Source organism: Gastrolobium bilobum, unplaced genomic scaffold (genome assembly GCF_033153095.1).
Source record: "Gastrolobium bilobum isolate Gb01-03AN ecotype WA unplaced genomic scaffold, APGP_CSIRO_Gbil_v1 utg14970, whole genome shotgun sequence".
Taxonomy (NCBI): domain Eukaryota; kingdom Viridiplantae; phylum Streptophyta; class Magnoliopsida; order Fabales; family Fabaceae; genus Gastrolobium; species Gastrolobium bilobum.
The window spans coordinates 691,387-760,695 of record NW_026899194.1 but is presented as its reverse complement, the minus strand read 5'-3'; the positions used below and the strand labels follow the sequence as shown (position 1 = coordinate 760,695).

Genomic DNA, 69,309 nt, shown 5'->3' with positions numbered 1-69,309 from the left:
ATACATCCACAAACTCATTAACCACCGGAATCGTAGAAATTTCAATCTCCTTGCCACCCACTAGACCACCCAAGAAAATGTAACCCTGATCCCCAGACTTCAAGGCTTTAATAGCATTGCACATAGATAAAAAGGGAGACGGAGTAACCGAGGGCTTCTCATGAGACAATATCAACCTCTTGCCACAGCAATCAATCATCGCACAGTTTTGAGATAACCAATCCATGCCCAATATCAAATTAACAGAGGCCAGGGGCAATATAATTAAATCGATAGTGTAACCCCTGCCTTCGTAGACAAACCCGACCTCTTTGCAAATGAAGGAGGAATCACTAACCTCTTCTGTAGCCGTAGTAACACGCATAGGGGGAATCATCTTTGATACTTTTAATCCCAACCCCTTAGCCACATATTCCGCCATGAACGAGTGCGTAGCTCCAGAATCAAATAAACAGATTAATCAATATTAGAAATGAAAATTGTACCTTTTACCAAATTCGGCGCCTTCGCCGTCTGCTGTGCATTAATAGTATAAACACGTCCAACTGTAGGTGCAGATGGCAAGGTCTGCAGATTCGCAGCCTGCCCTGTATTGCTATGACAATTGTTGGCATAATGCCCAACCTTTCCACATCTGAAACAAGTAACTTGAGTAACAGTACAAGGCCATTGATGAAACTTCTTACACTTATCACAACGAGGAGCAGAATTTCTCTCATTATTCCCACTTCTCTGACCACCACCCTTTTTAAACTGACCTGGGGGATGTCTTACCTGCAACCCCCTACCTCTATTATTGTTTTGATGGTAGCCACCTCTGTTATTATTGTCGGGAGGAGCAGATGTCCTCAAAGAACCAGATTTTGGATATCTATTATAAACACTTTCAACCCGTTTACACTGAGTCACAAGATCCGCAAAGTTTCTCACAGCAGTATTAGACATCCTCTTTGCAATTTTCTCATTCAAACCCCTCTGAAATTTAGCAAAAAGAAACTCAGGGGTCGGCAGCACACCCCCATAATTGGCAAATTTCACCAAATCATTAAACTTTTCCACGTAGGCATCAATAGTCATGGTACCCTGTACCAACTTTTCAAACTCACCCTGTTTAGCTTCCCGGACATCCCTGGGAAAGTATTCCTCATGAAACAGTCTCTCAAATAAAGTCCAAGTAATCTCTTCCCCTTGAATAATGAAAGGCTGAGATGCAGTGTACCACCACTCGTGGGCATCTCCCTCAAGCATATAAACAGAATACAACAACCTCTGGGGATCCTGACACTCCATAACCTGGAAGATTTTATCCATACCTCTCAACCAAGTAGTCACTACCTTTGGGTCCCTTGACCCCTGAAATGATGGCGACTTGTGCTTTCTAAAAGAGATGAGTCTCTGCTCATTGGTACCTGCCAACACTTGCCCAGCAATCCCAGAAGTCTGAGCAGCAACAGAAGGATCCACAGAAGGCTCTAGGATATAAGTAGGATCAGTAGTGTGGTGACTAGCCTCGCCTGACTGACGACTAGCACCACTCCCCTCTTGCTGAGGAGTAACAGATGGCGTACGGGTAGCAATCTCCGTAGCCGTATATGGAGGAGAATCATCCCTCCTATGTCGAGCCCTGTCCTTCCTCATCTCATTCATGAAGGCATGCATCATATCCTGATTATTTTTCATCAGGGTCTTGGTCATAGTCCTATTGGCAGCAGTCTCTTCCTGCAGAGCATTCAGGACTGCAGTAATAGGATCTGGTGCTGCTAAATGACCTGCACCTCTAGCTCCACGGCGAACCTGTGCCCTGCTCATGATATCTGTACATGTAACACAAAGGAATGAGCTGATCAGACCCACACTGAGGAATCACATATACATTAATCATAAATAGTTCACAGATAGCTATGCAACACAAGATACAGTACTACTTTATCAGAGTTCCCTTACAAAACTGCTCTGATACCATAAAATGTAACAGCCCGTTGTACACTGGTATTGTTAACATTAATTATGATATTAAACGCAGTTACAATCACAGCAATTCATTTATAAAAATGCGAATAAACTTTTTCTGATTATTACGCGAGCATTTAAAACATAAAAGGGCGTAATAATTAAAAGCTGTGACCGTAACTGTAAACTCTTGCGGAAGACTTATTTAAACTATTTTTATAACTTACATTACTTATTATAAGTTACTAAGGGGTTCCCATAAACCCACTTAGCCAATTTCCAAACTTTACATTTTTACCTATTCGGACATGTTTCACTCTTAATTTTTCGGCGACCACGCCGCTCGCAACCAAACCTTCTTCTCAGATTATATATTTGTCTTACTTAATTATCTTTTAAACAAACTATCATACGCTCAATTCGGAGCTCATTTGCTCCGGTTATCGCCGTTTGAAGTTGGATAAGTAAATAGCCAAACAACCCAAAAAACAGCTCTAAACCACTCACATTACTCGAATTACTGCACTCAATCCACTCATCCATTTGCTCTCAAATTTTTATCCTACAAACTAGACATCTCAAAATTCATTTTGATATATCACACGCTTAATTTGACTGAGAAACGAAGCGGGAATTAATTTCTCAAATTCGGTCCAGAACTGCCTCAGATGCAGTGGCATATGAGCAATCCGCGTTTCTCCATTTTTTCCAGCCCGAAGATCAACCCAGAATTTTCTCAATTTTGTCACAAGATAGAAGACATCTCAACCTTCAAAATGGCGTATGGCACGTCCCTATTGGACCTCTATGGAGGGAGATATGGTCTCCCGAAGTTCGCCTAAAATCTGTCAATTCTATAGAAAATTCGCCAGAGTTTCCTTTGTTTTTCCAATAATCCCAAATTTGTAAAAGATTATTTAAGCCTAAAATGTACCTAATAATCACATGATAATACAGTAATAATCCAATGGGTGGCACACACAAGGACCAACAACGCCTTGGGGCACTTACAACCCAATCCAGTTTATAGTTATTAGGCATATAGTTCATATTAATCATCCTTAAGTAGTTGCAATCACTAACACCTTTTTCATGCATATTTTCGTCATACATGTAATCATACCCTAAAATAGGCCTAAGGCCCTTCCATCATAAATAGGCATGCATCAAATATGATTACAATATTGCTTTAAAACTTACAACTTGAAACTTAAACTTTAACTTACATTCTTCCAATATTACAACTTAAATACAAATGACAACATAACCAAATACATAACTACAAGACTTAGGCAAAATGGCATGAACAAATATGCTAATGAAGCTCGTACCACATACATATGAGATGTTCATGCCCTAAGTCTAGCCTAGGCCACACGGCCAACAAAATACAAAATATGAAGCACTCCACTGCTCACTCTGCGGGACTCTTCCCCGCTGCTCCGGCTCCACTGCTACCTCCTGAAATAAATGCCCCGAGACGGGGTGAGATATATGAATATATCTCAGTAACCAAGAGGTTCTGGAGAAAACTCCACCCAATGGTTCACTTCGATGCATATCAATAGAATAAAACAACCACTTTGAAAACGGGATATAGCAAGGGTTTAGAGAAATGAGGAATATGAAGATATAAACTACGACGATATGGGATGGTAACCCGAATTCCAAGTACGCCCTGGGCATATATAAGCCTATGGGTATCATCCAAGGTGTGTTCACAGAAACCACAACCATGATGCCCAAAGACATTCCTAGTGTGCTCCTACCCGGATCACACACCATGACACGCGGTCAACTGGAACTCCCTCCTGAAGACCTATCCAGCGGAAGTCCGAAACTGCCTGAAGGCTAATAAAACTGTCTACTGGCCAGAGACTCGGTACACAAGTACCCATAGCAATAATGCATGCATGCTCATGTGTTCTATACTACTCATACACACTTCATATCGTTGCCATCAACTGGCAAGGTGGAACAGAAAAGGGGAACAAGCCCCAGTACCAAGAGATTACCTGAAACATTGTTTCACAAGCTCCGTAGTAGCTTATCCCTCAACTTGGTACACAGCAGAATGCCTACACATATGACATTCCCAATCTCTTATAATTCAAACAATACATGCTAATTTACAATTATACATGCATTGAACCAATTACATACCTCAATCCACTTGGTCTAGGACCAAGGGCAACTCCCAGATTCAAGTTTCGGGATTCAAGTCAACGTACGGTAACCTATAAAATTAAGTACATCCATCAGTACGCGTCAAATAGCATCAAAACGCAAAATTCACAAAATCCTCCCCATCCTCCCTTGATGGTTCGGCCATTCAAGTGTTAATTTGAGATTTACTTTTCTAAATTTTCTTTCTCATTTTGTTACATCTCATTAGGTTGTCAATAGGTCAATTCAAGTGCCGGTTCGTCATTTTCGCGTCGAATTACATCAGAACGCGAAAACCGCAAAATCCCTTCTTTTCTCCTTGAAGGTTCGGCCATATAGGTGTTATTTGGGGATTTATTTTTCTAAATTTTCTTTCTCATTTTATAACACTTCCTTAGGTTTCTTAGAGGCTAGTTCAATCGTCGTTTTTCCGTTTTACGACATTTACGCACCGTTTTGCGAAATATTCATCAATTTTCACCAATAAATTTCATCGCATTTCTAGCTTTAATACATCATTCTAACACATTATCATCTAATACACATTTTCAAATTGAGCTCTCTAACATCACAATTCATCAATTCAAAGCTTTAGGTTTTCAAAACTCAATCACAAGAATCAACCAATAAAAAGGTGTAACAACTCACTCAAATGCTAGGCAATTGGCTCCTCCTACACATACTCCACCATTGGAGCATTCCAAAGCTCCATGAACACAAAATTTCTCCTCCAAGTCGCGGCTGAAAATGGGCAGGATCTCCTCCCACACTCAATTTCAAGGCTCAAGAAGGGTACCAATGGTTTAGAAGGTTCTCCCCAACAAATTTCAACACAAGAATCAAGTTATTTGGTGGAGAAATGGCCAAGTTATGGTCCAAAGAAAATTTTGCATAAAGAGGAAGGGAAAGAGAGAGGGCGCGGGTTTGGGGCTGATGAGGAGTGGAGGAGGTGATGAATAGTGTAGTGATGATGTGTCTTAAGTGAATTTTAAGTGGGGTGGGTCCCACAGCACCTCACGCGATTCAAAACGCGTCAAAACTCTCCCTAAACGTCCGTAAATTCAAAGCCTATTTAGAAACTCTAATTTTTAAATTAACTATTCCACTTTAATTAGGCTTGATCAGATGAATTCGGAGTCCTCCATTCGTTCGGAGAAAACACTGTTTTAAGCTATCGCGCGCGCCGTTGGCACGCTTCCCCAAAATGACTTACTTTCATCAAATTTTATCAACAATCATATTTCCTAACTCATTAGACCATTTATAACTCATATTTGAAACCTAGAGCTCAAAATTCAATTGGCACGTTTTACGGTGCAATCGTAACGCAGTATTTTTACCTGCGAAAAACACTATTTACTGATTTTTCTGAAACTTGCCTATCCACTCAATTTTTTGTTCTGAACCCATTTCCACGGTTATTTTTACCATCTGAGACCTTTTACTCAATTTTTATCTTCCTAGGGTTGTGTGTTGGCTAATTACCGTTTTGCCCTTTCTTTGTATTTTGGCCTAATCTTTAGGATTTTCACTGATCCATCACTTGATTGCTCACTTAATACTTTAATTACTTGATTTAAAATTGTGAGGTGTTATACGCTGTATACCTTTTTCTCTTAATTAATTCCTACGCATTATTATAACTATATTATATTTCTTATTTCAATAAAATATGCAGTCTCATACATGTACAGAATCCAAAATTAAATTCCAAGTGACCATAATCAATGACCAATCACTATCTGGATATAATAATTTAGACCATTCCGAATAGAGTCTAACAGACAGCGTAACGGTGGTAAATCAGACTATAACAGGATTAAATCACACTGTTGTATCCTGTTCCAGATATACATAAAAGTCTAACCAAAAGTCTAACCAATATATACTAAACATGGCTCTGTGCCAATACAATATCAAACTACTTGACATGAAAATACACAAATAGGCAAACATATGCCTTTCAAAATGATAATCAACTATATACATGCATGATCATATGCTTCATGAACTACAAAACATGTCTACACGGACATTCAAAATAGCTAACTGACCACTTCTGAAGAGTCCTCTATCCTCACTGAACTGGTCCTATAACACCTCACAATTTTAAATTAAGTATTTAAGCCATTAAGTGTGTAATTAAGTGAAGATTCAGTGAAAATCCTAAAGATTAGGCCAAAATACAAAGAAAGGGCAAAACGGTAATTAGCCAACACGCAACCCTAGGAAGATAAAAAATTGAGTAGAAAGTATCAGATGGTAAAAATAACCCTGGAAATGGGTTCAGAACGAAAAATAGAGTGGTTAGGCAAGTTTCAGAAAAATCAGTGAATAGTGTTTTTCGCGGGTATAAATACCGCGTTACGATTGCATCGTAAAACGTGCCAGTTGAATTTTGAGCTCTAGGTTTCAAATATGAGTCATAAATGGTCTATTGAGTTAGGAAATATGATTGTTGATTAAATTTGATGAAAGTAAGTCATTTTGGGGAAGCGTGCCAACGGCGCGCGCGATAGCTTAAAACAGTGTTTTCTCTGAACGAATGGAGGACTCTGAATTCATCTGATCAAGCCTAATTAAAATGGAATACTTAATGTTAAAAAATAGAATTTCTAAATAGGCTTTGAATTTACGGACGTTTAGTGAGAGTTTTGACGCGTTTTGAATCGCGTGAGGTGGCGTGGGACCCACCCCACTTAAAATCACTTAAGTCCACCTCATCCTATCACTATTCATCATCTTCCCACTCCCCTCTCTCTCCCAAACCCGAGCCATCAGCCCTTCCCCACCCTTCTCCATGCAAATTTTTCTTCTCCCCTTTAATCACTCAAATCCTAACCAAATCCAACAAAGTTTAACTTGAATTTTGTTGGAAATTGTCTTCCAAAGCCATTGGTGGCCTTGTTGAATCGTGAAAGTGAGTGGATTTTGAGATCCTCCCCCTCAAAGGCCGCGGTTCACATTGGAGTTTTAGGGTTCATGGAGTTTTCAAATGCTCCAATGGTGGAGTATACTTAGGAGGAGTCATTTGCCTTGCATTTGGGTGAGTTATTTCAACATTTCAATGGTTGATTTGTGATTTGTGATTTGTGTTTATGAACCCTAAAGAGGGATTTTATGATGTGTTGTGTTAGAGAGCTCAAATGGAAAATGTCTATTAGATGATAATGCCTTAGGATGATGTATTAATGCTAGAAATGCAATGAAAATTTTAAGTGAAATGTGATGATTTTTGACTTAGTGGATTTGAGGTCATGATTTTGGGACTTTGGAATTTTGTGTTAAGGCATTGTTTGATGAATTGTGGTATGATTATATGATGATATAATGTGGTTGTGTGAGGTGTGGAGTGATTAAAAGTGAATGGAAATACTAGAATTGCCATAGGTTGCAATTTGGCCTTTAAAGGAAAATTATGGAATTGAAGTTGTTGAAAATTGTTTGAGTGATGAATTATGTGTTGAAAAGGTAATTAGATGGGTTGTGTAGTGATTGGCAAGTGGAAGAATCAATGCAAAAATAATAAGTGGCTTAGTTGGCATAAAGAACCTAGAGTGAAATATTTCGCAAAAGGATGCGTAAATGTCGTAAAACGGAAAAACGACGATTGAATTAGCCTCTAAGCAACCTAAGGAAGCGTTATAAAATGAGAAAGAAAATTTTGAAAAATAAATTTGAAAATAAGCCTAGGATGGCCGAACCTACCAAGTGTAGGTGAGGTGATTTCGTGATTTTTGCGTTTTGATGTTATTTGACGCGTACTGATGGATGTACGTGATTGTATAGGTTGCCGTACGTTGACTTGAATCCCGAACTTTGAATCAGGGAGTTGCCCTAGGTCCTGGACCAAGTGGATTGAGGTAAGTAATTGGTTCAATGCATGTATAATTGTAAATTAGCATGTATTGGTTGAACTATAAGTGATTGAGAATGTCCTCTGTGTAGGCATTCTGCTGTGTACCAAGTTGAGGGATAAGCTGCTGCGGAGCTTGTGAGAAAAATATTTAAGGTGACCTCTTGGTACTTGGGCTTGTTCCCCTTTTCTGTTCCAACTTGCCAGTTGATGGCAACGGTATGAAGTGTATATGAGTAGTGTAGAACACATGAGCATGCATACATTATTACAGTGGGTACTTATGTACCGAGTCTCTGGCCAGTAGACAGTTTTCTTAGCCTTCGGGCAGTTTCGGACTTCCACTGGATAGGTCTCCAGGAGGGAGCTCCAGTTGACCGTGGGTCACGGTGTGTGATCTAGGTAGGAGCACACTAGGAATGTCTTTGGCGTTTTGGATGGTTGGGGCATCATGGTTGTGGTTTTTTGAACACACCTTGGATGATACCCATAGGCTTATATATGCCCAGGGCGTACGTGGAATTGGGGTTACCATCCCGTATCATCGTAGTTTGTATCTTTATATTCCCCATTTCTCTAAAACCCTTGCTATATCCCGTTTTAAAAATTGGTTGTTGTATTCTATTCATATGCATCGAAGTGAACCATTGGGCGAAGTTTTCTCCAGAACCTCTGGGTTACTGAGATATATTCGTATATCTCACCCCGTCTCGGGGCATTTATTTCAGAATGTACCTGTGGCATTGGAGCAGCGGGCAAGAGGCCCGCAGAGTGATAGACGAACATTTTCAGTATTTGGCATATTGTTCATGTTGGCATGTCTAGGTCTAGTAGTTTGTATCATTTGAATTTATGTTTAAATTTGTAATTGGAGTTGTAATATTGTAAAGGGTAATTTGAAGTTGAAGTCGTAAGTAGTAATATTTAAGTATATGTTGTAAATGTAAAAGAGATGCATGATGTACTGAGATGGAAGGATTTTAGGCCTATGTTAGAGTTATGATTTTATGCTTATATTGTGAAACTACATGTAAATGGGACCTTTGTGATTGAAACAAGTAAGGAATATGATGTGAGCTCTATAGTATAAACTGCCTAATAACTATAAACTGGATTGAGTTGTAAGTGCCCTAAGGCGTTGTTGGTCTTTGTGTGTGCCACCCATTGGATTATTACTGTATTATCATGTGATTATTAGGTACATTTGAGGCTTAAATGATCTTTTACAAATTTGGGGATTGTTGGAAAAACAAAGGAAACTCTTGCGAATTTTCTGTAGAATTGGCAGATTTTAGGTGAACTTCGGGAGAGCATATCTCGCTCTGTAGATGTCCGATAGGGACGTGCCATATGTCATTTTGAAGCTTGAGATGTCCCCTACATGTTGTTAAAATATGAGCCAGTTATAAGTTGTACGCAGCCCTATGGAATTTATTTAGTTCGGACTGTCCAGGGAGCTCTGATGCAGGGGCTGTTCTGGCCAGTTTTTGGGAAATTAATTCCCGCTTCGTTTCTCAGTCAAATTAAGCGTATGATATATCAAATCGAATATTGAGGTGTCTAGTTTATGGTGTAAAAATTTGAGAGCAAGTGAATAAGTGGATTGAGTGAAGTAATTCGTGGAGTGAGAGAGGTTTAGAGCTGTTTTGGGGTTGGTTGGCTATTTCGCTTATCCAACTTCAAACGGCGATAACCGGAGCAAATGAGCTCCGAATTGAGCGTGTGATAGCTTGTTGAAAAGGGAATTAAGTAAGGCAAATATATAACCTGAGAAGGAGGTCTGATTGTGAGCGTTGTGTTTGCAGAAAATTTAGGAGTGAACCATGTTCGATTAGGTAAAAACGTAAAGTTTGGTAATTGGCTAAGTGGGTTTATGGGAACCCGTTAGTAACTTATAATAAGTATATTGTGATGTAAAAATAGATAAAATAAATATTCCGCAAGAGTTAACAGTTATTGTCACAACTTTTAATTATTACGCGTTTTATTGTTTTAAATGCTCGCGTAATAATCGGAAAAAGTTTATTCGTATTTTTATAAATGAATTGCTGTGATTGTAACTGCGCTTAATATCATAATTAATGTTAACAATACCGGTACGTAACGGGCTGTTACAGGTCCTATGCCCTTTAAGGGTTCTCCTGCTCCTAATGTTCCTGTAATTTAAATTACATCTCTACGACGGGGTGAGAAATGAATCCCAATAAGACTCTGGGTTTATTGAGTAGTCTCCACCCAAGAGTTCACTTTCGGCATGAAAGGTCAGATATAAAGCATATATTACAACACGTAACTTTATCATTTTATCTTACTGATTTAAGACGGAAGTATTTATACTTCCCTGCTGATATATACAACTAAAATTAGCTTTCTATGTCTTGTTTACTAAATCACATTTCTACGTCTTGATAATATTTGTACTACGGAAGATTTGCACTTCCGCTATTCTTCTTTGTTACTACGGAAGACTTGTACTTCCCCTATCTCTCTTTATATTTTTACTACGAAAGAATTGTACTTCTGCTATTCTTCTTTCTACTTGTGTACTTGTGTTTTGTCTATTTATCTACTAGAATTAAACACATCACATTACAAATTCACATCACAATATTATTGTACATAATTAAACGCATCATCAATGTATCTGTTATTATGAATGCACATGTATGCATCTATACTAAATATCTCAATCTCAATCATACATACAATTTAACCATCATCCTCAGTGGACTTTTGGGGAACAACAAGAACGAAAAAAACTCTAAAACCAAGAGCTTATCTGTCAGTGCCTTTATATCACGCTTACTTGGGATACAAGTAATTTTCGCAAAATTCACAAAATCTTGACTTGGAATCACTGTATTACCTGCTACACATTACAATACTTGTTCACTAACTGTATTTGATAATTTCAGGCCATACCATAAGTCAGACATAAATACCCAGAACTTGACCTATATTTACATAATACAAAACCTAATTAATCATATTACCAATTAAAGGTTCATCATACTAATTTTACTTGATACATACCTAAAATTCATTTCTAGGTTCCATCATTAAACAACTTGATTTTTAACCCAATAAACCACTAAGTGGCTAAACCTTATATGTCCCACTAACTCATATTTTTCAAGCTTAATACTTATTATAACTTTAAGTGTCGTTTCACCTTAATACATACCAATAACACCAGTCCATAAAGTTGAATTTTTCAGCATGAACAGTCTGCACTATAAAATACACGAAAAATCCATTTTAGATCCAATTGCCCTGAATTTTGTATTTGTTATGCTAAACATGTGTACTTTTAATTTGCTACAAACCTCACTTAATTTGGAGTTCTACAACTACAGATATAAATTTTTAAAACAAGACCAGATTTTCCTTTTTCATGATATGTTTAGAACTTCAATGATTCCTACTTGCTTCTTTCCACTCCATAGGTATGAATCTCACTAAGAATAGTGAGACCCAAGACCAATTTAATTAGGATCGTTTCTACAGTCAGAAATTTAAAACAAGAAATAAAAAACCTTAACCCGTTATCTAAGGAAGATAAGAAACAAAGGTATAAGAAGGATAAAGATCCCACACTCTAGAAAGAAGGAAGTGAGTGATAAGTCTGTTTTGAACGCCACAAGAATAAGCTTCTTGATAAGTTCAGAGTTCTAGATAAGAACCAAAGAGAAGAAACCTCTCTATTATATTATAACTTCAAAATCTGATTACAAGAGTTGTGTCCTCCCTTATTTATACTTGGAACATCCCTCCAAGAATAGAAAAAGACTAACAAATGAAAAGATACAAATTTAAAGTTGACAACTTGGAAAAAGAAAAAGACTCTAATTAGTCCACTAAACATTAATGACATTGAAAATGCTAATCGGCCCCACTAAGCATTAATGACTCTAATCATCCCACTAAACATTAATGACATTAAAAATTGCTAATTATTCCACTCAACCTCCCTTGCATTGATGACATTAACTAACTTTTGATTACGATTTAATTTGGACTTGATGTCTTCATGATTAGCCCACATTTATTGAATCAGCCCACTAAGAGCTTCTTTAAAATTCTTGGCCCTTGACCTTGTGATTGGCCCATTTTGTAATTGTAATGGATCATTGGGTGTTGTCTCCTTGTTCATATCATCCATGAACATCAAATACCATGAATACTCATTAAAACACAATATATAAACATGATTTCACATCGTCCATGTTCAGCCCTAATATTCATAAACCCTAATATAAGATCCATAAAATTAAGCTAAAGAAAGTTAGTTAGTCACCTTGAAACACTTTCTTAGTACCTATTTCTTTAATTCCTCTACAAAAAGACTTGAATACACATCACTTCCCATGAAGGGCAGTCATATGGTCGCAAGAAGAATAAGAGAAAAGATGAATATATTAAGCTCCTCACAAGGACTAGAAGCTATGGTTATGTTCTATTAGTTTCAAGAATGATTTTCTCTCAAAGTGCCTATGAATTTTAGAGACTAAAAAAGTAAGTTCTCAAGTTCTTCCTTTCCTCCATAAAGCCACGGTTTTGAAGAAGAATATATGCAGATTATAACACCTCGTATTTCTAAATGTATAATTATATGTGATAATGTTGATTAAAAGGGAAGGATTAGTGAAAATCAAAAAAATTAGGGTCAAAAAACATAAAAAAGGCAAAATGGTAATTTACCAAACACGTGTCCCTAGGCATGAAAAATTGAGTAGAAGGTCTCAAATGATAAAAATAATGTTGGAAACGGATTCAGGACGAAAAATCGAGTGGATAGGCAAGTTTCAGAAAATTTGATGAATAGTGATTTTACCGGTGTAAAATACTAGAGTATAATTGTACCGTTAAGCGTGAAATTATGATCAGAAATTTTTAGGAAATAAAATATGATGTGAAAGAGAAAATACGTAGGTTATGAATTTGTGAGTTAAATCAGGTGATTTATTAAAGTTAATTCGCATGTGGCACCCACTTAAGTGATTTAAGTGACAAAATGACAAAGTGGGACACTCAAAGTCAGATTTTCTCTCTCATATTCCTTCTTCTCCTGTCGAGCTTGTGATCATTGGAAGGGTTTTGAAGCTTTTGATTTTACAACTTTTTTTCTAGACACTTTTAGGAAAAACTTTCAACTACAAAGTTGTTCCCTACACTCTTGTGTATGACTTTCATGTAGAGTGCATCTTGTGGGGAGCGTTGGGAGGGAGAAAAAGCCATAAATCAGCCACGAAATTTAGGGGATTTTGGAGAATTTTTAGTGAGTTTTGGGTTGATTCATTGGTTGGAGATCATCCCCTTGGATCCTAGGAAGTTATTGGTGGTAAGATTTCTCACTCTCATTGAGTTTTAATGGAGATCAAAATATTGATGAGGGTTTTGAAGTTGTAAATTGAGTTATGGTTGTTAGGAGCATTAAATGGTATGTCTCCTTTGGAATTAAATGCTTAGAATGATAAATGATGATGATTGATGTAATAAAAATTATTGTGAATTGGGAAGTTTAACTTAGGCAATTTTATGATGAGTTTCAAGACTTTTTGAATTGGCATGAGTCTGGAATTGAATAATTGAGTTGTGGACCATTGGTATGAATTAATTATAGGATTAAAAGATGTGTTTGAGTGTTAAATTGAATTAAAAACCTTGGTGTATGCCTCTTGGAAGAATTCAAACCATAAGGGGAATGTAAGGAAAAGTTGATGTGAAATTATGGTTTAATCAATGATTCATGCTTTAGTGCATAATTGATAGATTGATGATTTAGTGTATAATTGGTGGGTTGGTGAATTAGCTTGATGATTCAAGTAGTTAAGATAATTGAATTAAATGGGAAGGGGCCATTAGGCCTAAATGGCTAAAATTAGTGATAGGTCTTATGAAATTGATGAATTGTTTGCAATTGATTTATGGTCATTGTTGTTGATTATATAGGTTGCCTCTCGCGGACGCGATAGAAACGGACTAAGCTTGGAGCTTACGTTTTGGAGCCTTGTCTTTGGAGTTGAGGTAAATCTTTGAAACTTGGGTTTAGTCCCTTGTGTGCTCCACCACACCTAGTGGAAGGTTGTGGTTGGATTTTGTGCCTTTGGACATTGTGTGAATATGTATGTTCATGCATTATTGCTTGATTGTGTGACATGCTTGGAGCATGTTGTGTGAAATTTTGTGATCTCTGGCCAGTAGATGTGTGTGGTTTGGACTTCCGCTGGAGATATCCTTTGGGGATTCCGGTCGAGTTTTGCCATGGGGCTGACTCTGGGAGCGGCACCAGGATGATCCAAACGTGGGACTTCTGCTGGATAGGGCTCGTGAGGAGTTTCAGTTGGGTTTTGCCATCGGGTCATCTCATCCATGGGAGAGGCACCAGGAAGCTTCCTGGGAGTTATATGATGGGGTCCTTGAACGGAATCCTTATGTGGATGTTCTTGGATTTGTGCCCAGTTGTGTGTGATTTTATATGTTATGCATTTTACATGATGTTATTTGTTGCACATTGAGTGAGCCATGGGGTAGAGTGATCCTCTAGTACTCTTGGTTTACTGAGATATATTTGAATATCTCACCCCGCGTTTGGGGACATCATTTTAGGTTATAGTGAGCATGGAGGACCATCGGGCAAGAGGCCCTCTTAGTGGAGGAGTTGGATCATGATGTGCATATGGAGAGCATGGCATTTTGGAGGAGTTTATTTGATGCACATAGTATGACATTTAGCATTTTGGACTTAGATCTTGAACATATTGCATGTTGAGATTCCATGCTTTTGTGGTGTTCATGACTAGATTCTAAGTCTATGTAGTTGATGTATATTTATGCCTCTTATTTATATTTGTATTTTGGGTGAGCTTGGGACTTGTCCATGGCCACATATTTTGTATTTTGAGGCATTTGGAGTCTTATGATGTAAAGTGACCATTTGATGTTTAAATGGCTTTGGAATTGGAAAATATTGTATTGATGCATTACATAATGAATATGCATGATGGAAGGGCCTAGAGCTTACATTAGTAATGATACATGGGTTATATTAAGTATTAAAGTGATAGGAATGAAATCATATATCCCTTGTGAAGTGAAAAAGCTGTCAAAACTGGTTTTTCACAGTAGGGAATCGATTCCTTGCTGTTGGAAATTGATTCCCTGAAACAGAACACGCAAATTTCAGCCACTGTGAAGGCTGGGAATCGATTCCTAAGGATGAGAATCGATTCCTTAAAACAGGGGAGCAAAAATTAAGCTTCTGTGTGTTACTGTAGCTGCTGATAATCGATTCCTTGAGGTTGGGAATCGATTCCCACTGTGCAAAATTTTGAAAAAGTGTCATTTTACAACCTAAAGTGATGGTATTGCTTAGAGGGGTTAAAATAAATAAGTTTTATACTTCCGCGAGTTTTGCAATTACAATTACGGTGTTGTTTTAATTAATTACGGAAATTGTTAATGTTTAAAGAAAGGAATGTAATAAAGGAAAAAGTTTACCCGTAATATAGTTAACTCAATTACTGTGATTGTAACTGCGCTTAATACCATATTGTAACGGGCTGTTACACAGATTTTTCTCTCTTAAAGAAGTAAGAATTGACTTGTATAATGTCTAAATTATCAAGCTACTTATGTTGACTTTTGGTTGCTTTCTTTCTTTGTTAACTTGCTTTCCATTGGTTGGATTTCTACACGCTCTTTCTTTCCCTCTATATGTGCGCTAATTTGGAGCCTTAGAAGACAAGGAACAATCATATTTTTTGTTCATAAATATTTATATAACATATTAAATAGTTAACTTTTAAATTAACTAAGTTATCTTTAATTTCACTGGCTAAATAAATCTGTGTTTTATCCTATTTTTAACAACTAATCGAAACATTCCCTACTTAATCTAAAGATACCTTGACCCAATGAAATTCACTACTCAATTTAATTATGTCTTCTAATTCAAGTTTAAGACTAGTTTTGCTTATTTTTAAGTCACATTGACTTATATTCATTCTTATTGGTTAATTTTCATTCAACTTTGTCACATTTTTTATTATTAATCTAATCATCATTAGACTAATCTAAGATCATATTGAACCCACTAAATTCTCTAAAGAATTTAATGATAACATCCAATTCAAGTTTTGACCACATCTAGTCTATTTACCAAGTAATTCATGACTTTCTCTATAATGACATATATGTCCTGAATTCTCTTCATACATATATTTATGTACTATATGACCTGCTTGGCATTAACTGTATCCCTGTGTATCTCATTATCTCAATTTCATGATCAATGGATCATTACTTGACATAACTGATCACGATTTCTATGGACATCACTTGATCTGCTGAACTCTTGCTTGGTTTTCTTATTTAACGTAACTTGGTAATGAAGGTTGTTATACAGATCATGGGAGAGCCCTCTAGGGCCAAGGATGCGATGCTGAGTGGCAGAGCTAACTTAGTGGATTTGATAGTCCCCTTTTTGGGACTATGTTATATTTATTTGGGGTTCATAATGTATTATCCCTTTTTCACATATAGACTGTCTATTTTGAAATATTATTCTGACATGATGTATATACATTCAATATTCAGGCATGAATATATATATATATATATATATATATATATATATATATATATATATATTCAGAGAGAAATATGTGTCTGTAATATGCATATGTTTGAGTATGTAGTGGCATAGAGCCAATTAAGCATATGTTCGTAGATGGGTTTTAGGTTCTTGTTGGACTATGTATATTTGTATAAGTTATGTTGGACTGCTTGGATATCAAGATTTTATTAAAGTGAAGGATTAAATCGCGGGATTGTCTAATTTACAGCCATTAAGTTGTCTGATTTGCCTTTGTTAGGGTTGATAACAGTTTTCATACTTTGATAGTCATTAAGTATTACTGATGGTTTCTGTAAGGACAAGCTAGTGGAAAAAATTATATATCTTTATAGGACGATACAGTCTTAGTAATTATAGAAAAAGTTATATGTTGTGAATTGAATAAAGGAAAATAGAAAAGGAAAAAGTTAGCTCACTAAGTTATGTAAGGTATTGCGAAGTTGTAATTAAGTCTTTTGCTTCTGTATTTTAATTTTACTATGTTTAATACCATATGCATGTTAACTAACCGGCTCGAGACGAGGATGTTACACCCTCCACGCCCTCCATGTTCATTTTTCTTCAAATTCTTATCTCCTTGATTACTCCTTAAAACACTAAGCTCACTTGACAAAAGTTATACCTTAGGACCTCACCAGTAAAGCCCTAGTATTTATTCACCTTGGGAGATCATATTTTGTGAGATTCTCCTCCTCGAAAGTGGTGGTTACTATTCACTCAAGAGGGAAAAGTGATGGTTTTCATGATTCAAAGCTTGGAGATTAACCTTTGTGTATTATGGAACTTGTTAGAGGTAATAAATGCCATTTTAATCAATTGAATCTTTGAGTTTAAGCTTAGGGTTTCATGAACATATTGGAGGGAAATTTGAAATTTGAAAATGCTTGAATGGTGGGGTGTTTGATGTTGGGTTATCTTTTTTTTTATGGTTTAGTGTTGAAAATAGCAAGTGGTTGCATTGACGGTTGAAAACTTGGTTGATTCTTCAAGTGTGCATTGTGACCAAGAGAAGGAAATGATGCTTGGAGTCATGCTTGATGTGGTGTGAGGATTGAAAGACAAATACAATATTATTCCTAGTGTTACCAAGGTAAGAAACACCAACTTAGTTCTAAACTTTGCTAGGATTCCTCTATGTATGATTTTCAGCCATTTCATGTAAATATGTGTAGAAATTCTTCTTGAGTTAGTTTGAATGATTGTGAACATGTCCTAGGTATTATTATGCTAAATGGATTGATTGGTTAGTTGAGAAATTTATAAAAAAATATGATGAATGGCCTATAACACCACTTAGGCCATATAAGTGGATAATGAGTGTAAAGGGTCTGATAACTCTATTTCGTTAATGATTAATGTATGTTTGTTGATAGAATATACAAAGATGTGTTTATGGACATTGGAAAGCATGAAAAATTCATTAAGCCTCTTTACATTGTAGGTTTCGACCATTGAAGGGGAAAATGATGTGTAAGTGTGTTTAAGTGTTATTTGAATGATGTTTATGACAGGGGCTAGGTTGAAGTAATTAGACTAGTTAATAAGTCATTTGAAGCTTGGCATATGTATGTTGCCCTATAGTGCTTGGTTCGACCTTGTTAGGGTAAATATATTTGAAAACTTATAGAATGATAATGGATAACTAAAAGGTATTCCTATGTCATCCCAAGTGTATGTAAATATGAAGAACCAAGTTATTGGCTTGTTTTGGGAAGAAATGACATTATGTGGTCCTCTTTGATAATTAGAAAATAATTAGTTATAACTTGTATTTTGACATATATTGGCATGAAAATATGTTAAATGAAGTTATAACATGAATGAAATGGTATTAAACCAATTTGAATGTCATATATGAAAAATTAAGGAATCATTAAAGTGTTGAAGCTTTGTATGTAACACTTGAAATATGACTTATATGGTGTTGATTGGTGTTGTTCCTAATCTAGGTTTGACCCTATAGATATTGAATTGGAAGATCAAGTCTTGGAATGAGGTGACTAGCTTTCTTGCATTACAAGTAAGCATTTTGTGAAAGATTCAAGAGGTAAGCTTCAGGTTTAGGAGTTTTCTCCTCTTTGCTTGTTCCACCATGATCCATTGGGATTATGGTTCTGATATGTTCTGCTTGATGAATGTTAGAACTTAGTATAGTTGCATTCATATTGAAATTTACCTTTGAAATCTATATAATATGATATGTTATGTATGATTTCTGGTTCTTGGCCAATGAATGTATTCTGTTATCTTTCATGCGAACTTTGTTCTTGAAGGCTCTGTTACTTCCGTGAGGACTTCGGTTCTCAGAAGTCTCTACTACCTTCTGTGGGGCTTCGATCCTTGGAATACTCTATTTTTCCTCCGTGAGGACAAATGTTCTCGGAAGACTCTATAAGGACTATCCGAGGGAGAATTCAAGCTCCCGTTGTCATCTAGTAGTTATTACTGTATGCTTTGTTTCTGACGTTTAATGCAAAAAAGTGGACTCATAGGTGGATATTACTCCATAAACTATGAGTTTACTGAGATAGTTAATCTCTTCCTGTTTGGGGATATGTTTCAAGTGTGCCAGTAGTAGGAGAGCCCTCCCAGGGCAAGAAGCATGTCCAGGGCTAGAGGATCTAGCTGATTAGAGATGTAGTACTCTCTTTTTGGGATTGTACATATATTCTTTTTGATCATGATGTATGACCACCCACTGTTGTATATGGCATGTATTATTTTGAGATATTTGTTCATGCATGGTGTATGTATAGTTTAGCAATTCGGGCATATATGTATATATTTATTCAATGAGATGCATATGTTAATAGTATATAATTATATATATTGTCAAGTAGATAAGATGTGCAGTGGCACGAAGTCAATAGTTGATTGAATCGATGGATGGGTTCTAGGTCCATTGAATGGGCTATCAGTTATATTCATATGTCTTGGACTTTTTTGATTGACAAGGACTGAGTATAAGAGTGAGATTTAATCCACAGGTTGTGCAGTTTACAGCAAAAATGTTATCCATGTGACTCTGTCGAGGTTGGTATGGGTTATTATACCTTGACGATCTTTGACTATTGCTTATTATGGTCACATGATTAATAAGTCTACTATGCAGGCATGGGACTATACAGTCAGTAATATTATGGAAAAGTTATTTGCAATGCGATACATCAAGAAAAAGAAAAGGAAAAAGCTAATTCACAAAGTTGCATAGATAAGTCTTTTGCTTAGGCATATAAGCTGTGCTTTAGTACCACATGCATGTTAAGTAACTCGCTCGAGACGGGGATGTTAAAAAAATCCAACCCAAGCCACAACTAGCATGGGAAAGGTTCGACTAGCTATACCAACACTTATTGACAATAAAATATGGTTTCTAGACCTAGAGGAAAACCGTGTCTAAGTAGAAATGTCAACTTTCTAGTCTTCAATTTCTTCAATAAAGAAGCATATAAGCGGCAATTAATTGCTCTTCAAAACCATTATATATCTACTTTTGATTAAATTATTGTGTATTTAATCTAAACCACCCTAGAAGCATTTACAGTGGACCATTATGGTGCCAAAGAAATTATGATAACCTTGCTGAAAAGATGCTGATAGCAACTCTAAAAGTCAGTAGATCAGATATAAAATATTAACATGATCATTGAGATCCGAAAATTTAAAGAAACAATCTTCATTTACAGATAACATCAAGTTCCACGAAGAAGGTAAGAGAAATTAACTTTAGAGTTTATTCAATACTTTGTACAAATTTTTAAAAAAATATATAAACAATAAAAGGAAAATTTTAAATAATTGATAATTATGCCCAAGGAAATAAAACCATAAAAAAAATAGAGCACTATTCAGACACCCTCTCCCATGGTAAACTGAATACAAAGCCATATTTTTTTTTACCTCACACCAAGAAAAAAAAATCATTGGGAATTTTCATTTGCAAAGAAAAACTAAAACTGTGATCTTAAGAAATTAAGGGTCTGTTTGAATTCTATTTTAAACAATTTTTTGATTTTCAGAATAAAAGAATATATTTGATAAAGACTGGTTTGTAAAAATAGTTCTAAAATTTATAACTGTTTTTAGATTTTAAAATTAAATTTAGAAAACATGTATAAGTTGATTTTATTTTATGTTTTGACTTTTAACTTTTAAAACAAAAAAAATAAAAAAAAACATATGTTTCCATAACTAATCTACAAAATAGTTTAAAAAAAAAAATCAAAACATAATCAAACATTATCCTAAATCTTAAAATTTCAAACCAATCCCAAATAATCACATAGAGCAAAAGTATCTTTTTGCAAGCAATTAATCAACTTGTCAACTTCCTACACCAAAACTCATAAATATGTCAGGGGCCCCACAGCCACGTTTTAGTGGGGAGCATGCACATCACGTGATATTCTAGTTAGCATGAAGGAAAATAGAAATAATTCACATCCTCTTCCTAACTGAGGAGCTGGTTGGTTCTTGTCCTTATTACATTCGAAGGGCTGAAATGTTGTTAGCTGCTGATGCAGAAAAGGGTGGCAATGATGGTTGTGGCTGTGATGGTGATGGAGAATGAATAGAATTGCCATTATTATTGACCATGTTTCCCATCTTCTGTTGGTTTTGCTGATGATAGATTTGCCTCAGTCTATCTATTTCCTTCTTTAATGCTTCTTGGCGAGCTGAGAGATGGAGAAAAAAAATATAGATCATAATCTCAAGAATCATGGTGATTTTAGAAGTTTCAAATGTGACTAAATAAGCCACAAAATATAAAAGAAAACATCATATATATATATATATATATATATATATATATATATATATATATATATATTCAATCAGAAAAATATTTCTGCAGATAAGTTATCTGCATTTAATCCCAAAACGACGTAGTTTTGGGATTAAAATATTAAAAAATTATAATTATAAAGACTATAATAATCCTGAAAAAAATTAAAATTATAAAAAAAATCATTATTTTCTTCTCAAAACGACGTCGTATTGAATTTACTACAGATAACTTATCTGCAATAACTGCAAAAAAATGAACCCATATTCAATTTACTTGTTTCAAAATGTGTTTCTTATTTTCAATGAGTATTTTCTTCTTAATGATTTCATAACTAGATATCAACATTATGTATGGAACTTATAAAGGATTTTGAAATAAGTAACTCTATGAACTTAAATTATATATATGTATGTAATTGAAGTTCATGGAATTATTTCTTTCGAATTCTTTATTACACACGCGCACGCATGCACACAAGTACAATCTTATGAAAATTGAACCGGACTGGTCGGTATGTTTGGTTCACCTAGAAATCGGACCTTCAATTAACCTGATTCATATACAGAATCGATTTTATATTTGAACCGTTCTTGAATTGAGTTCAACCGATATTGGTTTTTTAACTAAACCGGTTTTATCTTATTTTTGGGTAAAATATTTAAAAATCAAACCTCCAATCAACCCAATTCAGATTGAGGATCGGTTTTGTATTTGAACCTTCCTAGATTGAGTTCAACCGATATTGGTTTTTTAACTAAACCAGTTTTATCGTATTTTTGTGTAAAATATTTAGATTGCTCGGATCGGGTGCTTTGATACTTAAAAGACTCGCCACTACCCCCAACTTTATTTGATTATAATGCTTCTAATTTTGTATCTATTATATATGTTGTACTAATTTAATTCAGTTAGTGGACTGGTTGAACCAGTAACTCATTGATCAAGTATTATAACTTATTTGAGTTTATTAAATATTATATAAGCAAATGACAAGATCTTAAGTACAAATTATCTATAGATGATAAGAGGCAAGGAAACTAATTAAAGAAAATTGTGTGCAAGTTAACAAGAAAAGAAGTGATTACCATCTTTGAAAAGCTTGTCTTGGGCTAAGGCAGCTATCCGTTGCTTCAAGGTACTATTGTCCACATTAAGAATCAAACGTTGGTGGTCCAAGAATGCTACACGTGGCGACAATGCTGATACCTCCGACTACATTTTCACAATTATCAATACAAAATTACTACTACTTCCGCTTCAAACATATTTGCTAAAAATTAAACTTATTTTTTTTTTTTTTGTATGAAAAAAAATTAAACTTATTAACCTGCAAACTTGTGACGCTCCTTTCAAGCTCAGAAATGTATTGTAGCTTTCTCACCCTCGACCTCTGAGCTGATTGCCGGTTAGCCAAAACTCTGATTTCCATCATAACATTCAATAAATAGGGGGGATTTTTTTTTTGCTTCAAGTACAATATTGAAAAGTTTTACTTCTCTTCTCAATAGTTGATTTTTGTCAATTTAAAGATTATAATTTATTTATATAATAATTAATAAATTAATATAATTCAATAAATTATAAATATTAAATAAGTCTTGGAGTCAAAAAAAATCCAAATTATATATGTGTCGTAATCGTTTGAAACAGGTGTTAAATTAAAAAATTTGAAATTAAATATTAACTGTTGATTTTTATTAATCTAATACTTATAATTTTTTGAAAATTAATAATTAATCAATAATTGTGATCCTATAATTACAACGATTAGATTGATGTGAATCAATTTAGTTTTAAATTTTTTAGTTTAACATGATTACCTTTTGACTCTTTTGGGATCTAGGATAGTTTCGGTGCTTGTTGGGGTAGGGGAAGGTGGCGTCGCCGAGTCACTTTGGCATGAGCTTTCCATCTCGCAGGCCTCATTTTTAGGCTGATTAATAAGGTATTGCATGGAAACGACGACGTCCAATGCCATAGGCTTCTCATTGTTGTTGCTATTCTGCTCTGATGGCGACGACGGCGTTTGAGGCAAGGCAATGTCGTCGCAGAACATGGACATGAGCTGGTCATCCTCTAACCCGTGGAATGCATGGGCAGTGGTCCTCGCCGTCGCAGCACCGTCATCGGAGAATCGGCATTCCTCGAGGAAGGCAACCGAGTCGCTCGCCGATCTCCGGTGACAACCCCGTCGTGACGACGAGAAGTCGAGGAACTCGTCAACCCATGATGGCAATTGTTGTTTGTCACTAGTGGTGGTGGAGGTGAAATTTGATGGTGGTGGTATTTTTGGAGGTAACTGTGCCATTACGTACCCTACCTACTGCTATGGTTATGGTTATGTCACCACAAATATCGAGAGACCAAAAATTTTGTCTACTATGTGAATAGGCTAATATCTGTGTTTTTGTGTGAGGAAATATTGGAGAGAGAGAACAAAGATCCCAACTACAACCTAACCAAGTAACTAACACAAACGACCACCAATCTCAGATCAAAATCTTCTCCTCGGGCTTATAAAAGGAGAAGGGGGAGAATATAGGAGAGATATTAGGGAGGAGAGAGATATTGAGGTCTTATGATATGATACAACGTATTTGTAGTTTTTTTATAGTTTTTTTTTTTCCCTTAAACTTGTTACATGAATTATGTTTATTTTTCTAAGGTTGAGAGAGAGAGAGAGAGAGAGGTGGGTCACATGGGAGGGGAATAGAGACAGCTAGCAACAGCTAGTATGTGAAAGACTCGACGAATTTAGTGGGGAGGATTAGGAGTGTAGTTTAATAACTAGAGGAATCATCAACCACGTGCAGCTGTGACCCTATCCCTTATCATCCATTATATGAAACAATAATTGCATATGTAATATAAAATTTAGGCTGTTGGAAAATTCTTACATATCAGCCTCATATACATCATATCATCCACTTAATCTTAATTCTGTACGTGGAAAAATGTAGAACATTTTTTCTTATGTTCTGCTTTACTGTGTGATAAAATGCTGTCCTTTTTACCATAAAAATTTGAAAAAGGAAATTAATGCGTTAGTTCGAAATTTGAACATTTTATTACAATAATGCGGTGATGTATAATTTGTGAGTGTACGTTTGTCACATGTCTATGAGACCAGTGATTTAAGACCCTCTCCCATCCTGGGCTAGATTACATTGGCTCACTCACCACTCTCTCTGAAGGTTGGGGTCAGTAGTTAGACCCTAGATACACGTTGACCCCTTTGACTCCTGAAACTCCCTGGTTGAACTCATGACTTCCGGGTCAGAAAGATCAGAGGGGGTCACTATTTAAAAAAAAAAAAAATACAAAAACGCGCTGCTGCCTAGATCTGAAATTTGAATCGTTCTTCTTTTTCTCTTCTAATCTTCTTTCTCAATCTCCCTGATCCGGTGATCTCCTCCACCGTAGTGGTTAATCCTATCATCTTCAATCTTCTCTCTCCCTCTCCTCCGTGTGCTAATTCTTCTATCCCCACCGTTGATTCGTCGCGCCGCCGCCTCTCCTCTGATGTTCTCTTTTGGGTAAAGGATCTCCTTTCACATGCTACGGTAGGTGCGTTCGAAGTACAAGGAGGGCCTGAGTTTGATGATATAAATTTTCATTAACTCCATTGAAATATGTGTTTTATACTTTAATAGTTCGATACTTTGATTAGCTTGTGTAAAATTGACTTGTGGATGTAATTAATTGAATTATGTTAAGTATATTTTGAATTTTTAATGATTGATGGTTTTATTTTAATTTTTTGATTTTTTCGTATAAGATATATATATATATATATATATATATATTTATATTTATATTTTTTTAATATGTAAAACCGGGTCAGCAAAGTAATCCCGTAATCCTTCAGTTGAACACATAATCCTATGACCCCTGACTTCCACTAAGTTGATGACCAGGTCGAATTTTTAAACATTGTATGAGACGGGAGAAGAGTGTGCGGTTCAAACGGTGCATGCATACAATGCATGATATGTGGCAAGTGTGAATTACTTCTCATAGATATCAATATTAATATTTCAATTTGTTAGTTAGTTGAAGTTGGTTTCGGTTTCTGTTAGTTAGTTGACCACGTGGCACCTTTGTAACTTACTTGGTTCCAAAACTATAAATAGAACCAAGCTTCTGTAATTTAACATCTTTTGATTCATTTTCTCAATGAAAAACATTCAGTTTGTTTTACTTTCTAAGATGTTATCAGAGCCATACATGGAGCTCTGATATTCGCCGTTTTGATTTCTACATAGCTTCACTTCTAGAAGTTCTTTTTACTCTTCTGATCTTCCTTCGATTTTCTTTTGAGAGATCACTTTTGTATTCATGGAAGGTGGTGAAATGGTGAATCAAAGCTCCAACCTAAGCGAAGAATCAGACGTTAATCCAGTTCAGGTGAAGAACGATGGTTCAGTTAAGGCTATCGTTCATGATATTCCAGATCCAGGAAGTCCCTACTATTTGCATCTAAGTGAGAATCCTGCACTTTGATTTCGAAAAACAAGTTTTCCTTTGTCAATGGAACAATTTTTGTTCTTGAAATCTCAGATCCAAGGTTTGCTACTTGGGAGAGATGTAATACCATAGTGATTTCATGGTTACATCGATTGATCACAGAGTCTATTTCACAATCTATTCTTTGGATGGATTGTGCTGTTGATGTGTGGAACAATTTGAAAGAACTTTTTTCATAGTCTGATGTTTTTAGAATTTCTGATCTACATGATGAAATTAACAAATTGCAACAAGGTGACAATTCGGTCAGTGATTACTACACGAAGTTAAAGATCTTGTGGGATGAACTTGAAGCCCTGCAACCTACACCTGCATGTAGATGTGTTCGACCATGCTGCTCAATTTTTTCACAGATAAGAGAAATTTGAGACAGAGATTATTCTATAAGATTTCTGAAAGGCCTCAATGAGCAATTTACTCATGTGAGGTCCCAAATCATGTTGATGGACCCATTACCAAATGTCAATCGTGTGTTCTCCTTAGTGACTCAACAAGAAAGACAGATGGTGCAACTGGAAGGTAATATGCCTAAACTTGAAACTTCCAAAGTTTTTTACAATTTTGCTGATCAAGCCTTTGAGAGAGGGCGTGGAATTACCCGTGGAAGAGGTCGTGGATTCTCAACGGGACGAGGAAGAACAGGAGGATCTAGATTGTGTACTTATTGTGGAAAAACAAGTCACACAGTTGATACTTATTTTGAAAAACATGGATATCCTCCTGGATATAGACAAAGGAATCCTACACATAAAGAAAATGTAGCCACTGTGACAGATCAAGATCAAAGAGCAGAGATACAATCCTCAATCAATCCTACTGATGAAGGGAAAGACAAATTCACTAAGTACCAGTATCAAACTATACTGGATATGATTCAGCAGCAAATGCAACGGCAGAACTCAACCACACACATGAGCAATGTGGTAAGGACTAAGGCCTACAACATGAACACTGAATCTTCTGAATCTCCAGGTGTTGCGAATCTAGCAAGTGTTCTAGTCGTACAAGTAATAAAATGATGAGTAAAGATCGTTCCCACGAGGATTTGTGTCAAGCACTAACTAACCATATGTACTTGAGTTGAATCAAACAAAAGTTCATAGATTGCATAGATTTCTTGTCACCAGAAACTACACTGAATTGAATTAAAACTTGATAAATAAATAAAATGTAAATTATAATGTAAACAAGTAGTCATATGTCATTTTCCCTCAAACATGAATTTATAGATGAACCAATTTCCATTATGAATTATCTACTATGTGATGTTGATCAACCTTTTTCTTATCATCTCAAGATGTAATCCCTTACTACCCTGATAGACACATTAATCAGAAACCCCAATCCCTTGGTGATTCCTTTCTTAATACATGCATTAATTACTAAGGTCTTAAGATCACATCAGAATCCTAGCATCAATCCCTTGACTACTAGCACACTGATGATGAAGTTGTCAAAAATAAAGAAACAATGTAAACATGTCTGTTCTACACTATTCCTCAACATGAAGAATTAATCAAGACAACTTCATACAATCATATAATAGATAAACAAAACATCTAATTAACCATTCATAAATTCAAACTTGAGTTCCATTGAATCAGACTACAAAGGACTCTCCTAAGACATAATTGAAATACAAACAAGAGAAGAAATATCAAACTCCATTGACATGATAGTTGAGTCTTCAATCTCCAACTGCAATTACATGAAAGTATACTAACTATTACAATACTAAGTCCTAAGAATTTGGGAAGTCAGAGAAAATGAGGAGTCAGATCAGATCTATGAAAGACCTGATCTGATCTCCCTTCTCCTAGTGTGATGGGAAAAGTCAGAATGAGATATGACAGGATTGGATTGTGTCTGGAATATGTCAGAATGTGAAGGCCCCTTGTCCTTTTATAATTTACAAATTACAACTGAAAACTGACATGGGCGCTAAAACTCTCATTTCTGGACGTTTTAGCGCTCAACCTTGACGGAAGCCCAACTGCTTTTAACTGTCTTGGGCGCTAAAACGCTCAGTTTTGGGCGTTTTAATGTTCAGCACCAGCATCTTTTGTGCAACAGGGCGCTAAAACGCTCAGTTTTGGGCGTTTTAGCGCCCAACACTTAGAATTTTCCCATTCTTCAGAATCTTCTTCCTTCTCTCTTTTGCTTCTTGAGCTTCATTTCCCTACAAAAACAATGTAAATTTTCAACATAAGCTTCAGAACTTGTATTTGAGAGATTTCCAGGACATTAACCTCTTTTCCATCCTTTTAATCACACAAATTGATATTAATTCATGCTTAAAAACCTGATGAACTAAGGGTTCATCACAATTCCCAGATTTGAACATTGATGTCCTCAGCAATGAATTGAAACAGAGAAGGACTTGAGATTCTTTACAGATGAAATTCATGAGGATGGACTTCAATTAACAAAAGATCAACATTTCATGATACAAAATTATAACCATGCAATCTCTTATTTCCTATGATTTTCCCAACATCATTTGTGACTTTTCAACAGATCAGTAAAGATGATATACAGAGACTTCCAAACAACAACACCCCCTCACTAGGAACTTCTCAAAAATTATGAGAATTTTAACACTCTTGCACACTAGTGTTTAAGGATGTACTTATCTCTCACTCTTCATTGCACTCAAACTGCCATAGGCTTGCCCATCTTCTCACTATCCACAGTAACAATGATCCATAAGGTAGATCAAAAAGGTTTTGGTATGATTAGCAATGAGACTTGGTGTGTGGCTTGACTAGAGGTAAGGATTTATGTGAAAAGGTAAGTTCAGATCAAATGAATTAGATTCAGATAAGAGGGAATTCACAGTAATTAATCAATTTCTTCCTAATTCCCTCAACTTTCTTCCTTTTCATTCCTTGTTCTTTTCTTTGAACCTTTATTCCTCTTTTTCTTCCTGACACTTTGTGTCTTTAACAAAAAAAATTCTTTTTCTTTCTTTTTCTTTCAGACACTTTGTGTCTTTAATACTTCCCTCTGTCTCTTCCAAACACTGTGTTTCACAACCTTTTCTTTCTTTTCCTTCTTTCTTTCTTATGTTTCCAACACCTTGCATTCACTTATTGCAAAAACACTTTCCTCCCCACAGAACACTCCATCCCTTATCACTTATCTGAAACTTTTAATCTAAAGGATTGGAATAAATGTGGTTCTTGGCTTGATAGACAACATGCTAGGCTCAAGTGTTTCATGCAATTGGAACTTAAAGGTTGGCCATTTGACTTTCTGGTTCAAGAAGGAAATGCCTCTACCCTACACATCATCAACCATTTCAAGCAAGAAACAGGGCAAGTTCTAAAGCTATTCATGTAGTGAAGTGCTCTCTGAACAAAATTTTTTGTATAGGCTCAATTTTGCTCACAGTTCAGAGTGCATGCTTGACTTTCTCTATATGCATCAAAATTAATCTTTCTACTCTTACACATTGAATGAGTCATGCAATCATTTCATTTAAGCTCAACATGCAAGGTATAAGATTGTATCCTTTAATTTGATCAATCATATAAAACTTTGATCAGTCAAATCCTCATTAAATTCCATATCAAAACTGAAATCCAAATTCAATATTACAGCTAAAATCTAAATCACACAGAAAAATTAGAAAAGAAAAAGATTGAGATATTTCCCTGTTTCGGCTCATCAATTTGTGTGACATCTCCTTGAAATTTGCATGCCATTCAATCACACCCAATTCCCAGATTTAAATGTTGTTGTCCCCAGCAACTAATTTGAATCTAAAAGCAGCAATTGATCACTGAAACACATTATACATAACCCAATAGCATCAGTACTATCGCAATGTGAATCAGTCAAAACAGTAATTATCTCAATGTACTAAACTGAATTACAAAACTAAACTAACAACAAAATAAAACTAAGAGAAAACTACCCAGAAACATGTAAATCATATGAGTGGACCAGCGCTAAAACATTGAAATCAAGCGTTTTAGCGCTGGTCTCTAGAGACATGTGCACATTGATGTGCGTCGCATCGCGCTAAAACGGTCACGTCTGAACGTTTTAGCGCTATGGACCAGAAAGAACAAAAATTCACACATAAATTTAAATTACTGAAAAATAAAAGATTCAATCTCAAATATTAATGGTGTCTGTCAATGTTGAAGAACAAATCCCCGGCAACGGCGCCAAAAACTTGTTGCGAATCTAGCAAGTGTACTAGTCGTACAAGTAATAAAATGATGAGTAAAGATCGTTCCCACGAGGATTTGTGTCAAGCACTGACTAACCATATGTACTTGAGTTGAATCAAACAAAAGTTCATAGATTGCATAGATTTCTTGTCACCAGAAACTACACTGAATTGAATTAAAACTTGATAAATAAATAAAATGTAAATTATAATGTAAACAAGTAGTCATATGTCATTTTCCCTCAAACATGAATTTATAGATGAACCAATTTCCATTATGAATTATCTACTATGTGATGTTGATCAACCTTTTTCTTATCATCTCAAGATGTAATCCCTTACTACCCTGATAGACACATTAATCAGAAACCCCAATCCCTTGGTGATTCCTTTCTTAATACATGCATTAATTACTAAGGTCTTAAGATCACATCAGAATCCTAGCATCAATACTTTGACTACTAGCACACTAATGATGAAGTTGTCAAAAATAGAGAAACAATGTAAACATGTCTGTTCTACACTATTCCTCAACATGAAGAATTAATCAAGACAACTTCATACAATCATATAATAGATAAACAAAACATCTAATTAACCATTCATAAATTCAAACTTGAGTTCCATTGAATCAGACTACAAAGGACTCTCCTAAGACATAATTGAAATACAAACAAGAGAAGAAATATCAAACTCCATTGACATGATAGTTGAGTCTTCAATCTCCAAGTGCAATTACATGAAAGTATACTAACTATTACAATACTAAGTCCTAAGAATTTGGGAAGTCAGAGAAAATGAGGAGTCAGATCAGATCTATGAAAGACCTGATCTGATCTCCCTTCTCCTAGTGTGATGGGAAAAGTCAGAATGAGATATGACAGGATTGGATTGTGTCTGGAATATGTCAGAATGTGAAGGCCCCTTGTCCTTTTATAATTTACAAATTACAACTGAAAACTGACATGGGCGCTAAAACTCTCATTTCTGGACGTTTTAGCGCTCAACCTTGACGGATTCCCAACTGCTTTTAACTGTCTTGGGCGCTAAAACGCTCAGTTTTGGGCGTTTTAATGTTCAGCACCAGCATCTTTTGTGCAACAGGGCGCTAAAACGCTCAGTTTTGGGCGTTTTAGCGCCCAACACTTAGAATTTTCCCATTCTTCAGAATCTTCTTCCTTCTCTCTTTTGCTTCTTGAGCTTCATTTCCCTACAAAAACAATGTAAATTTTCAACATAAGCTTCAGAACTTGTATTTGAGAGATTTCCAGGACATTAACCTATTTTCCATCCATTTAATCACACAAATTGATATTAATTCATGCTTAAAAACCTGATGAACTAAGGGTTCATCACCAGGTAACTCTATAATCCCATGGATTTTAGACACTGGAGCAACTGATCACATTACTTGTAGCTATGGAAGTTTATTTCATGTCAAGAAAATTGATCTTGTTCCAATTTCTTTGCCTAATGGAAGTATTGTACATTCATATTATTCTGGTACAACTATACTATTAGATTCTTTGAGCCTAAAAAATGTCCTATGCGTAGAAAGATTCACAGTAAATCTTATATCAGTTAACAAACTCATCTATGAAGTTAACTGTCATGTCTTGTTTCAGCATCGAATTTGCATCATTCAGCAGACACCATCAATGAAGATGATTGGTTCTGCTGAGTTGGAAAGAGGGTTGTACGTTCTCAAACAAAACTGTAAATGTGAAGATAATTCAAGCAACAATAGGAAGGATAACTTGAAGACAGAGAGAGAAACTGGTTTCTCTAAAACTAGTTATCTGGTAGAAAATTGTATTGATGATGTATGGCATTTGCGTTTAGTACATTGCTCAAAGGCTATAATAAGAGCCATGATGCTCCATTATCCTTTCATTAAGTGTAAGAACATTGATGGTCCTTGTGACACCTGCCATTTAGCAAGGCAAAAGAGATTAAATTTTCCTATTAGTCATACTGTATCAAGTTCAGCATTTGATCTTATGCATATTGATATATGAGGGCCATGTTTAGTGCCTTCGATACATGGCTATAGATATCTGTTGACTATAGTAGATGATAATACCCGTTTGGACTCACCAATGCGCCGACAGTGTTCATGGATTACATAAATAGGATTTTCCTGCCGTATCTGGATCAGTTTGTGATCGTCTTTATTGATGACATTCTGATTTACTCCAAGACTGAGGAGGAGCATGCAGAGCATCTGAGGATTGTTCTGCAAGTGCTGAAGGAGCAAAAGCTTTATGCTAAGCCTTCTAAGTGTGAGTTTTGGCTCAAATCAGTCAAGTTTCTCGGGCATGTGATTTCAGCGGATGGAGTTGCAGTGGATCCCAACAAGATTGAGGCCGTGCTGGATTGGGAGAGGCCAAAGACAGTTACGGAGGTGAGGAGCTTCTTAGGTTTGGCAGGTTACTATCAGAGGTTCATCAAGGGTTTCTCCATGATGGTTCTTCCTTTGACTCGCCTTACCCGAAAGGAGACTCCATTTGTGTGGACTCACGAGTGTGAGGCGTGCTTTCAGGAGTTGAAGGAGAGATTGACTACTTCACCTGTGCTGGTCCTTCCTGATCCTGAGGAGCAATTTGAGCTTTACTGTGATGCTTCTGGAAAGAGGCTGGGCTGTGTGTTGATGCAGTCTAGTAGAGCTGTTGCTTTTACTTCAAGGCAGTTGAAGCCTCATGAGGAGAACTACCCGACTCATGATTTGAAGTTGGCTGCGATTGTTTTTGCTTTCAAGATTTGGAGGCATTACCTGTTCTGTGTGCAGTTTGCGGTGTTCAGTGACCACAAAAGCTTGAAGTATCTGTTTGATCATAAGGAGCTGAACATGAGGCAGAGGAGATGGATGGAATTTCTGAAGGACTACGACTTTGAGTTGAAGTACCATCCTGGCAAGGCCAATGTGGTAGCTGATGCTTTGAGTTGGAAATCCTTAAGTCTATCCAGTTTGACTATGGGTGACTTCGACATCATAGAGAAGTTTTGAGACTTGAAGGTGACTTCCTTGTTTGGGGTGCACTTCTCAAGATGGAGACTGTGAGAGACAGGAATGAGCTTATGTAGAAGATCCACGAGACGCAAGTGCAGAGAGAGTGTCTCAACTACGTGAAGAACCAAGACGGTGTGTCTTGGAAAGAGGATGGACTTCTGTTGTTTCAGAAGCGTGTTGTGGTTCCTCTAGGTCCTTTGACCGAAGAGGTTATGGCGGAGGCCCATAAGGGACAGTTTACTGTTCACCCTGGTGCTACAAAGATGTACCAAGACCTGAAGAGGGATTTCTGGTGGCCAGGAATGAAGAATGACATAGCTGTGTATGTGTCCAAGTGTTTGATCTGCCAGAAGGTGAAGATTGAAAATCAGAAGCCGTCTGGTAGACTTCAACCTCTTGAGATTCCGGAATGGAAATGGGAGAGCATTTCCATGGACTTCGTTGTGGGTTTGCCGAAGACTTAGGTTGGCTGTGACTCGATATGGGTCATTGTGGACAGACTGACGAAGTCTGCCCATTTTCTTCCAGTGAAGGTGAGCTTCACTACTGAGCAGTTGGCCAAACTGTATGTTCGCGAGATCGTGAGGCTTCACGGGGTGCCCGAGAGTATCATCAGTGATAGGGACCCGAAGTTCACATCTCGGTTCTGGGAGGCGCTGCAGGGAGCTTTTCGTACTCAGTTGAGATTGAGTACAGTCTATCACCCTCAGACTGATGGACAGACTTAGCGGACTATCCAGACCTTGGAGGACATGTTGCGGGCTTGCACGTTGGAGCAGGGCTCGGCATGGGATAGGTACCTTCCGTTGGTGGAGTTTTCGTATAACAATAGTTTCCATGCTAGCCTAGGCATGGCACCTTACGAGGCATTGTACGGTAGAAGGTGTCGTACACCTACCTGCTGGTCTGAGGTTGGAGATAAAGAGTTGTTTGGATTGGACTTTGTTGTAGATACTACCCAGCAGATCCAGATGATTAGAGAAAAGCTGAAGCATGCGCAGAATCGCCAAAAGAGTTACTACGATGTCAAGCATCGTCCACTGGAGTTCAGTGAGGGTGAGCACGTGTTTGTGAGACTTTCACCTGTCACTGATGTTGGATGGGCACTAAGAGTGAGGAAGCTGAGCCCGCGGTTTATTGGGCCATACCAGATTCTTGGTAGAGTAGGACATGTTGCCGGCTTGCCTTGCCTCCGAACTTGGCCAACATCCATGACGTGTTTCACGTGTCTCAGCTTCGCAAGTATGTAGCGGATCCTTCGCACGTGGTGCAACCTGATGATGTGGAGGTTCAGGAGAACTTGAAAACTTCCGCCGGACCACTCAAGATTCTCGATCGTAGCGAGAAGCAGCTGAGGAGCAAGATCATTCCGATGGTCAAAATGCAATGGTTAGGAAGGACTCCTGAGGAGTGTACCTGGGAGCGAGAAGACGAGCTTCTCCGGCAGTATCCCGATATCCGAGACAAGTATATTCTGATTTTGAGGACAAAATCATAAAAAGGTGGGGTGAATGTAAGAACCCGCACCGTTAATTAAGGAAATTAATCAGTTAATTATGAGTTTAATGAGATAATTTCATAATTGACCCTAATAATTATTATGAGGCTCTAATAATTAAAGTAAGTGAGTAACAATGCTGAAAGTCGCTTTTCTGACGAAAAGTGCAGATACCGGTTCTGCTAGTCGGTATAAGTGCGTACCAAAAAAGTATCTCGAAAAATTATAATAAGTGCATGATAATTCCTAGAATAATATATAGGACTTGTAAAACGATTTTCAAGTTAAAATAATGAGAACTGGTGCCAGAAACTGATACTGGCTATGGAAAAGCGCGTACCGGAAAGGTACTCAGAAAAATAAAATAAAAATATGATAATTCTTGTAAAATTGAGTAGGTTAAGAATACTGAGTTTGGGATTAAAATACTAAGCGTAACAATTAAAGTTAATATTGTGTGTTTATTGGTTAAGTGACTATATAAGCTTAGTGGCACATGATCCTAGGTCATATTGGCTGCCTCCTACGTGAAAATTCTGAGTCTTTGAAGTCAGCCTTGCCACCTTCACCTTCCCTCACTCTCTTGAGCCAAAGGAGCCATTTTTACTCTTGATTTCTCTACCAAAACACCATTGCCTTATGTGGATTGGTCTTGTGAGGTGTGAGTGATATCATTTCTGAGTTTGGTGTCCCTGTTTTGTTGGGTTTGAGGGCTAAGTTTGAGAGTTGGGTTGTGGGAACCTTGGTGATGACATTTTGAGCTTCAAAGTGTCACATTTGTGAAGAAAAAACTCATCTTTGTTGGTCCATTTTCTTTCTCAACAAAGTCAGAGTACCTTGGAGTTGTCTTGTGAGCTCCAAGAGCACCTTTTGTTGGCTGGTTGAACCTTGGGTAAGTGTTACCACCTTTGATCTTGAGTTTATTGGGTTAAATTTGATGTCTTGGCATGTTTTATAAGTTAAACAAGTATGTAATCTGAGTATGAACCTAAATGTGCCTAAAAATGCATGCTTTGACGTTTTAAAGTGTTAAAAATAGTACCTTGGATGGATATCTTCGCGAATTCAGAAGCTGTTGTCTGTCGCGAAATATCTGGGTATGTGTATCCGGATATTGATATCCGGATATGGTATCTGGATATTGATATCCGGATATGAGGTCTTTGATATCCGAATATGGATAACCGGATATGGTATCCGGATATTGATATCTGGATATGTCCCCGACGAATATTCGGATATTCTGGAATTTTGAGGAACAATAGTTGTACTGTTCATACAGTAGGCTATTGGGGGTTTGTGGACCCTAGATTGATGAAGTTGAACTTCTATAATAATCGAACTAAGTCAGAATCAAGTGATTAAGGGCTTGTGGCTTTGTGTGAAGCCTTAAGACGTAAAACGTAAAGGAAAGGCGCAGTCTTAATACGGTATGCTTGTAGAGTATGATTGATGATATATTATTGGTCCATAACAGATTGTGATTCTGCTGTGTTTGGACTTTGAGGATTGGTTGGACTCTTGGGTTGGAGTGTTAGCTTGCAAGGTGAGCTTTCGTGTCCTCGGTTTAGCCATTGTGTAGTTCCACCATGCCCCATGGGGGAATGATTATATGCATGCTGTGTTATATGCTTTGATATATTTGGAATGCTGTTGAGCTTTATGTGTAATGGCTTTTAATATGCATGTGTTGTTCCACTTTGACGGTTAGCCTGAGTATGTGGCATCATACAAGACGGTGACACTGTGGGTGGGTGCAAGTGGCATCTTACATTAGTGTGGGTAATAGACGTATTCCTGCATTTCTATGGCCAGTAGAATAGTATTGACACACATGACATGATTATCTGCTGCATTGCACTATTTTAGAAAAGATATTGATGAACTGCTTTTGAACTTATATTGCACATGTAAGTGAGCTTAGGGTGGAAGATCCTTGAGGATCCCTTGTCTTACTGAGATTTCTTGTTTAGAGATCTCACCCCATGTTTGGGGCGCTTATTTCAGGTTCAGGTAATTTGGGGGCTGATGTCTCTGGCGGCATAAGGCCAGATCTTAGTTGATGATATTGCTGTTATTTATGCTGACATATTGGATGCTGGTTATATCTGCTGATTTGATGTATTAGCTTACTTTTATTATGTTGCTATTGTTGAGATGATGTGGGCTTTGTTGCCTTAATTGTGTGAGCATGGGGATTGTCCATGTCACTGATGTTAGTACTTATAGTTGGAGTTGTATAAACTGCTAGTTGGACCGGTCTACGTGTTGTAGTTCCGTGTCTAGAGACATACTTATATTATTTATGTTATGAGGTATTTCAGTTAGCTGTCTTTTGCAATCTACATACATGCCATATTTTATTAATCGATTCAATAAGCAAGATGGTAATGATAATGACATCATAATTGAAAAGAAAAAGATATTTCGCATTTTTAATTAAGCGCAGCTTAATATGATAGTATGATAACATTACCGGATATATACGGGGTGTTACATAAAACATCAGCATATACTAAGCATAGCAAGGGCATTCTTCTTCCAAAGTAAAATACCTCCAGGCCCATGGTCACACTGCATTATGCATGCCATCTACCTAATTAATCGTCTGAATACTCCTGTACTGAATAACAAATCTCCATTTGAGATGTTGTATAATGAGCCTCCTATAATCATACATCTTAAGGCTTTTGGATGTTTATCTTATGCCTCTACAAATGCTGTTGGCCGCTCGAAATTTGATCCTCGGGCAATAAAGTGTGCCTATATTGGACACAAAGATGGAGTCAAAGGATTTGTACTCTATGATCTAACTTCCAGACAAATAGTTATCTCAAGGAATGTTGTTTTTTTATGAACAAAACTTCCCATTTACTAAAGAACATGCAGTATCTCATGCTCCTTGGCCACTTGGTGGTGATATCAATAACATGTATGATATTCCTTCTTCAAATACAAATGATGCAGCATTAATTGATCAAAATACTGATATGGTAATTCCTGAACAATTCAGTGACCAATCAGAGGTGACAGTTGCACAGCCAAACATGTCTACAGATGTATCAGCTCTTGGCACAATCAATAATACTCCATCGGCAGCAATGCTCCCAGACGTTTGACTAGATCAAAAGTACCACCTAAGCATCTTGAAGACTTTCATTGCAACTTTTCTGCTACTACAAGGCAAGTGTCCAACACCAGATCAGCATGTCTGTACCCTTTATCATCTGTTATGACATATGATAAGTGCTCAAACAAATATTCTTCGTTCTGCTACAACATTAGTGCCTTCATTGAACCAACCACTTATAAGCAAGCCTCTCAATCCACTGAATGGATAAATTCCATGAATGAGGAAATTGAGGCACTCAATCAGATCCAAACATGGACCTTTGTTGATTTACCAGCCAGAAAACGCCCAATTGGATCCAAATGGGTATACAAAATCAAGCACAACCCAGATGGGACTATAGCTCATTACAAGGCACGGTTAGTAGCAAAATGATACAATCAGTTAGAAGGTGTTGACTATTTTGAAACCTTTTCACCGGTTGCAAAACTCACAACCATTAGACTCCTCTTAGCAGTTGCCATATCTTCCAATTGGTGCCTAGAGCAACTAGATATCAACAATGCCTTCCTCCATGGTGACCTTAGTGAGGAGGTTTATATGTCAGTCCCTAATGGAGTGCTTGCACCAGATTCAAACAAGGTTTGCAAGCTTCAAAAATCATTGTACGAGCTTAAACAAGCCAGCTGACAGTGGAACACACGATTGACAACAGAGCTGTAGCTGCTTGGATACAAACAATCCTCAGGTGATCATTCTCTATTCACAAAAGCCAAAGGTAACTCGTTCACTGCATTACTTGTGTATGCAGATGACATGGTATTAACGGGTAATGATATGCGTGAGATTAACACTATTAAACGACATCTAGATAGTCTTTTCTGTATCAAGGATCTAGGGCCTCTAAATTTTTTCCTTGGTTTAGAGGTGGCACGTTCAAAAAGAGGATTAGTTCTAAATCAAAGGAAATATGTTTTAGAATTACTCAATGATAGTGGCTTACTAGGAGCTAAGCCTGCATCTACACGCATGGAGCCAACCCTTCGCTTGAGATAAAATCAGGGTGTTCCATATCATGATCCAGCTTCCTATAAACGTCTTGTTGGGCGCTTGTTGTATCTCACAAATACAAGACCGGACATTTCATTTGCAGTCCAACAGCTTAGCCAATTTGTTGCTAATCCAATGATAGCATATTTTAACGCAGCTTGCAGAGTTCTACGTTACTTGAAGGGTTCTCCAGCCAAGGGACTCTTCTTTCCATCCAATAACAATTTGCATCTCTCAGCCTTTGCAGATGCTGACTGAGCCACTTGCCCTGATACAAGGAAATCAACAACCGGCTTTTGTGTTTTTCTTGGATTTTCGTTGATATCTTGGAAATCCAAAAAGCAAAGCACGATTAGCCGCTCATCAGCAGAAGTCGAATATCGAGCCTTAGCAACTTTAACATGTGAAGTTCAGTGGTTGACTTACCTTCTATTTGTTCTTGGTGTTCCCATTATGCGTCCTTCAGCAGTGTATTGTGACAATCATGCTGCAATTCATTTGGCTCACAATCCTTCATTCCATGAGAGAAGCAAACATATAGAACTTGATTGCCATATCACTAGAGAAAAGGTGCTTTCAAGACTCATTCACCTGTTACCAATATCAACTACTCAACAGTTAGCTGATTTCTTTACAAAAGGTTTACATCCTGGTGTGTTCCATGGTTTTATGTCCAAGTTGGTTCTCCATGACATATGTCTTCCAACTTGAGGGGGGTGATAGATATCAATATTAATATTTCAATTTGTTAGTTAGTTGAAGTTGGTTTCGGTTTCTGATAGTTAGTTGACCACGTGGCACCTTTGTAACTTACTTGGTTCCAAAACTATAAATAGAACCAAGCTTCTGTAATTTAACATCTTTCGATTCATTTTCTCACTCAATGAAAAACATTCAGTTTGTTTTACTTTCTAAGAACTTCTGCACAAATTACATATAACCCTATAAGTGATTTTTTTTTTTAACAAACCCTTTACGTGATTTAAACACATACATCCCATTAGGGGTGTTAACGAGCCGAGCCGAGCTTTGGTCTTAAAGGGCCGAGCCTGTGTTCAAATGTGTCAGACTGGCCTTATAGCCTGTTACCTATTACGAATATAATATCAGCCTGTGGCCTGACTCATTTACAAAAAATAAAAGTCTGGTTTAGCCTGTTAGCCTGTTTTTAAATAATAAGACAACAAAAATATACCCAAACAAAATCTACAATCAACAGCACTAGTAATTCCATAAATATTCATAAATTTAATGTATATCCAAATAGCATAATATAAAATAAAATCATTCAAAAAGTCTGTTTAATTAATAAAATGTGATGAAATAAATTGAGAAGAGAGAGAGTGCTATCACAAGTAGTATAAAAAATATAAAAAAATATAAAAAAAATATATTAGGCAAGTCTGAGAGGCTCTAAGGCCGAGCTTTTGAATTGGAGCCTGAGGCATTTTTATTAAACGAGCTTTTATACAAGTTCAAGTCTGGGTCCAACAATCAATTTTAGACATGTAAGCTCAGGCCTTCACGAGCCGAGCCAAAGGCTCCTGTAAGGCCCCTGCCTCGTTTAGCACCCCTACATCCCATACTAGTTTCACTATGTTATTTTGACAAAATATTCTAATTTTTTATTAATAAAATAAAGGGAAAAGTGTGTATCATTTTAAAGGATGTAAAGTTGTGTCATTTTAAGTAAGAGAAAGAGATAGATAAAGGAGGAGAGAGAGTGGACAAAAAAATATAAATATGTGGGTCCTATCTCTTTGTGAGAGTGAAATGATATAAGTTGTGTCATTTAAAAGGACAAACACTTTTCCCTAAAATAAAATAAATGGACTAAAATGCCTTCCTCTCCGCTATTAGGGAAATGGATTTTATGATGTGACATGAGTTCATTTCATAACAACCGTTCATTGATAAGTATGTAACCATCTCTATTTCACTGCAATTTTTGTTGATTTGAGATTAATGGTTAAGGAACGATAACGCATATTTGTTCTCCGGTTTTGGATCAGATTAATTGGCTATTTTTTTAGTTAAAGAATATGCAATTGGGTTTCCAATTTTCAGTTGGGTATTTTGCAAAAAAGGGGGAATGTGGGACCAATTTCGCTGTGGTGCAGTAACATGGGTGATATTAATTTATGAGATGTATAGTGGTAAAGTAGGAATATGGAGGACTTTGGATGAGGATGAGCTGTGAAGAGAAAAGGGCTTCATAAGAATTATGTGTCCTCCTCCCCCATGTGAGCTGTTTATCAAAGAGACCAGCTTTCTTTGCTTGGTTCCCAAATCAAACTCACATGGGGAGATTTGGGTCCCTATTCCTCTCATGAAATTTTGTGGACCCATCACTTCATGCAGACACCCATCTTATCTATTTCAAAGCAAAAGCAAAAATGGGAGACAATAATAATGATTAGGGGAAAAGTTTGAATGCATGCTATAACTGCCTATTGTTTAATTGCTTGTCTTTTTATTTATTACTACTCAAGTAGAAACACCACCTATTTTTGGAAATATTGTACTTAACTAAACGTTTGGTTCACTACTATAAAAGTCCTTAATATCGATAGAAATTTTGGACGGAAAAAATTTCGTCAAAATTATTGACAAATTTTTTGACATAATTCATTTTCCATCGAATTTTTTTGATGGAAAACTAATCTTGACAAAAATTTGATTCCGTTGAAAATGTTTGAAATAAATAAATATTAAAAGAAATATTTTTGTGAAATTTTTAACGAAAAACTAATTATGTCGAAAACTTTCGATGAAAAATTGATTTCGTCGAAAATTTGTGAAATAAATAAATGCTTAAAAAATTTATTTTTGTGAAAGTTTTTGAAAAAATGGACTTTTCTAATAATAATTTCAGAGGATTATAGTTAATGTTGGATTTGTAAACTTGCGAAGTTTACTGAAGAGACATTATAAAGGGTGACAAATCACTATGCACACAAGAAGACTTTAAGCCAATTGAAAACTATGTGTATATGCACAATAACCAATTAAGAAATCAGGGTTAAAACAATAAGTATATGTTAAATTTAATAATTTATTTATAAATGAGATTTACCTGATGATTCCAACTCTTGAATTAATGGATAAAAGCCCATTTGACGTTGAATTGGGATTAACTTAACTCTATCTTTTAGAACTTGTACGACCCATATATATGAATCCAGAATAATAATAAACATGTTCTTAAATTCATTTCATCATGAATAAGGAAAATAATTTTATCAAGATATGGAACATATCCACGGTAACTAATATTCCTCATGAAACTATAAATAAGATGCACTTTTTAGAAACCTCATGTTCGAAATACATTTCCTCAAGCTAATTTGTATAATGGTGAAAAGATACAACCTCCATCCCAACAAGGTTAAAGTGGTTAGATATCCTCCTCTCAATAGTTAAAGGCACAAAATTCCACTCCATGTTCTACACAATCATTCAAATAAGTATATTAATGAACTAATAATCATATAAAATAGATATATACTGCTGCGTTTTCTTTATTTATTTCTTTTCTTTTCTCTCTTCTGTTTTTGAAAGAAAAAAGCCAAGTGTTAATATAATTAATCAACTTAAAGTGATGATAAATACCCTAATTAATAATTAAATGACTTGCATGTGCAGTCCATAAGTAGCTTACAACTAGGAGAATTAAAGATAATATCCTAACATTATGTCTGAAATTTGCTTTGGTTTCGCGATCCCTAGAATTCTGTAGTACCGTACAGACGATTGTAGGGAAAAAGGACTATATGAAGTGAACAGGAATAAGAATAATTGCACGTGTAAAGAACAAACAAGTCCCCATCATGTCTGTTTTTTTTCCCCCTAATAAACTGCAAATTTATTCATGAGAAATATAATGACTTATAGATATTGTTACAAATGTCGACTATGTTATATTTTTTTTAAGAATTAATGTATTCCATGTCTAATGATTAATGTGAAGACTGAGATTTGTGGTAATTAAGAATCAACGTTAGATTTTTATATTGTTATAAATTAAATGTATCCATAATCAAATTTCTAATGAATGAATTTGAATGTACTCCTTTTTACGTTATTTTCCTTATTAATGTCAATTTTCGATAATATATATGACTGTCATGGACTATTATAATGGGGAAATTTATTCTATGGTCCCCTTCTCTCTCCTCCTTCCCCTCTCTCTCTCCTCTCTCCTCTCCTCTATCTCACAAAGGGTGCATTGGTCCGGGTCCTCTAAATATTTGCTCTTATAATGGACCCCTCACAATTAGCTGCACTGTCCAGCCCAAACTATCCCCAAGTACCTCTTATAAAACGAAGTTATATGTCACATGTACGAGCGCTTTTTTCAACGCAACCGACGCATCTAAGTCTTCCATTCAGTTTTTGACATTTGGATTATTTAATTTTTTTAACTTCTCATCCGTACAATTTACATCCTCTCTCTTCTATTTTAATTGGTGGGTCGCACCCAATGAATGGTGCGACCGTAGCACAATAAAAATTTCGCATATGTACGCATCTCACATGTACGCATCTGAAAACCGTAGCCTATTTTTATTTTTTATTTTTGTATATAGGGATGGTACACGAATCAAGGATTTTGGCCTGCCTCGTGAAGATCTGAATTATATGTTTAAAATTGGTTGTTGTAATCAGAATTGTACTTATATAAAAGCTCATTTAATAAAATGACATCAGGCTACAATTCAAAAGTCCGGCCTTAAAGCTTCTTAGGCTGGCCAAGTATACTAACTTTTATTTTTATTTTATATATTTTATACTACTCAAGTACTCATAATAGCCTTCTTTCTCTCTTCAATCCATTCATCTCATTTTATTGGTTAAACAGACTTTTTAAATGATTTTGTTCTATAGGTCGATGGAACAGTGTAGGCAAGGGAAGTCGGCAAAATGGATCTGTAACCTCGGGAATGTTAGTATATAGGTGTGCAAGAGACAATCTGTTTTATCAGATGAACACCTTTTTCGAAGTGGTATTTCATGATTTATAAATTTGAGCAAACTTTATCTTTATCATATTTATGTCTCGCCAATATTTTATTGTTAATATGTGAATAAAGATAAAGACCCTATGAATAGAACAGATGTTCACTCGGGGATCTATTATAGGGATCATGATCATGAGGACTTGAGGACACTGTATGTCTATTATCTAAAATTTGTTCCTGGTCTTGAATCACCAAGAAAGGGTATTGGTGATCTCAATAAGACTAGTACGACGTCATTTACTTGTATAAAGATACGAGGTAGGAACCTCATGGAATGCAGGCATGGTGATGTTTTAGGTGATGTCGTGGGTGGATCTGTTAGAGAACAGATAGCACTGAACTGGCCCACCGAGAGACTCCACAAGGATTCATTATAGAGAGTATCATTGGATTTGTAAAGTCTCTCATCGTTTGGTAGTGCAGATCGTCCTAGACTTAAGGATGTCATCAAATATTATGTCCTATAGTTATACTTTGACTGTACAACTTTATCCGCCTGAAAATGGGGAGAACAATGTACTCTTGGGTATGACTCGAATACATGAGTATAGATGAACATGTCGAAAGGACTTCACAATCCCCTATAAGGGATTAGTCGTTCACAAGACCGGTAGGGCTTGGATGACTTCTAGTTGACTCGGGAATCTATGCATAGTAAGAGATCATGAAGAGTCATGATCTATCTTAGAGTCAATGGAAGAAGATTCATAGTTCCTGTGAAATATTATATTTAGTCAATAAAGAGAGATGATACTCTATCCTTGCTCTCGACTATATGTGAATGACGTTGTGAGGGATGCCGGCACGGTATCCAAATTAGAAAGGTAGATCACTTGATCAACTCGATTAGTTCTGGGGCTGCAGAGCATTGCTAGTGTCTTATGTGGTCATTAGATAAATTGGGTCTGTTAAAAGAGTTTAATTGGTTCAAGTTTATTTATGTCAGTGACTAATTAAGCCTAATGGGTCACACACTAAGGTTATTCTTGATTGCTTACATTTAGCAAGTTTGGACCAATAAGTGTTATTGGGTTTTTCAAGACTATAGGTGTAATTGGGTTGGAGTTGAACTCCAAGTCCAATATCATCATGCGCCTTTGGACTATTAGTGAAAGATTAATTTTTCTATTAATAAGCTCAAATGTGTTAGTAGGCCTAATACGGTATTGGGCCATGAATCCTAGCAAGTCAAATAGTTGACTTGGCCAAACTAAGTTTTTGGCGCAATTCGAAATTTGAATTTGAATTTTCGAATTTCGAATTTGAATTCAAATTTAAATTGCGGGCTAGGATAAAATTGAATTTAATTTTATTTAAATTCAAGAGGTTAGGTAATTAAGGATAGTTTTGAATTATCCTTATCTGTATCTAATATGATTGGATAGAGATTTATTAGTTCTATTTTATTTGAATTATGAATTTAAATAAAATTATATTTAATGTAACGTCTGTCTCTTAATGCTGATTAAGAGATTTGATGAGGAAACGTTAATGTAACGTCCATCTCTTAATGCTGATTAAGGGATTTGATGAGGAAACGTTAATGTAACGTCCATATCTTAATGCTGATTAAAGGATTTGCTGAACCACGTTAAAGTAACGTCTTTTTCTTCAGATCAAGATATACAGCGCCTCTCTGGATTAAAATCCTAATTTTTGGTCGCCCTTCTTTCTCTTCATCTCTCTTCCTCCATTATTGGTCCTCTCACCTAACCTCAAGACAACATTACACAACATTACAGTCTTGAGAAAAATAAACAAAAACACTTGAAAGCCTCCACCTTGCCGCAGCCTAGCGAGCTTCCAAGGAAAGGGAGGGTTCAGGGAGAAAGCGTTTCTCAGAAGCAACCAAGAGGTAGCCGTGTGGATTACTGTTAGAGGGAGTCATCCACTTTGACACCTTCAAGTGAAAAAGGTATGAATTTTAAACCCTACATGTTTAACGGGAAGATCCTAAAACATGAGGCGCATAGATTGTCTATGCTTTCGCATCAAAGACCATTTTTTTGTTTTTACCCGCATGTAGGCGCATTGTAAGAACCCACACCGTTAATTAAGGAATTTAATTAATAAATTATGAGAAAATAGGAAATGATTCCATAATTGACCCTAATAATTATTATAAGGCTTTAATAATTATAGTAAGTGAGTAATAATGCTGAAAGTCGCTTTTCGGAAGAAAAGTGCAGATACCGGTTCTGCTAGTCGGTATAAATGCTTACCGAAAAAGTATCCCGGAAAATTATAATAAGTGTATAATAATTACTAGAATGATATGTAGGACTTGTAAAACGAGTTTCAAGTCCAGATAATGAGAACTGGTGCTAGAAACCAGTACCGGCTTGGAAAAGCGCGTACCGGAAAGGTGCTTAGAAAATTATAAGAAAAATATGATAAATCTTAGTTTCATAATCCAAAGTTTGGGATTAAAACGCTAAGCGTATCAATTAAAGATAATACTGTGTGTTTAAGTGGCTTGGGCTATAAATACTCATTTTTAAGGGCACATAGCCCTAGAAAAAAGAAAACCAACGTGAGAGGGAGCTGACCAGCTTCTTGGTGACTGCTCTATTGGCTTTCCTTCCATTCTTGAACCAAGTCTTGATCTTTCTTGATTTTCTTCATCCTTTCACTTGGGAAACACTTGGGAAATGTAAGAACCCGCACCGTTAATTAAGGTATTTAATTAATTAATTATGCAAAAATAAGAGATGATTCCATAATTGACCTTAATAATTATTTATGAGGCTTAATAATCTTAATAAGTGATTAAGAATGCTGAAAGTCGCTTTTCGGAAGAAAAGTGCAGATACCGGTTCTGCTAGTCGGTATAACTGTGTACCGAAAAAGTATCTCGGAAAAATTAATGTAAGTGCATGATAATTACTAGGATAATACGTAGGACTTGTAAAACGAGTTTCAAGTCCAAATAAAGAGAACTGGTGCTGGAAACCGGTACTGACTTGGAAAAGCGCGTACCGGAAAGTTGCTCAGAAAATTATAAGAAAAATATGTTAATTCTTAGAAAATTATGTAGTTTCAGAATCCTAAGTTTGGGATTAAAATGTTAAGCGTAGAAATTAAAGTTAATATTGTGTGTTTAAGTGTGTATGGGCTATAAATACTCCCATTATGGGCACAAAACCCTAGGATCAGAATTTTATACGTGACTTGGTGGCTGAGTGCACCTTGGCATTGTTCCATTGCTGAGATCTTCTTCCTTGAGAGTCTTGGAGCCATTTCTTCCTTGTTCTTTGTGGTTTCTTCTTCTTAAACACTTGTGTGAGGGAGAGTCACCTTTGGGAAGGGGTTTGTAGTGTTGTTTCTGAGTTGTGAAGTTTGTGTGAGGGAGGTTTGGTTGCTGACTTGTTGGTTTTGGGTTGAGAGAAGCTTGGTTTTAGTTTTTGGAGGTCCAAGTGGTGACCTTTGTGTTAAAGAACCAACCTTTGTGAAGCCATTTTCGTGCATCTCCCTTGAGTCAGACTTGAGGGGCTGTGTTGAGCTCCACGAGCATCTTCATTCTGAGTTTTGAGCCTTGGTATGTATATCAACCTTTGATCTTGAGTTTTAAGGCTTAAAAATGGAAGCTTGATGCATGTTAAGGTTAAAAGATGATAACTTGTTGTTGGGTAATGTTGAACACGCCTAGAAATGCATGATTAGGTGTTTAAAATCGGTAAAAGGGAACCTTTAAGGGATATCTTCACGAAAATGCAGAAACTGCATTCTGTCGTGAAATATCCGGATATCTGCCCGTGGAATATCCGGATATGTGTATTCGGATATGGGGTTTTGGGATACCTGGATGTTGTATATTCGGATATGGGATCCTGGATATCCGGATATTGCATATCCGGAAATGTACAGTGAGATATCCGGATATTGAATATCCGAATATGGTCCCGAGGAATATCCGGATATCTTGGGATTTCGCAGAACAGTAGCTGTGTTGTGCATACAGTAGGCTATTGGGGGTTTGTAGACCCTAGATTGATGAAGTTGAACTTCTGTTTTTAATGGATTAAGCCATAATCATGGGATTTAGGGCTTGTGGCTTTGTTAGAAGCTTTAAGACTTGAAAACGTAATGAAAAGGCGTTGTCTTTAATTTGTATGCATGTGGTACATGTTATTGATTTATGTTTGGTCCATATCAGATTGTGATCTGCTGTGATTGGACTTTGAGCTTGTGGCATTGGATAGCTAGCTTAGAGGTAAGCTTTCGTGTCCTCGGTTTAGCCATGTTGTGGTTCCACCATGTCCCATGGGGAAATGGTATATGCATGCTGTGTTACATGCTTTTGATGTTTTGGAAATGCTGTTGAGCTATTATATGTTAGTGCCTTATTGATATGCATGGAGGTGTTCCACCTATACGGTAAGCCTGAGTATGTAGAACATACAAGAGGGTGAGGCTGTGGGTGAGGTGCAAGCGGTGTTCCTTGTACTACATGTAGGGAATAGACGTATTCCTACATTTCTCTGGCCAGTAGATAGTGATTACACACATGCCATAGATATCTGTTGCACTATATAGTTTTGGAACTGATAATGATATAAATGCTTTTTGAACTTATATTGCACATGTAAGTGAGCTTGGGGTGGAAGATCCTTGAGGAACCCTTGTCTTACTGAGATTTCTAGTTTAGAGATCTCACCCCACGTTTGGGGAATGCTTATTTCAGGGTCAGGTAATGTTGAGACCTCAGGCGGCAGGAGGCCGGAGCTGAGTTAGATTGCTGTTATATTATGCTGCCATGATTGGATGCTGGATTTGCATGCTGCTTATGCTTATAGCTTCAGTTTATGTTTATGGAGTTTTATGCTGAGACTTGTTGTTTACTATGTTATTTGGTGAGCATGGGGATTGTCCATGACACATAGTATTATTATGTCTTGGTTTTGTCTTGAGTTTTTTGGAGTTGTAATAATGTACCAGGATATTGTCCGGATTACTTGATGTAATGTCGTGATTTAGATACACACTTTATCTATATATTGAGGTATTTCAGTAGATGTCTTATTGCAATTTACATACAGGCGATATTTTATGAAATTGATTAAGTAATCAAGTTGGTAATTGATAATGACGTCATAATTGAAAAGAAAAAGAATATTCCGCATTTTTAATTAAGCACCGCTTAATACGATGTGATATTAATATTCCGGGTATATACGGGGTGTTACATTTTATGGTATCAGAGCAACGGTTCTAGGGAAAAGCCTGTATGTATTGCAATGATTAGGATGTTTGGTTGTGTCTGTTTTGTGTGTTTGCTCCGTCGAGTATTATATAATGCATATGTGACCACATTGCGTGGGCCTGATCAACTCATAATTTGTGCAACTTGTGCAGAATCATGGTAAGACCCGGGAGAAACCGCGAGACTTCGGAGGATCGGCCCGATCCTGTCCTGGCTGCATTAGCTGAGATGCAGGCGGCCCGACTAGCCGACCAGGAGGCCATGAGAATGGCAAACCAGGCCATGCTGGACGCCGTCAGAGAGGCGAACAGGAAGGCCACAGAGGACGTGTTGGAGGCCAACCGTCTGGCGAACATGACGATGTTTAGAGTCATGTTGGAGGAGATGAGGAATGGCCCTGGTGTTGGTCATGTTCCACCGCCACCACCTCCACCGCCACCACCACCACCTCCACCCAGTCTGCAGGATGACCCTCAGAGTCAGATGGGAGATGGCAGTCATCTTACGGGGGCCATGCAGACCGTCCCTGTTTTTGTTGAGGATCGTGAGGAGATCGATCGCCGGCTGAATGCTTTCCGTAAGCATAAGCCACCTGCCTTTGATGGGTCTTCTGATCCTGTTGCTGCGGCACGTTGGCTTCAGGCGTTAGACAAGATTTTTCGGGTCATGCAGTGCACAGATCCGCAGAAGTTGATGTTCGCTACCTACATGCTGGAGGGTGATGCCCATGAGTGGTGGACAAACCTTTCTCATGTCTACGAGATGCAGGGTCATGTGATGACTTGGCCTATGTTTGAGGATTTCTTCTTGGGTTAGTACTTTCCATATGACGCTCAGGAGAGGCAGCAGGGAGAGTTCGACAGATTGGTTCAGGGCTCGTTGTCTGTGGACGAGTACCTAGCCAAGTTCAACCAGTTGGTGAAGTTTGCACACTTCAGGATGGCGAGGCCTACTCCTACATTTCTGGCTGCTAAGTTCCGCAGGGGACTTAGTGAGGATATTGCTGGTTACCTAGCTGGTTCTGCTTCTAGAGATTTTGGGACACTGGTTCAGCAGTGTCGTGATATTGAAGATTTCTACAGCTCGAGTAAGGCCATGAAGGCCAAGGTTGCTGAGGCGACGAAGGTTGCAGCTAGTAGTTCCACTTCTTGGCGAGACATGAAGTTTGGGAACAAGGGCAAGGGTAAACAGTTGGCAGCTCGGCAGGCGCCGAGTCAGTTCAAGAGGACTTCTGCTCAGGGGAGTGCAGCGAGACCTCCTGTTCCCAGGTGTTCGGGATGCGGGAAGACTCATTTTGGGCCGTGTTCTACCGGCCAGTTGATTTGCTTTCAGTGTGGCAAGGAGGGCCACTTCTCCAGAGATTGTCCGTCGGCGACGACGAGGGCTACTGCAGTGCAGGCAGTGCCACTTCAGATGGTTCCCCTTCCACCTACTTCGGCACCGGTAGTGCCACCATCTTCTGGAGAGTTTATACTCTGGATCGTCAGCAGTCGGATCGAGCTCCGAACCTTGTCAGAGGTACTGTTACGATTGGTTCATCAGTTGTTGATGTGTTGTTTGACTCTGGGGCTACGCATTCTTTTGTTGCTACCCCGATTGCTGTGGGGCTTGAGTTGCCCAGTGATGTGCTTTCTCCACCGATGCGAGTGACCACCGCCACCGGAAAAAGATGTGATGCTACCACTGTTCATCGCGATGTGGTGTTTCAGTGGGATGGCCGTGAGTTCTCGGTAGATCTGATAGGATTGCCGATGGCCAACTTGGAGGTTATTCTGGGAATGGATTGGCTGTCCAGAAATTGTGTGATGATTGATTGTTGTGCCAAGCGTGTAGTGTTGTCTCCGTGTGATTCCACAGCCAGTTCCTCGCCGTACATTTCGTTGCTGCAGGCTAGGAGAGCCTTGAGAGCAGGGGCATTTGGTTATGTCATGTTGGGAGGTTTGGTGAGTGGTACACAGGAGGACATCACTGGCATTCCTGTGGTGAGGGAGTTCCTCGAGGTGTTTCCTGAGGAGATTCCTGAGTTTTCGCCACAGAGGGAGATAGAGTTCTTCATAGATCTGTTGCCTGGTGTGGGGCCGATTTCTTTAGCTCCATACCGGATGTCGCCACCGGAGTTGGCAGAGCTGAAGAAGCGTATTGAGGATTTTTCAGCAAAAGACTTCATTAGACCGAGTGTGTCTCCTTGGGGAGCACCGGTTATCTTCGTGAAGAAGAAGGACGGGACAATGCGATTGTGCACCGACTACAGGCAGCTGAACAAGGTGACAATCAAGAACAAGTATCATCTTCCTCGGATTGATGATCTGTTGGATCAACTCAGGGGTGCTTGTGTGTATTCCAAGATTGATCTCTGGTCCGGATACCATCAGATTCGGGTGAAGCCGGAGGATGTCCCGAAGACCGCATTTCACTCGAGATATGGTCATTTTGAGTACTTGGTGATTCCGTTCGGTCTCACCAATGCACCTGCTGTGTTCATGGATTACATGAACAGGATTTTCCAGCCGTACCTGGATCAGTTTGTGATCGTCTTCATTGACGACATTTTGATTTACTCCAAGACGGAGGTGGAGCATGTGGAGCATTTGAGAACTGTTCTGCAAGTGCTGAAAGAGAAGAAGCTGTACGCGAAGCCTTCCAAATGTGAGTTCTGGCTCAAATCTGTGAAGTTCCTTGGGCATGTTATTTCTGCTGAGGGAGTTGCGGTGGATCCGAACAAGATTGAGGCCGTGCTGGATTGGGAGAGACCCAAGACAGTTACGGAAGTGGGGAGCTTTCTGGGTTTGGCAGGTTACTATCGGAGGTTCATCAAGGGATTCTCCACCATGGTTTTGCCATTGACTCGCCTTACTCGGAAGGAGACTCCATTTGTGTGGACTCACGAGTGTGAGGTCTGTTTTCAGGAGTTGAAGGAGAGACTGACTACTGCTCCTGTGTTGGTCCTTCTTGATCCTGCGCTTGAGATTGAGCTTTACACCGACGCCTCCGGGAAGGGGTTAGGTTGTGTGTTGATGCAGTTGGGCAAAGTGATCGCCTATGCTTCGAGGCAGTTGAAACCTCATGAGGAGAACTGCCCTACTCATGACTTGGAGTTGGCTGCTATTGTGTTTGCTTTCAAGATTTGGAGGCATTATCTTTTTGGCTTAAGGTTTGTGGTTTTCAGTGACCACAAGAGTTTGAAGTACCTGTTCGACCAGAAGGAGTTGAACATGAGGCAGAGGAGATGGATGGAGTTCATAAAGGACTACGACTTCGAGCTAAGGTATCATCCTGGCAAGGCCAATGTGGTAGCTGATGCTTTGAGTTGGAAATCCAGTAGTTCATCTAGTTTGTTACTTGGTAACTTCGATGTGGTTGAGAAGTTCCGCAACTTGGCAGTGACCGCTCCGTGTGAGAGTGTACTTCTCGGATTGGAAGCATCTGATGTTGTGAACGAGCTGCTTGAAAAGATTAAAGAGGCACAAGTTCAAAGACAGTGTCTGGATTATGTGAAGAACCAAGACGGTATGTCTTGGAATGATGATGGATTGCTTTTGTTTCAGCAGAGGATTGTAGTTCCTCGAGGCCCGTTGACAGAGGAGGTTATGGCAGAAGGCCATAAGGGTCAGTTTTCTATCCACCCTGGTGCTACTAAGATGTATCAAGACTTGAAGAAGAACTTCTGGTGGCCGGGCATGAAGAAAGATGTTGCTGTCTTTGTGTCCAAGTGTTTGATTTGCCAGAAGGTGAAGATTGAGCATCAGAGACTGTCTGGTGAACTTCAACCTCTTGAAGTACCACAGTGGAAGTGGGAAAGTATTTCCATGGACTTCGTGGTGGGATTGCCGAAGACTCAGGCGGGTTGTGACTCTATTTGGGTCATTGTGGACAGACTGACGAAGTCTGCCCATTTTCTTCCAGTGAAGGTGAGCTTCACTACAGAGCAGTTGGCCAAACTTTATGTCCGCGAGATTGTGAGGCTTCACGGGGTGCCCGAGAGTATCATTAGTGATAGGGACCCGAAGTTCACATCTCGGTTCTGGGAGGCGCTGCAGGAGGCTTTTGGTACGCAGTTGAGATTGAGTACTGCCTATCACCCTCAGACTGATGGACAGACTGAGAGGACCATCCAGACCTTGGAGGACATGTTGCGAGCTTGCACGTTGGAGCAGGGCTCGGCATGGGATAGGTACCTTCTGTTGGTTAAGTTTTCTTACAACAACAGCTTTCATGCTAGCCTGGGCATGGCGCCCTACGAAGCACTGTATGGTAGGAGGTGTCGGACTCCTACTTGTTGGTCCGAGGTTGGGGACAAAGAGCTTTTTGGCTTGGATTTCGTCCAAGATACCACCTTGCAGATTCAGATGATCCGTGAAAAGTTGAAGCAGGCGCAGAATCGCCAGAAGAGCTACTATGATGTCAAGCATCGTCCGCTGGAGTTCAGTGAGGGTGAGCACGTGTTTGTGAGACTTTCACCTGTCACCGGTGTAGGTCGGGCACTCGGAGTGAGGAAGCTGAGCCCGCGATATATTGGGCCATACCAGATTCTTGGTAGAGTAGGACCTGTTGCCTACCGGCTTGCCTTGCCTCCGAACCTGGCTAACATCCACGACGTGTTTCACGTGTCTCAGCTTCGGAAGTACATAGCAGATCCGTCGCACGTGGTGCAACCGGATGATGTGGAGGTTCGAGAGAACCTAAAGACTCCCGTCGGACCACTCAGAATTCTCGATCGTGGCGAGAAGCAGCTGAGGAGCAAGATCATTCCTATGGTCAAGGTGCATTGGACCGGAAGGACTCCTGAGGAGTGTACTTGGGAGCGTGAGGACGAGCTTCTCCGGCAGTACCCCGAGTTTCGACCAGGTATGTTCTGATTTTGAGGTCAAAATCCTAAAAAGGTGGGGTGAATGTAAGAACCCGCACCGTTAATTAAGGTATTTAATTAATTAATGATGCAAAAATAAGAAATGATTCCATAATTGACCTTAATAATTATTTATGAGGCTTAATAATCTTAATAAGTGATTAAGAATGCTGAAAGTCGCTTTTCGGAAGAAAAGTGCAGATACCGGTTCTGCTAGTCGGTATAACTGTGTACCGAAAAAGTATCCCGGAAAAATTAATGTAAGTGCATGATAATTACTAGGATAATACGTAGGACTTGTAAAACGAGTTTCAAGTCCAAATAATGAGAACTGGTGCTGGAAACCGGTACTGACTTGGAAAAGCGCGTACCGGAAAGTTGCTCAGAAAATTATAAGAAAAATATGTTAATTCTTAGAAAATTTTGTAGTTTCAGAATTCTAAGTTTGAGATTAAAATGCTAAGCGTAGAAATTAAATTTAATATTGTGTGTTTAAGTGTGTTTGGGCTATAAATACTCCCATTATGGGCACAAAACCCTAGGATCAGAATTTTATACGTGACTTGGTGGCTGAGTGCACCCTTGCACTGTTCCATTGCTGAGTTCTTCTTCCTTGAGAGTCTTGGAGCCATTTCTTCCTTGTTCTTTGTGGTTTCTTCTTCTTAAACACTTGTGTGAGGGAGAGTCACCTTTGGGAAGGGGTTTGTAGTGTTGTTTCTGAGTTGTGAAGTCTGTGTGAGGGAGGTTTGGTTGCTGACTTGTTGGTTTTGGGTTTAGAGAAGCTTGGTTTTAGTTTTTGGAGGTCCAAGTGGTGACCTTTGTGTTAAAGAACCAACCTTTGTGAAGCCATTTTCGTGCATCTCCCTTGAGTCAGACTTGAGGGGCTGTGTTGAGCTCCAAGAGCATCTTCATTCTGAGATTTTAACCTTGGTATGTATATCAACCTTTGATCTTGAGTTTTAAGGCTTAAAAATGGAAGCTTGATGCATGTTAAGGTTAAAAGATGATAACTTGTTGTTGGGTAATGTTGAACACGCCTAGAAATGCATGATTAGGTGTTTAAAATCGGTAAAAGGGAACCTTTAAGGGATATCTTCACGAAAATGCAGAAACTGCATTCTGTCGTGAAATATCCGGATATCTGCCCGTGGAATATCCGGATATGGGATATCCGGATATGTGTATTCGGATATGGGGTTTTGGGATACCTGGATGTTGTATATTCGGATATGGGATTCTGGATATCCGGATATTGCATATCCAGATATGTACAGTGAGATATCCGGATATGGTCCCGAGGAATATCCGGATATCTTGGGATTTCGTAGAACAGTAGCTGTGTTGTGCATACAGTAGGCTATTGGGGGTTTGTAGACCCTAGATTGATGAAGTTGAACTTCTGTTTTTAATGGATTAAGCCAGAATCATGGGATTTAGGGCTTGTGGCTTTGTTAGAAGCTTTAAGACTTGAAAACGTAATGAAAAGGCGTTGTCTTTAATTTGTATGCATGTGGTACATGTTATTGATTTATGTTTGGTCCATAACAGATTGTGATCTGCTGTGATTGGACTTTGAGCTTGTGGCATTGGATAGCTAGCTTAGAGGTAAGCTTTCGTGTCCTCGGTTTAGCCATGTTGTGGTTCCACCATGTCCCATGGGGAAATGGTATATGCATGCTGTGTTACATGCTTTTGATGTTTTGGAAATGCTGTTGAGCTATTATATGTTAGTGTCTTATTGATATGCATGGAGGTGTTCCACCTATACGGTAAGCCTGAGTATGTAGAACATACAAGAGGGTGAGGCTGTGGGTGAGGTGCTAGCGGTGTTCCTTGTACTACATGTAGGGAATAGACGTATTCCTACATTTCTCTGGCCAGTAGATAGTGATTACACACATGCCATAGATATCTGTTGTACTACATAATTTTGGAACTGATAATGATATAAATGCTTTTTGAACTTATATTGCACATGTAAGTGAGCTTGGGGTGGAAGATCCTTGAGGAACCCTTGTCTTACTGAGATTTCTAGTTTAGAGATCTCACCCCACGTTTGGGGAATGCTTATTTCAGGGTCAGGTAATGTTGAGACCTCAGGCGGCAGGAGGCCGGAGCTGAGTTAGATTGCTGTTATATTATGCTGCCATGATTGGATGCTGGATTTGCATGCTGCTTATGCTTATAGCTTCAGTTTATGTTTATGGAGTTTTATGCTGAGACTTGTTGTTTACTATGTTATTTGGTGAGCATGGGAATTGTCCATGACACAAAGTATTATTATGTCTTGGTTTTATCTTGAGATTTTTGGAGTTGTAATAATGTACAAGGATATTGTCCGGATTACTTGATGTAATGCCGTGATTTAGATACACACTTTATCTATATATTGAGGTATTTCAGTAGATGTCTTATTGCAATTTACATACAGGCGATATTTTATGAAATTGATTAAGTAATCAAGTTGGTAATTAATAATGACGTCATAATGAAAAGAAAAAAAATATTCCGCATTTTTAATTAAGCACCGCTTAATACGGTGTAATGTTAATATTCCGGGTATACACGGGGTGTTACAGGAAACATCTTGAGAGGGTGCGAGGGTGCTGTGCTTGAGGTTTGGCCATTGTTTGTGGGCTGTTTGTGTTCTGAGTTAGGGTTTGGGTGGAGTGCCTCCTTGCTCATTGGGTTTTGAGGCTTAAAGGAGCTTTCTTGTTGAGTAAAAGGACCACCTTGGTATACCATTTTCGTGTGCAGAGAGAGACAGAACCTTGGAGTGACCTTTTGAGCTCCAAGAGCACCTCTTGTTGGCTGATTGAGCTTTGGTAAGACTTGTCACCTTTGGTCTTGAGTCTTTGAACTTAAAAATGAAAGCTTGATGCATGTTAAGGCTTAAAGATGATAACTTGTTGTTGGGTAATGTTGAACACACCTAGAAATGCATGTTTAGGTGCTTTAAATCGTTAAAAACCCAACCTTGGATGAATATCTTCACGAAATGTTCGATGGTATCAGAGCAAATATCGTGAAATATCATAGCCTAGAAATGCATTCTGTCGTGAAATATCCGGATATGTGCCCGATGAATATCCGGATATGTGATATCCGGATATGGGTTTTGAGTATCCGGATAATAGATATCCGGATATGGGATTCTGGATATCCGGATATTGCATATCCGGATATGGTCCCGAGAAATATCCGGATATTCTGGGATTTCGTAGAACAGTAGCTGTGCTGTGTGTACAGTAGGCTATTGGGGGTTTGTGGACCCTAGATTGCTGAAGTGGAACTTCTGTAATTAATGAACTAAGTCAGAATCAAGTGATTAAGGGCTTATGGCTTGGTGAGAAGCCTTAAGACATAAAGCGTAATGAAAAGGTGTTGTCTTTAATTTGTATGCATGTGGTACATGTTATTGATTTAGTATTGGTCCATTACAGATTGTGAATCTGCTGTGTTTGGACTTTGAGCTGTGGACTCTTGGCTTTTGGAGTTAGCTTGCAAGGTAAGCTTTCGTGTCCTCGGTTTAGCCATGTTGTGGTTCCACCATGTCCAATGGGGGTATGGTTTATGCATGCTATGTACATGCTTTTGGATATTTGATATGTTGATTGAACTTTACATGTAATGGCTTTTAATATGCATGTGTTTCTTCTTGACGGGAAGCCTGAGTATGTAGCGCCATACAAGACGGTGTACCGGGGTGAATGCAAGTGGTACTTGCACGGTGTGTAGGTGATAGACGTATACCTGCACTATCTCTGGCCAGTAGATTAGTATTGACACACAAGGCATGATTATCTGCTGCATTGCATGGTTTTAGAAATGATAAATGATAAACTGCTTTTGAACTTATATTACACATGTAAGTGAGCTTGGGGTGGAAGATCCTTGAGGACTCACTGACTTACTGAGATTTCTAGATTAGAGATCTTACCCCACGTTTGGGGAATGCTTATTTCAGGATCAGGTAGTATGGGTACTGATGCCTCAGGCGGCGGGAGGCCGGAGCTTAGCTGATTATGTTGTTTCTGCTTATTTGTTTGCATGACTGGATATTGATGCTGATTATGTTTTATGCCTTTTATCATTATGTTGTTGTTGAGACTGATGTTGGGCATGTTGCCTTATTTGAGTGAGCATGGGATTGTCCATGACATTCTCTGTTATTACTTTTTAGATTGGAGTTGTATAAACTGTTAGATGGTCCGGTCTACAGTATTATAGTTCCGTGACTAGAGTCACACTTATATTATCTATGTTATGAGGTATTTCAGTTAGTTGTTTTATTGCAATTACATATAGGCGATGTTTTATTAATTGATTATTAAGCAAGTTGGTAATGTTAATGGCATCATAATTGAAAAGAAAAAGTAATTCCGCATTTTAATTAAGCGCAGCTTTATACGATATTATGATAACATTACCGGATATATACGGGGTGTTACATTTATGGTATCAGAGCAATGGTTCGAGGGAAAAGCCTGTATGTATTGCAATTGCTAGGTTGTTAGGTTGTGTCTGTCTTTGTGTTTACTCCGTCGAATTTTATTATGATGATGTATATGTGATCACATTGCTTGGGCCTGATCAACTCATAATTTGTGTAACTTGTGCAGAGTCATGGTAAGGTCGGGAGAACACGAGAGACTTCTGAGGATCAACCCGATCCTATCCTGACTGCATTGGCTGAGATGCATGCGGCTAGGTTAGCCGATCAGGAGGCCACTAGATTGGCCAACGCGGCAATGATGGAAGCTGTTCGCGAGGCGAACCGGATAGCCGCAGCTGAGGTTCGTGAAGCGAACCGGAGGACCACTGAGGAAGTCCTCGAGGCGAACAGGATTGCGAATATGACGATGATGAGAGTCATGTTGGAGGAGATGAGAGCTGGTCCTGCTATTGGCTAGGCTCCACCACCACCGCCACCGCCTCCACCTAGTGTTCAGGAGGAGAGCCATAGTCACATCGGCAGTGCTACTCATGCCGCTGAGACGGGGGAGCCTCTTGTGGGGATTGCTGAGGATCGTGATGTGATCGATCGCTGGCTGAATGCTTTCAGGAAGCATAAGCCACCTGTGTTTGAGGGGTCTTTGGATCCTATTGCTGCTGCGAGATGGCTAGAGTCGCTGGACAAGATCTTTCGGGTTATGCAGTGTACAGACCCACAGAAGCTGATGTTCTCGACCTACATGCTGGAGGGCGATGCCCATGAGTGGTGGACGCACACCTCTCGTGCTTTTGAGAGGCAGGGCCGTGTCATGACGTGGCCATTCTTTGAGGAGTGCTTTCTGGGCCGATACTTTCCCTATGATGCGCAGGAGAGAAAGCAGGGAGAGTTTGATCGTTTGGTACAGGGCTCGATGTCTGTTGATGAGTACCTGGCTAAGTTTAATGAGCTAGTGAAGTTTGCACACTTCCGGATGGTTCCTCCTACTCCATTGTTTCTGGCAGCTAAGTTCCGCAGGGGACTTAGTGAGGTGATTGCTGAGCATCTTGCTGGTGCAGCTTCGAGGGACTTTGGTACACTGGTTCAGCAGTGTAAGGACATCGAGGATGTTTGCGTGGCAAGCAAGGCCAAGAGGGCTAAGGTTGAGGAGAGCAAGGGAACAGGTGGTTCCACTCCTGCTCCTACTTCTTGGAAGGACAGGAGGTTTGCTGATAAGGGCAAGGGAAAGCAGTTAGCGACTAGGCAGGCGCCTGGTCAGTTCAAGAGAGCTGTTTCACATCAGGGGAGTTCTGCTAGGCCTCCTACCACTCCGAGATGTTCGAGATGTGGGAAGGAGCATGTGGGACGCTGTGCTACGGGGCAATTGTTGTGCTTCAAGTGTGGCAAGGAGGGCCACTTCTCTAGAGATTGTCTGTCGTCGACGGCGAGAGCTGCAGCTGTTCAGGCAGTTCCTTTGCAGATGGTTCCGATGGCATCTTCTTCGGCACCTGCAGTGCCACCTTCTGTTGGGAAAGTGTTTACACTGGATAGGCAGCAGTCGGACCGCGCTCCGAACCTTGTCAGAGGTACTGTGTCTATTGGTGATTCTTTTGTTGATGCTATCTTTGATTCCGGGGCTACTCATTCGTTTGTTGCTACCCCGATTGCTTTGGGGCTTGAGTTGCCAAGTGCTGTGCTTTCTCCACCGTTGCGGGTGACTACCGCCACTGGAGAGATTTGTGATTCTACCACTGTACATCGCGATGTAGCATTTCAGTGGGATGGCCGTGAGTTCTCGGTAGATCTGAGAGGATTGCCGATGGCCAACCTTGAGATTATTCTGGGCATGGATTGGTTGTCTAGAAACTGTGCATTGATTGATTGTTGTGCAACGCGAGTGGTGATGTCTCCGTGTGATTCCACAGCTAGTTCCTCGCCATACATTTCACTACTGCAGGCCAGGAGAGCGTTGCGAGCAGGGGCATTGGGTTATGTCATGTTGGGTGGTTTGGTGAGTGGGACACAGGAGGATATCACTGGCATTCCTGTGGTGGGGGAGTTCCTTGAGGTGTTTCCTGAGGAGATTCCTGAGTTTCCGCCACAGCGGGAGATAGAGTTCTCCATTGACTTGTTCCCCGGTGTGGGGCCGATTTCTTTAGCTCCTTATCGGATGTCGCCACCAGAGTTGGATGAGCTTAAGAAGCATATTGAGGATCTTTCAGTGAAAGATTTCATTCGACCGAGTGTGTCTCCTTGGGGAGCACTGGTCATCTTCGTGAAGAAGAAGGACGGGACAATGCGATTGTGCACCGACTACAGGCAGTTGAACAAGGTGACAATCAAGAACAAGTATCCCCTTCCTCGGATTGATGATCTGTTGGATCAGCTCAGGGGTGCTTGTGTGTATTCCAAAATTGATCTCCGGTCCGGATACCATCAGATTCGGGTGAAGCCGGAGGATGTCCCGAAGACCGCGTTTCGTTCGAGATACGATCATTTTGAGTATTTGGTGATTCCGTTTGGACTCACAAATGCGCCGGCAGTGTTCATGGATTAGATGAACAGGATTTTCCAGCCGTATGTAGATCAGTTCGTGATTGTCTTCATTGATGATATTCTGATCTACTCCAAGACTGAGGAGGAGCATGCAGAGCATCTGAGGATTGTTCTGCAAGTGCTGAAGGAGAAAAAGCTTTATGATAAACCTTCTAAGTGTGAGTTTTGGCTCAAATCAGTCAAGTTTCTGGGGCATGTGATTTCAGCAGGTGGAGTTGCAGTGGATCCCAACAAGATTGAGGCCGTTTTGGATTGGGAGAGACCCAAGACAGCTACGGAAGTGAGGAGCTTCTTAGGTTTGGCAGGTTACTATCGGAGGTTCATCAAGGGTTTTTCCATGATGGTTCTCCCTTTGACTCGCCTTACCCGAAAGGAGACTCCATTTGTGTGGACTCACGAGTGTGAGGCGTGCTTTCAGGAGTTGAAGGAGAGATTGACTTCTTCACCTGCATTGATCCTTCCTGATCCTGAGGAGCAGTTTGAGCTTTACTGTGATGCTTCTGGAAAGGGGCTGGGCTGTGTGCTGATGCAGTCTGGTAGAGCTGTTGCTTTTGCTTCGAGGCAGTTGAAGCCTCATGAGGAGAACTACCCGACTCATGATTTGGAGTTGGCTGCGATTGTGTTTGCTTTCAAGATTTGGAGGCATTATCTTTTTGGTTTGAGGTTTGTGGTGTTCAGTGATCACAAGAGTTTGAAGTACCTGTTCGACCAGAAGGAGTTGAACATGAGGCAGAGGAGATGGATGGAGTTCATAAAGGACTACGACTTTGAGCTAAGGTATCATCCTGGCAAGGCCAATGTGGTAGCTGATGCTTTGAGTCGGAAATCCAATAGTTCATCCAGTTTGCTACTTGGTAACTTCGATGTGGTTGAGAAGTTCTGCCACTTGGCAGTGACTGCTCCGTGTGGGAGCGTACTTCTCGGGTTGGAAGCATCAGATGTTGTGAACGAGCTGCTAGAAAAGATTAAAGAGGCACAAGTTCAGAGAGAGTGTCTGGATTATGTGAAGAACCAAGACGGTGTGTCTTGGAATGATGATGGATTGCTTTTGTTCCAGCGGAGGATTGTGGTTCCTCGAGGTCCGTTGACAGAAGAGGTTATGGCAGAAGGCCATAAGGGTCAGTTTTCTATCCACCCTGGTGCTACTAAGATGTATCAAGACTTGAAGAAGAACTTCTGGTGGCCGGGCATGAAGAAAGATGTTGCTATCTTTGTGTCCAAGTGTTTGGTTTGCCAGAAAGTGAAGATTGAACACCAGAAGTCGTCTGGTAAGCTTCAACCTCTTGAAATTCCGGAGTGGAAATGGGAGAGCATTTCCATGAACTTCGTTGTGGGTCTGCTGAAGACTCAGGTTGGCTGTGACTCGATATGGGTCATTGTGGACAGACTGACGAAATCTGCCCATTTTCTTCCAGTGAAGGTGAGCTTCACTACAGAGCAGTTGGCCAGACTGTATGTTCGCGAGATTGTGAGGCTTCACGGGGTGCCCGTGAGTATCATCAGTGATAGGGACCCGAAGTTCACATCTCGATTCTGGGAGGCGCTGCAGGGAGCTTTTGGTACACAGTTGAGATTGAGTATCGCCTATCACCCTCAGACTGATGGACAGACTGAGCGGACTATCCAGACCTTGGAGGACATGTTGCGGGCTTGCACGTTGGAGCAGGGCTCGGCATGGGATAGGTACCTTCCGTTGGTAGAGTTTTCTTATAACAATAGTTTTCATGCTAGCCTGGGCATGGCACCCTACGAGGCGCTCTACGGTAGGAGGTGTCGTACACCTACCTGCTGGTCGGAGGTTGGGGATCGTGAGTTGTTTGGCTTGGATTTTGTCCAAGATACCACCCTGCAGATCCAGATGATCAGGGAAAAGCTGAAGCAGGCGCAGAATCGTCAGAAGAGCTACTACGATGTCAAGCATCGACTACTGGAGTTTAGTGAGGGTGAGCACGTGTTTGTGAGACTTTCACCTGTCACCGGTGTTGGACGGGCACTCGGAGTGAGGAAGCTGAGCCCGCGCTTTAATGGGCCATACTAGATTCTTGGTAGAGTAGGATCTGTTGCCTACCGGCTTGCCTTGCCTCCGAACCTGGCCAACATCCACGACGTGTTTCACGTGTCTCAGCTTCGGAGGTACATAGCAGATCCTTCGCACGTGGTGCCACCGGATGATGTGAAAGTTCGAGAGAACTTAAAGACTCTCGTAGGACCACTAAAGATTCTCGATCGTGGCGAGAAGCAGCTGAGGAGCAAGATCATTCCGATGGTCAAGGTGCAGTGAACCGGAAGGACTCCTGAGGAGTGTACTTGGGAGTGTGAGGACGAGCTTCTTCGGCAGTACCCCGAGTTTCGACAGGTATGTTTCTGATTTTGAGGTCAAAATCCTAAAAAGGTGGGGTGAATGTAAGAACCTGCACCGTTAATTAAGGAATTTAATTAATAAATTACGAGAAAATAGGAAATGATTCCATAATTGACCCTAATAATTATTATGAGGCTTTAATAATTATAGTAAGTGAGTAATAATGCTGAAAGTCGCTTTTCGGAAGAAAAGTGCAGATACCGGTTCTGCTAGTCGGTATAAATGCGTACCGAAAAAGTATCCCGGAAAATTATAATAAGTGTATAATAATTACTAGAATGATATGTAGGACTTGTAAAACGAGCTTCAAGTCCAGATAATGAGAACTGGTGCTAGAAACCGGTACTGGCTTGGAAAAGCGCGTACCGGAAATGTGCTCAGAAAATTATAAGAAAAATATGATAAATCTTAGAAAATTATGTAGTTTCATAATCCAAAGTTTATGATTAAAACGCTAAGCGTAGCAATTAAAGATAATACTGTGTGTTTAAGTGACTTGGGCTATAAATACCCATTTTAAGGGCACATAGCCCTAGAAAATAGAAAACCAACATGAGAGGGAGCTGAAAAGCTGCTTGGTGACTGCTCTATTGGCTTTCCTTCCATTCTTGAACCAAGTCTTGATCTTTCTTGATTTTCTTCATCCTTTCACTTGGGAAACACTTGGGAAACATCTCGAGAGGGTGTGAGGGTGTTGTGCTTGAGGTTTGGCCACTGTTTGTGGGCTGTTTGTGTTCTGAGTTGGGGTTTGGGTGGAGTGCCTCCTTGCTCATTGGGTTTTGAGGCTTAAAGGAGCTTTCTTGTTGAGTAAAAGTACCACCTTGGTATACCATTTTCGTGTGCAGAGAGAGACAGAACCTTGGAGTGACCTTTTGAGCTCCAAGAGCACCTCTTGTTGGCTGATTGAGCTTTGGTAAGCCTTGTCACCTTTGGTCTTGAGTCTTTGAACTTAAAAATGAAAGCTTGATGCATGTTAAGGCTTAAAGATGATAACTTGTTGTTCGGTAATGTTGAACACACCTAGAAATGCATGTTTAGGTGCTTTAAATCGTTAAAAACCCAACCTTGGATGGATATCTTCACGAAATTCATTTTCTGCATTCTGTCGTGAAATATCCGGATATGTGCCTGATGAATATCCGGATATGTGATATCCGGATATGGGTTTTGAGTATCTGGATAATAGATATTCGGATATGGGATTCTGGATATTCGGATATTGCTTATCCGGATATGTCCAGTGAGATATCCGGATATTGCTTATCCGGATATGGTCCCGAGGAATATCCGGATATTCTGGGATTTCGTAGAACAGTAGCTGTGTTGTGTGTACAATAGGCTATTGGGGGTTTGTGGACCCTAGATTGCTGAAGTGGAACTTCTGTAATTAATGAACTAAGTCAGAATCAAGTGATTAAGGGCTTATGGCTTGGTGAGAAGCCTTAAGACATAAAGCGTAATGAAAAGGCGTTGTCTTTAATTTGTATGCATGTGGTACATGTTATTGATTTAGTATTGGTCCATAACAGATTGTGAATTTGCTGTGTTTGGACTTTGAGCTGTGGACTCTTGGCTTTTGGAGTTAGCTTGCAAGGCAAGCTTTCGTGTCCTCGGTTTAGCCATGTTGTGGTTCCACCATGTCCAATGGGGGTATGGTTTATGCATGCTATGTACATGCTTTTGGATATTTGATATGTTGATTGAACTTTACATGTAATGGCTTTTAATATGCATGTGTTGTTTCATCTTGACGGGAAGCCTGAGTATGTAGCACCATACAAGATGGTGTACCGGGGTGGCTACAAGTGGTACTTGCACGGTGTGTAGGTGATAGACGTATACCTGCACTATCTCTGGCCAGTAGATTAGTATTGACACACATGACATGATTATCTGCTGCATTGCATGGTTTTAGAAATGATAAATGATAAACTGCTTTTGAACTTATATTACACATGTAAGTGAGCTTGGGGTGGAAGATCCTTGAGGACTCACTGACTTACTGAGATTTCTAGATTAGAGATCTTACCCCACGTTTGGGGAATGCTTATTTTAGGATCAGGTAGTATGGGTACTGATGCCTCAGGCGGCGGGAGGCCGGAGCTTAGCTGATTATGTTGTTTCTGCTTATTTGTTAGCATGACTGGATATTGATGCTGATTATGTTTTATTCCTTTTATCATTATGTTGTTGTTGAGACTGATGTTGGGCATGTTGCCTTATTTGAGTGAGCATGGGGATTGTCCATGACACTCTCTGTTAGTACTTTTTAGATTGGAGTTGTATAAACTGTTAGATGGTCCGGTCTACAGTATTGTAATTCCGTGACTAGAGCCACACTTATATTATCTATGTTATGAGGTATTTCAGTTAGCTATTTTATTGCAATTACATACAGGCGATGTTTTATTAATTGATTATTAAGCAAGTTGGTAATGTTAATGGCATCATAATTGAAAAGAAAAAGTAATTCCGTATTTTAATTAAGCGCAGCTTAATACGATATTATGATAACATTACCGGATATATACGGGGTGTTACACGCATCAAGGTGGGACCTTTATGCAGCCAATTTTGACTTTCAGGGAAAAGGATTGGCTCTGAGGGCTGGGCACTGGGGTCCCAGTCCTGAACCCGTCGACTGTCGGTGGACTGCTCGAGCTGCTCCCGCTGTGAGAGCGGGTCGCCGCGTGCCGGTCGGGGGACGGATTGGGAACGGGCCCTTCGGGGCCTCTTCCCCGGGCGTCGAACAGTCGACTCAGAACTGGTACGGACATTGAATTTATGAATCTTTATAAAATTATTAGTTCTGTTGATTGTATATTCTGTTTGGATAAATTTTTGTTGACTTAATTTTTTTTAACAGCTAAACCAGACTTTTATTTTTTGTAAATAAGTCATGTCACTTTTTTGTAAATAAGTCATGTCACAGGCCGATAATTATATTCATAACAGATAATAGGCTAGGTCATGCTAACACATTTAAACATAAACTTAACTTATTAAGACCAAAATATCAGCTCATTAACACCCCTAGTTATATACGAAGAAAACCGTAGCCTATTTCTTTTTTGTGCACAATAATCTAAATATACTCATGGTTGTCTTCTTTATAGACATTGTCAACCCCTAAAATCCTACATTAACCCTCGATTTGCCACATCAATGACAAAATTAATAATAAAGGAAAATATTTTTAGTATTAAAGATATACTGATCACTTGGTATATCCTTTGTCAAATATGGAAAAAAAAATAATACATTTATATTAGTTTTACCTCTATAGTTATTTCTTTTCATATCCTAATTCTTTTTCCTTTTTGATAAAAAAAAAGTACTTACTCTCGTTGTACCGAAAATACACTCATAATGAAGGCATCAAAAAGTGGATGTGCAAATACGGGGAAGTTTATATTTATAAACTTTTTATTTACAAACTACATTATGTATTTCCGGAAGAACACTAGGTTACACTACGTTCTCCCGAGAGTATATAGTGTAATTTGCAAAAATTTATAAAAAGAAATTGTAAACGGATCCTTCCTGGTGCAAACACTTGAATAAAAGAAAAAAGTTTGACACCTTATTAGCGACCATTTGGTATGATTCTGGATTACGGCGGATAACAGGACATTGATGAACGACCCCCACCATGCAATTATGACACCTTATTAGCTCTCATACTCCTCTGAACTTAAAGCTTGGAGCTGCACACCAATGTCCCTAGTTTATCATAAGCCAAGATCTAATTAGGTCTAAGTGCACCATAACTATACCTCTTATAAATACACTAGTCAACTATAAAGGCACAAATATATCTTGATTTCATATGTTGGCACCTTACCAAAATCTGTGAAGCACCGACACTTCAAAATTTTTGACGTGTTGTGTTTGACACTTTGCGATACTTGCCGACACTTCGACATTTTCCAATACTCCAATACTCGTTGCAAAGACTCAAAAAAGGTTGAAAGGTTACGTTGCGTTGCATTTTGAGTTCCAACTATTAGATTTGTTGGATTACGATTACTATTTTATTGAGTTTAATATAAACATTTGGGATATCTTATGTTTCTTTGCAAAATTGATGGGTGTTATAAGTTTAACTTTATTTTTTTGTTAAATTATTGAATATTAAATATAATATACACTACATAAATTAAAAATATTATATAATATCAAAACGTGTCTTAACGTGTCAAAATTTAACATTTTTTAGAATTAACGTGTCATCATGTCGTATGCCGTGTCGGTGACCAAAACTACCACTAACTTAAACATTGAATCCTTTACAATTTTACCTCATTCTTCAACCACAGGCTAATAGTTGACCATCTGCCTAGGAAAAGAATGACACAAATTACATCCATGTGTGTATTTTGGACATGGAAGTTGCGATTGTTGTGTATTCTTGAAGATTAAGCTAAGAATTGTAAAAAAAGTATTATAGAACAAATTATATGGAAAAATGCTATCCTAAGTTTTTTTTTAAGACTACGAAATATCCCGACATCTTTTGGGTCAAATTAAAGCGCTTCCCGTAAAGTATCAATTGAAACTTCTAAGGGGTAAAGGTCTAGTTGATTCGATCATATGGTAAATTGGTGCAATTCAGTAGCTCACCCCTCCCAAATAAAAAGTTATTCTTCAAGTTTTTCTTTTGGGAAAAAGGTTTATGATTTTAAAGGACATAACTCTGTGTCTTTTTAGTGTTTAATAATATGTCTTATCGGTAAGACATAGTTATAATATGAAAAGTTACTTTTTTTTTTCTCTCCTCAATCACTTCAGCTGTTGTAGAATCTATGGTACTACTGCTGTACCATCCACTCACAGTGGCGGACTCAGAAATTTTTATAGAGGGGGGCGAATTTTTTATATATATTAAACAAACAATCATATATGAACTTAATATAAAAAGTTTCAAAGAGTTTTATTACAAAATTTAAGGTCAATTCACTTAACTCTTGCTCTACGTTTTTTCATATTATTAAACTCTTCTGTAATTGAATTTGTGCTAAAATTCAAAATAATTTCTTTTTCAACATATGTAATCAAAGAATCATCAAGAAATTGGTTTTCCATTCAATTTTGAAATCTGGTCTTGATTATCTTCTATTCGACAATGGATGCGGGCTCTTTTCCTTCCCCAATATTTAGCTCAAAAAATTAGAAACCATGTTTGTGTGTTTTGTTGTTGTCTTCTTTGACAATGATTTTCGCCACCCTCTTGATAATCAAGTGTGTCTGATTTTGAAATTTTTTCTTGAGCCTTAAAAGTTTGCTCATTCCTTTGGAAAAAAACTACAATTTCAATTTCTAAAGTTGTGTTTGTTTAAGTTTTTTTGAAATTTTCAGCCCATTACTTAATTTTTTTAGCTCAAAATTATATATATATAGTAAAAAAAAATCTAAAAATCAGGGAGGGGCGGTGGCCAACCCTAGCCCCTCCCCTGGGTCCGCCTATGTCCACTCAGTGCATCTATCCAATAAAAAATGAGAAATAACTATCATGTTTGCATGGAAAAGAGAGAAAAAATATTTTTTTTTATTCAAGTGTCACTTGTTGAATGGCAGATGTACATACTACATATGTACAGAAAATGATCTCGTTGTGGAGATAGAAAAAAAAAATAACTTTAATATTATAACCATGTCTTAATGATAAAACATAATGTTAAAAACTAAAAAGACACGACTTATGTCCTTTAAATGAACAAACACTTGACCCTTTGCTTTTATAGATCTTAATTTGTTAACTGAGACACATTTTGTGAATTCGTTCTTTCTTTTGTTTACTTTATATTTTAGGATAATATCAATCTAAATCTAAATATAAAACAGTTGTCATTTATAATATTTTCACTTGCTTTGCTTTCCTTCCTAAATAATGTCTTTAACTATAAACAAATAGATATTGATGGAGTCCTACTAGCTTGTTTAATTTGGACAAATAATATAGCTAGGTTGTGTTTGAACATGACTTTTAAGTGCAGAGATTTTACGATTTAACTGGCTGGTTAAACTAGGAAAATCAAGAATAATCTATCTAATTAATTCTTAAAATTCAAATTTTCAAAAGCCTGATGAAAACTAAAATTCAAGGATGAACCATCGATTCAATGTGAACAAGTCACACAGTTGAACCGGTTCAT

General features: G+C 38.5%; 2 protein-coding genes across 2 annotated transcripts; one reads left to right on the top strand and one right to left on the bottom strand.

The window, feature by feature from the left end:
* Nucleotides 1–21,092: 21,092 nt before the first annotated feature.
* Nucleotides 21,093–23,707, bottom strand: LOC133288143 (basic leucine zipper 61-like). Its single transcript, XM_061485843.1, has 4 exons — nt 23,220–23,707; nt 22,727–22,817; nt 22,485–22,611; nt 21,093–21,286 (listed from the first exon to the last, which is right to left on the bottom strand). Exons 1-4 carry the CDS (start codon nt 23,705–23,707, stop codon nt 21,093–21,095), a joined length of 900 nt encoding a protein of 299 aa, XP_061341827.1.
* A 2,030-nt stretch (nt 23,708–25,737) lies between these two features.
* Nucleotides 25,738–32,124, top strand: LOC133288142 (uncharacterized). Its single transcript, XM_061485842.1, has 5 exons — nt 25,738–25,882; nt 25,960–25,966; nt 26,120–26,241; nt 26,326–26,933; nt 31,732–32,124. Exons 1-5 carry the CDS (start codon nt 25,738–25,740, stop codon nt 32,122–32,124), a joined length of 1,275 nt encoding a protein of 424 aa, XP_061341826.1.
* Nucleotides 32,125–69,309: the final 37,185 nt, after the last annotated feature.

Coding starts and splice junctions, on each gene's coding strand:
- LOC133288143 (XM_061485843.1), bottom strand. CDS start 23,707: ATGGCACAGTTACCTCCAAAAATACCACCACCATCAAATTTCACCTCC. Junction 22,612..22,726: donor GGAGCGTCACAAGTTTGCAG/GTTAATAAGTTT, acceptor GTGAAAATGTAG/TCGGAGGTATCAGCATTGTC. Junction 21,287..22,484: donor AGACAAGCTTTTCAAAGATG/GTAATCACTTCT, acceptor TCCATCTCTCAG/CTCGCCAAGAAGCATTAAAG.
- LOC133288142 (XM_061485842.1), top strand. CDS start 25,738: ATGGAAGGTGGTGAAATGGTGAATCAAAGCTCCAACCTAAGCGAAGAA. Junction 26,242..26,325: donor CCTGCAACCTACACCTGCAT/GTAGATGTGTTC, acceptor GATTTCTGAAAG/GCCTCAATGAGCAATTTACT. Junction 26,934..31,731: donor CAAGTGTTCTAGTCGTACAA/GTAATAAAATGA, acceptor GTCTTGTTTCAG/CATCGAATTTGCATCATTCA.